At 38.5% G+C, this 72,089-nt stretch overlaps 2 protein-coding genes across 3 annotated transcripts in view; both read right to left on the reverse strand.

Annotated features, from left to right (window-relative positions):
• Nucleotides 1-6,103, reverse strand: part of AUH (AU RNA binding methylglutaconyl-CoA hydratase) — a 34,284-nt gene extending 28,181 nt beyond the window's left edge. The window contains exons 1-3 of the mRNA XM_032214228.1: nucleotides 5,824-6,103; nucleotides 2,033-2,100; nucleotides 1,863-1,950 (exon numbers count right to left, since the gene is read on the reverse strand). Coding sequence (XP_032070119.1) covers nucleotides 1,863-1,950; nucleotides 2,033-2,100; nucleotides 5,824-6,043 — 376 coding nt within the window. The 5' untranslated portion in view covers nucleotides 6,044-6,103. The remainder of the gene's footprint in view (nucleotides 1-1,862; nucleotides 1,951-2,032; nucleotides 2,101-5,823) is intronic.
• A 16,187-nt stretch (nucleotides 6,104-22,290) lies between these two features.
• Nucleotides 22,291-43,171, reverse strand: NFIL3 (nuclear factor, interleukin 3 regulated). 2 transcript variants are annotated; one of them, XM_032213473.1, is made up of 2 exons: nucleotides 42,714-43,171; nucleotides 22,291-24,244 (listed from the first exon to the last, which is right to left on the reverse strand). In XM_032213473.1, the coding sequence occupies exon 2, from the start codon at nucleotides 24,051-24,053 to the stop codon at nucleotides 22,674-22,676; it is 1,380 nt and encodes a 459-aa protein (XP_032069364.1). In that variant the 5' UTR covers nucleotides 24,054-24,244; nucleotides 42,714-43,171; the 3' UTR covers nucleotides 22,291-22,673. The 2 variants fall into 2 exon arrangements, with proteins under 2 accessions (XP_032069364.1, XP_032069365.1); XM_032213474.1 differs by lacking the exon at nucleotides 42,714-43,171 and adding an exon at nucleotides 40,929-41,066.
• Nucleotides 43,172-72,089: the final 28,918 nt, after the last annotated feature.

Consider the following 72,089-nt stretch of genomic DNA (forward strand, 5'->3'; position numbering starts at 1 on the left):
TTACTTCTTGTTGATCATAAGATCCTCTGAAAAACTTTGCAGCTAAAGCGGCATATAAAATACCCTTAAATAACAAATTTTAGAAAGCTACAATATTCATTACTTTTCTAACATTAGACAAGGCAACAAATAAAAAAATCATCATACTTTTCCTTTTGGCAATGCTTAATTTCAGATATGATAGTGGATTTTCATGGCAGACCAGGTATGCTCTGGAATCACAACCACTGTTCCCTCTAAGGTGCGCGGCTGCGCAACCACACATGTGGCAAGAAAACCCCGTGCAGCAGTTTCTAACTGCCGCGGAGGGGCCTCACAAAAACTAGTTAGCATGGGTGCGGGGACGGCGGCAGGGGACCTCCTAGGCTCCAGCTGCACCTCTCATTACCGTCAGTCGCCCCGTGTTCAGCAAAGCAAACATGGGGAAGTCCTTTGCAGGCGGCTAGAACTGGCCGCCCGCAAAGGCCCTCTCCAGACTTGTTTTGATGAGCACGGAGCGACTGATGGTAGTTTGTGCCGGCCGCGCCCGCTCAAACTAGCGTCAGTCGCCCCCGTGTTCAGCAAAGCAAGCCCGGGGAGGTCCTTTGTGGGCGGCCAATCCTAGCCGCTTGCGCCCGGCGCTGCAGCCGAAATAAACCCCCAAAGCCCCTGCCGCCACTGGAATATCTGCTGCCTCCTCCTCTTCCTCCAACAGCACTGCCGGATTTGCCACCCAACGCTGCGGCTGAGGTGAAGCCGCCAAAGCTCCCGCCAGCACCCCTGCCCAGCTGAGGTGTTCCGAGCAGCGGGGGAGGCACAGCCGCCGCTGCCATGGGCAGGGGCGCCAGCGGGAGCTTTGGCGCCTTCACTTCCGCTGCAGCGGAAAAAAATCAGGTGCTCAGGCATGAAAATGTGCCGCTCAAACACTATACTTTTCTGCTCACAGTGAAAAAAAATTAGAGGGAACATTGATCACAACTGTTTCTTGAAGAAGTCATTGTTGTGACTAGAAGGGCCTTTTTGTGCAGCTTTTAGTTGTGTTCCAGTTGCACCCAATCCTAAATCAAGAGGTTCTATGCTCAGTCACTCAGGCCCTAATTAATTCATGTTTTACATTGGGCTGCTTTTGAGGAATATTTAGAAGCCTCAGTTCAAAAACACATAATGGCAGTCCATAGGTTACCATTGCAATTGGGACTGGGAACTCTTATCTCTGTCATAAAACGTGATATCCCATGACTGCATCATTTAGCAATGACAATTATGAAAGTAATATTTGCTGTCCTTAAAACAATGGCAAATTTAAATGTTTATGTTTCTAACTGTAAGTCATCCAGAATCATGAATGTGAGATGAGAGGCTATATAAAGCATTGGGTTATTAAATAAGGACCTCACATGATTATTAATCAGCTTTCCCATTGACTTTGTTTTTTAGGAAGCAGTCAGGGAATGCTGGACATTGTGATTGTGTGACTGTGGCTCTCTGAGAGAAGTGCAAGCATATGGCTCACATGACTGCAGGGACATGACTGCAGGGACACATGACTTCAGGGACATGGCAAGGGCTGTTATTCCAAGAATATTAAGTCCTCCTCATTCAGCATTGTTGTAACTTGTAATTGCTGAACAAATGGTCATAATCTGAGGACTGCCTGCATAGATATAGATATTTAGAAACACACACACAAAGTCAGGAAAGCTCTCCAGTCTATATATCTCATTACATGTTATGGAACTTTTTTCTTAAAAGGGCACAGCAAATATTACTTAAATATAGAATTTATCTATATTTAGTTCCAAAATAAAGGATTCTGAGTTACCTCTGCTGAGTTTAATAAATCATGGATTTCTAGATGGATAATAAAAATTAAGTTTGCATACCAGCACAAAATACCCCAGGAACTTCACTTCGGAATATAACTGTCCGTACTTTTTTGTCTGTTTTCAAAGCGTCCATAACTTTTGATATCTACAGAGAAAAGGTGTGGACATTATCAACACTAATTTTCAGTTTTTCACATTAGTAAGTAATTAAAGTTTCATTTACTTACCGTTTTAATAAGATTTTTATTAAGTGCATTTTTTGCCTGCGCTCTGTTTATTCCAAGTACAACAATTCCTGTATGCAGGGCAAAAAATAATTACAAAAATCAGTTATGCATTCCAAAACATTTAATGCTACATTTTTAAGACTTCTATGTCTTTGGGGAAAAATGCAGGAATTTATATGAATAATTATTGCGGAGCATTTATCTGAAAATGTAAGTGATATAATAACTAGTGTGAATATACTTACTTAATACTTACTAAATAAATACATTTTAATATATTTCTTATTTGAAAAATTATACTTGATAATTTGGAGTATTAAAAACAAATATAGTATATTACAATAGTGATAATAAAGAAAGGCAGTAACAGTGTTGATAACACTGAAAAATAAACTTGTATGCCAAAGCACCTGAGGGCAGGACAAAAAGCAATGGGTGGAAACTAATCAAGGAGAGAAGCAACTTAGAACTGAGGAGAAATTTCCTGACAGTCAGAACAATTAATCAGTGGAACAACTTGCCTCCAGAAGTTGTGAATGTTCCAACACTGGAAGCCTTTAAGAAGATGTTGGATAACCATTTATCTGAAGTGGTATAGGGTTTTCTGTCTAGGCAGGGGGCTGGACTAGAAGACCTCCAAAGTTCCTTCCATTCTATTCTATTCCATTCCATTCCATTCCATTCCATTCCATTCCATTCCATTCCATTCCATTCCATTCCATTCCATTCCATTCCATTCCATTCCATTCCATTCCATTCCATTCCATTCCATTCTAGCATACTGCCACCAATAAACTGGATCCTCATTTTAGCAATTTCGGAAGGATGGAAGGCTGAGTCAACCTTGAGCCAGTCAGGAGCCAGTCAACTCCTGGCTGTGGGCAGAGTTAGCAATAGCAACAGTTACAGTGGAACCTCCAGTCACAACCATAATCCATTACAGGACTTCGGTTGCAACCCAATTTGGTCGTGATCGGAAGCAAGACTGACTGTGCATGTGCATACAAAAAAAATTGTGCCAAAGAGGAAATCGCCGGGACAGGGAAAATCACTGCAGCTGTGTTTGATCGCCACCCGAGTATTTATTCACGACCAGATGCAAAAAATTTGCAAACATTTTGGTCGGCATCCAATTTGGTCGCGGTCAGAAGCATTCGTGACCCGAGGGTCTACTGTATATACCAGTGATGGCGAACCTTTTTCTTATGGTGTGCCAAAATTGTGTGTGCACGCACTATCACGTGCACACGCATGCCCACACCAATTCAGTCCTCTCCGCCATCTGCACATGTGCACACAACATGCTGCGCATGCGCACACGGCCCCTCCCCAGGCTCCAGAGGCTTTCCTGAAGCCTGGGGAGGGTGTAAACAGCCTCCCTCGCCCCCCTGGAGGCACTCCTGAAGCCAGAAACAGATAGTTTCAGAACTTCCGGTTGGCCCCGTGGGCCGTTTTTCACCCCATCCAGGCTTCAGGAAAGCCTCTGGAGCCTGGGGAAGAAGAAAAACGGCCCAATCAGAAGTTCAGAAAAGATCCATTTCTGGCTTACAGGGAGCCTCTGGGGGGGGGAGCATTTTCGACCTCCACATGTTTCAGGAAACCATCCGGAACCTGAGGAGGGCAAAAAACAGGCCCAAAAGGCCAACCGGAAGTTTGTTCTATTATTGTTGTTGTTATTTTATTACATTATATCTACATTATTGGTTCATTTTTTATTTTGGGGGTAATATCACATTTACAGCATAACAACTGTCAAGCAACAGATTAAATGAAACTTTTATTTTTATTTCTTTTTCATATGCCTAAATCATAATATAATGGATTAGGGGATCAATGCAGGTTATGGTTTTATTGCTTTCAAATTTTTAAAATAAGTTTTGTTGTTGTTCATGGGGGGGGGCTTTTTTACTATGTTTTGTTTTTAACTTTGTATATAACTCCATCATGTATGTGAATTGAAAAATAATAGGCATACATGTGTCAAAATGACTGTATTAAAGAAATTGTTCAGAACAGAACATTATCGTCTCTAATCAAAACAGCATTTTATGTAACAAAATTGTATAAAAATATCTTATTAAAGTAAAAAGGTAAAATAAATTAGAAATAACATAAAATAAAGTAATAAGATAACAATAGCAATAGCATTTATCCTTATAAACAACTTTACAGTGCTTTACGGCCCTCTCTAAGAGGTGTACAGTCAGCATATTGCCCCCAACAATTTGGGTCCCCAAGATACAAGTTCTAAAAGAGTACATACTTAAGACTAATCACTATACAAGTAGTCATTGACTTATGACAAAATGTATGTTGCTATGTGAGACATTGGTTAAATGAGTTATTTGTTAAGTGAGTTTTGCCCCATTTTATGACCTTTCTTGCTACAGTCATCAAATGAATCACTGCAGAAGTTAGTAACGGCTGTTAAGTGAATCTGGCTTTCCCATTGATTTTTCTTGTCAGGTTACAAAAGATGATCACATGACCCTGGAACAGTGCAACCATCATAAATATTAGTCCATTGTGAAGAGTCAGAATTTTGGTCATGTGACCATGGGGATGCTGAAATGGTCGTAAGTGTGAAAAACAGTCATAAGTCACTTTTTCAGTGCTATTATAACTTTGAATGATCTCTAAATGAACTCTTATAAGTTGAGGACAACCTGTACTATAAAACTATCTACTCACTATAAATAATGCACTATAAATTGGAATAGATGTGTTTCATCTCCCAATCTTCCATATGTTTATTAAAAAGACAGGAAATGATAATAAAAACAAGCATAAAATTAGAGATATATTTTCTCACAAAGCATAAGTTTTGAATGCTTTTCCTCTCAAAGTACACTTTTCTCCTCTCACTTTACTTATCTAAAGTAATCATTTATATTGATCTCTGAATATATTGCAAAATTCAAGAGAATGACATTCAAAGGATAACCTGTACATCATTCCAGAAGACATAATCAGTATATCTGTGTAGGTGCATCCGATCAGTTCGATTTAAAATGCCAAGACTTTATTGTGCTTTTAGCATAAGTTATGTGCAGACATTCTTGATATATTTATAAACTTAAAGATTTCAAAATGATTCGAGTATCCGTGCATATTTTCCAAGAAGTTCTGCATTCTTAAACACCCAGAACGTAAGAATTCAAATAAGAATAGAGACCAAACTTGGCAACATTAAGATATGTGGACTTCAACTCCCAGAACTCCTCAAGAAAACACTCTAGCTAGAGAATTCTGGGAGTTGAAGGCCGAACACCTCAGTGTTGCCAAATTTGAGAAACACTGACATTTTTAGAAATAGGAACGTGTATCAGCGACAGCTAAATGACAGGCCACCTTTAAATAAAACGCAGGACTTTCAACGTGTGCACATCAGACATCCCGACCTTACAACCCCAGGCACTCATCCTCCCTGGTCTCCTAAACCAGCATAAGGATTTCCCGAACCAGCGACTGTATCAGGCAGCATTCCCATAACACGAGAAAGAGCCACGCATGCGCTTTATGATTATGGCAGCTCGCGCGACCGGCCCCCACCAACGGGAGAATTTAAAGGGTCAGGCAGCTTCATCATTTCGGACAGATAATTGGATGTGGGGGCGTCCCATCGTCGAGTCTCCGCTGCTGACAAGCAAAAAGAGACACCCAAGCCTTATCTGCTGGGTAGAACTGGGGGAGGGAGGGGGGAACACAAATGGCTTTCTCTGAGAGGTTGAGTGACAGGTAAAAAAAAAAAAAAAGACCCCGGCTCCATCCACGCCGGCTACTGCCGTTACCTTTATGCTCGTCGTCCAAATACCGAACCCGCAGTTCCTCCTCCAGTCCTTTGGCTTCGGAACTGTATTTTCTGAAGGCCGCGGTCACGCCAGAACAGCTGCTCGGTCTCACGCGGCCCAGGGAGAAGGAGGAGGAGGCGGGCGACCAGGCGACGGCGGCTAAACCCCCTGGATGGTAAAAAAGCCTAAGAGCCACCTTAGCTGCCGCGGTAGCCGCCATGTTGCCTGTCTAAGGAGCACGCACACCGAGGCCCGTCTCCAGCGCGGTCACGTGACGGCCACTTTTCGCGCGGACGGCCAGAGGAGCGGGGCCCAGCCGGCAAAGGGCCTGGAGCTGCATGTGACTCCGGGAGTCATTGGAGCCGGAGCTCTGCAAGGGCATTTTGTTCTCGATCGATTCTCCGGAAAGAGACCCTCTTGTTGCCACTCGGTCAGGGTTTTATCCCCCTTCGCGGAGGCTAAAGAATGGCCCAAGTCGCATGGGGCTTACAAGTCAACTTTTCCTATTTATTGCCTTGGAAAGTTCCTTGCCGGATGGAAAAGGAGGAACAAAATATTCTCTAACGAAAAAAAAATAGGACTTTCCTTTATTTTTTGTGTGACTTTTACTGTTTTGTGCCTCGATTCTGTAGGGGACTGTGGTGCTGATATAAGTTAAGATCAATAATCCTCAGGATTATCACTGATTTTTATTTTTTTAATTAATCATTCAATGGTGCCAAAAATCACGAATGGGATGTAAATATTTTTTTATCACGAAATATATGCTTTGTATGCTTTATATTTATATTTGACGCTGAGTTTGTCGATCAGAAGGTCGGCGGTTCAAATACCTACCACCCTGTAATGCTTCTGCCAACCTAGCACCTTGAAAGCATGTAAAAAATGCAAATAGAAAAATAGGGATCACCACATTATTTATTTATTTATTTATTTATTTATTTATATGCTGCCCAATCCCAAAGGACTCTGTGTGGCTTACAAAAAAAGAGAGAGAAAAGAGAGAGAAAAAGACACATAACAAAAACATAACGAAAAAAAAACAGTTTAAAATAGAAACACCTCATACATTCATTCTAATCGGGGCTGGACCTCAACAGTGAGGTCAACAGCCCCAGGTCTGCCAGAACAGCCAAATTTTTACAGCTTTCCTGAAGGCCATGAGAGTTGGTATGGTCCGGATCTCTGGGGGTAGCTGATTCCAAAGAGTCGGAGCAGCCACAAAGAAGGCTCTCCTCCGGGGGCCCGCCAGCCGACACTGTCTGTCTGACAGCATCTGAAGGAGGCCCAATCTGTGGGATCTTATTGGCCGCTGGGAGGTATGTGGCAGTAGGTGGTCTCAAAGGTACGCTGGCCCTAAGTCATGTAGGGCTTTAAAGGTAATAACACCTTGAATTGCATCCGGAGACCAATTGGTAGCCAGTGCAGCTTGCGGAGGACAGGTGAAACGTGGATGTACCTCGGTGCACCCAATATTGCTTGCGCGGCCACATTCTGGACTAACTGCAGTCTCTGAACACTTTTCAAGGGTAGCCCCATGTAGAGCGTGTTGCAATAACCCAGCCTTGAGGTGACAAGGGCGTGAGTAACTGTTTGAAGTGCCTCCCGATCCAAATAGGGCTGCAATTGGTGCACCAGACGAACCTGGGCAAAGGCCCAGCTGGTCACAGCCGATGTTTCAGTTTCAGCTGCGAATCCAGGAGGACCCCCAAATTGCGGACCCTCTCTGAGGGGCATAAATTTTCACCCCCCAGGGTTAAGGATGGACTGTCTAAGCTGTCCTTCCCACCTTGGTGGGAAGGTAACAGCATTCTGTGCGCCTTTGGTGTTTAGTCATGTCAGCCACATGACACGGAGACGTCTTCAGACAGTGCTGCTCTTTGGCTTAGAAATGGAGATGAGCCCCCTAAATCTAAAAATGATGGCTTGCTAAAAAGCAAAACTTGTCTGTGTACCCTAAGTCAGCATGAAGTTTTCCCCCATTTTCCAAATTTTACTGCGGTTTTTTAATCAAAATTCCCCCAGTCAAATGTGATGAAACAGACCCAAAGATTGTGAGGACCCCAAGGGTTGTGAAGCCAAGCACCGGAGTGTCACGGTATGTGGCCTCTCAGGGCCTCTCCCATCCCTAAGGCACCATCTGCTCAATATCTAGCACTTTCATTTAACATCAGGAAGTTGTTGAGGCTGTCTTACTTAATGACTGTCACTTTTGCAACTGTAATGGTCAGGTTCCATTATGATTATAGGCCAAGGACTATAATGCAACAGATTAAGTGACACTATAGACATGCCATATATGATCCAATGTAGAAGGAGCTACAGCAATTGCTAGTTGCTTACCTAAGTATACCCCATTTCTTTAGATTTATAAAGTCTCCCATTTGAATCGGACTCAGCACCATACAGATTAAAAACAGATAAATACCTAAAACAAACAAATGTGTAAATGTAAACAACTTTTACCAAAACAGATACTGCACCCCAGGTAGGCATGGCCTGTCCTATTTAATCTGTTGCTTATATAGCCCACTCTTGGCAGCATATAACTCTAGGCAGTGTGCATGATCAATAAACAGTACGTGCCAGGAAAATAATCACTTCCAACTCAATGCTGGATTAAAATAAAAGTTTTTAATATCTTTCAAAAGGCAGGCCGGGCCAGGGTAAACCACATTTCAGAAGAAATGCAGTTCAATGCATTTCTGTTCTGCTGTTTAGCTTTGGCTGAACCCTGATAAAACTAAGGGGCTTTGGATATGTGGAATTTGAGATCTAGACTTTAACATCTGATTTTGAATGGGGTTGTACTGCTCCACACAGACCTGGTGCACAATTCAGGGCTTCTTCTGGACTAGGCTAGGAGAGTCTTTATGCAACTTCAAGTTGTATACCAGTTGCACCCTTTCCTAGATTGAGAGCCCCTGTGCTCACGGCACTCAAGCCCTAGTTATCTCATGTTTGGAATGCAAGTAGTCATCAAGGAACACAAGTCCAGGTTATCTGAGGAACTATTTCACCCTGATGTGATTAGCGTGCCCTACCTGCACCAGCAGAAGGGGCATGCTGCTGACCCTATCAGTCAAGGAACTCCGGCTGGGGGGTCCAGAAGAAAAACTTTCTGCTGTGGCTTCTATCCTCTGGAACAAGATGAAATCTGCACCCATTCTCTTGGTCTTCCAAAAGGCTCTACCAACTCCCCTGGGGTTCCAATATACATATAAAATTAGTACAGCTTGTTTCTTTTTCAGGCATATTTTATTGCCTTTAGAAGAGCACTAAATCCTATTTTCAATCTCTTTAAATGTTTCTTTTATTTTCATTCCCTCCCTTTTTTAAAACAATGCTGTGACACTAATTGTAATCAATCATTCATAAATAAGCAGCACCATGGCATTCCAGCTTTGGCACTCTGCCCTTTTAATAATTGTTTAGTAACTGTTTAGTAACAAAAACTTAGTAACAAAAGCAACTTTTTCCTCGAATTGTCCTTCTGCATGTTGATTAGAACATTTTCTTTTCTCTTTTAAATTCTTCATAATCAGAAAGTTCCTGTGCACACACTTTCTATGTAAAGCGAAATAAAACCTACTTAGATTTTGACAATAATTTTCTGACACTTATACCCAACTGTTAGGTAATAAATTGTATTTAAAGTTGCAGGTCTTATTTAGTATCCCAGAAATAAACATGGCAATTAAAATTAAGTGCACCCTATATAGTGAGGTGCAAATTCAGTGATGATGGCAAAAGTGAACAATATTTTCAATCCTGAAAGCCACAGAGATATTCAAGTTGGAAGTCGTATGTATGTATGTATGTATGTATGTATGTTCACATTCCCCTTATAAATAACACTTCTTCCCCCCTCCTGCAGACTGTTAGTTGCTGTCAACTTTTCTTAGTATCTTGCCATTGATAGCTGGCAAAATGGACAACTCTAAACTGTTTTATGTACGAAATTACTTGCAGAACATGCATCTCCAGGCATAGATTGTTCATCCTGTACATGTACTAATATTAAGTGGTATAAGAAGTGAATACAGGTAGTCCTTAACTTACAACCATAATGCAGCCTGCCATTACATTTATAAGTTGTGATACCACCATGCAACTAGACCTATATTTATGGGGAGATGTTTTTTGCGGTGATTGTAAAGCAAATGCTTCGGTCATAAAGTGAAGTCATTGTTTGATATGGGCCATTTTTGCTGAAAACTAGAAGTAAATACAGTTTTTGGCAAAAGTTTATATCATGTGGCCATGGGGGACAGCAAATAGCAGTAAATGTGGCTGGTTGAGAAATGTCTGATATATTGTCATATGACTGGAAAGGCACTGCCTTTCAGAACTTGGAACCAGGTAATATCAGTAGATGTGTCTGGGTGAGTCCATTGTAACTTTGAACAACCAGTCATAAGTAGAAGGGTACTAGTAGTAGCAGTAGGAGTGAGGGGACTCCCAAGTGGGAAGCTATAGAGATTTATGTTGTATAGATTTGTGCTATTATTGTACTATTATGATTTATAGATATTCTGCAGATATTTGCTATTTTTATTTTGTCTTTAATCAAAATATTAAAGTATTAATATTAAAAAAATCTAAATTGCACCACCATCCTGGTGCAATTGGATATTTAAATCCAAAGCTAAACTGTGCAAATGCCTACGAGAAGATAAATGCTTTATTCTGGCACCAAATCACTGAGGCATGGTTTACAACAGAGGTCATGCTTCATGTGGGCCCCACTGTGAGATTGAATTCCCTTGAAGCTGTTTGCTTAAATTTATTTATTGGAGGTGTCACTTGATTGTACTGACCCTGTGGTAATCTAAGAGATCTGTTTTGAAGTAACTGAATTTTCGTCATATCTCATGAAAAGTGTGTTGTAATAATCTGATAGAAAGTTACTTGAGCCGATGTAACTGATCTCATTATGTGTCCTCATATCACTGCAGATGCCGTCTTACCTAATAAAGCAAAGACAGAGTTGATGAGAACTGCTTTTACATTGGTGGCCTTTTCCAGTGATTGTATGTACATAGCCAAGTATGACAATGATCCTAATTTGAAATATCTTTATTATTTTTGATTTGGGGGGGGAATAATAGTGACAACATAATGGGTCAAACCAAATATAATTACAAAATTCATCCTTTACAAATAGAGCATGAGGGTGAAGGATTATTCTCTGAGCTTGTGGGTTGGTTTCTGAACGTTTCATTACCAAGCTAGGTAACATCTTCAGCAGAAGTTCAGCTCCACTGAAGATGTTACCTAGCCTGGTAATGAAACGTTGCCAACCCATAAGCTCAGAGAACAAACCTTCCTCCTCATCCTACACCTGAGCTACAGATATTCACCACTATTGCAAATATAGCATAATGTATGGTCTGAATTAACACAAGTGTGTGTGCAAAAGTATATATTTTAGAAAAATAAAAAATGTGTAAAACAAGCAACAAATCAAGGAAATTTGACAGTTTGTTTGAAGATTCTCTTCTGTACCCTTCTCTTAAAATTCTAATGTTGACAAAGTGAACAAATAATATAATATACTGAATCATTTTATCTTTCAAATGTCATATACTAATTTTTAGCTAACAATTCCTTCCCATCCCCTCCCCCGTTTCTCATTGCACAAAGAATTCATTATTTGTGAATCTGAATACATTCCAAATGCTAGGAATATAGCCAAAGAAAACATATGACAAGCAGTACGCTTTCTAATGTTGAAAATGAGTGACTGCCAATAGGATGGCAATATTGTTGAAATGTAGACAATTCAGAGGATTGTTTGCAAGAATAGGATATGCAATCTCATTATTCTTAAGATCAGCTAAATAGTATCAATTTCATCTATTTCAACTTCTAGTCAAAATAAATTATTGGATTAGGAGTCCAGTGAATTCTTCCAAGACATCTAACCAATATTGAATTTTGAGACAGTAAAGACATTAGGACAAATAATTGAAAATAATAAATGTTTGAAAAATAGGCCAACAAGAAGTTAAGAGGCTTAAATTCTACAAATTAAAAAAATATCATTTCAGCGAAGTTAAGATATATTGTGAGAGGTTCAATTTATTATCCTTCCAGGATTTTCTAGGTATTTCTAAAACATGGTAATCTCGTAATAGAAGTTTTTCTTGGGTACAGTGATCAAAACTATCTGAGACCTAATATTTTCTATATACTGAAACATTGAGTTCAGAAATTAAAACTGATTCCTTGCCAAAACTTCAGTGCGATGAAGGAATAACTCTTAAGTTAATTAAAGTAGAGCTGAATTCAGGAATTCCTTATTTCAAATTATAAATTAATTCATTCAGAAAGTTTAAAATGTGTAAAATTAAATTAAATCCACATTTCCCAAGAGGAATTATAATTTCTGAAATAAAACTTTAAAAAAGAACACACTATCCAACTATCCACACTATTATTTATTTAGTAAATAATGCATTTACTTAAAATAATATGAAAGAATAAAAAATAGGAAGGCTTTATAAAGAATGTCCCAATTTAGAGATTTGGAGAAATGTTATTGAAAATGGTTGAGTGTCTAAAAAATCAGCAGAGTTTAACTTCTTTTGTCTCTTCTTCAACCAATATTATTTCCCAAGGTAACTAAGGCAGTTTTTATTTAAAACCTTTACTAAAAGTCAAGATGAACCTAAAATCAACTTCATCCAAGTTGATGTGTCATGTAAGTGACCCATTAGCAACTGCTATGACTAATTCCGGGTTCAATCATAAATCAAGTACTACCTATATTACTACCTGTATAATAACCACAAGGAACTCAACCCTAGTGAACAGACCTATTTATCATTTTCTGCCAAGATGGAATAAAATAATGTTTGAAAACTAAGATCTTGATTATGAAAATCTTGATGAGTGCCAATTTAAAGAACCTTTTCTCATAGCCCCTCTATCACAATTACTGAAGCCTTGTTTCCACTGGGCGGTAGAACTGCTTGTGACTAACTCTTGTGGTCAAATTAGCTGAAAACTACCAAAAAAAATACATAGTTCCCAAGTCATACTTATGAGTATAAAAATGTCTCGGCAACATCTTTTTGTGTTTATGTCATGTTCTCAATTCATGCATGAGATAGGATGCTATGACCAAGCAGTCTCTCTATGGTTCTTTCAAAATTGTTCAAGTGCAGCCTCAAAGGGTATAAAATCTATTAATCTTTGTTATCCATTAACATGGTGGTAAGTTGATTAAAGCAATGATTCAAAATGGAGGCAACTATCTCCAGTAAGAGATTGGCAAAGTTCACTGTTCACTAATTCTGTCATAAAAAAGTTCTTTCTTTCCCTCATCTTATGTTGTTTCCCTCTTACTTTTCTGACAGTGCTACAAGTGGTTGTGTTTTCAATTTGATAGGATTTGCTCCAAATACTGTTTTGAGAGCTGCAAAAAAATGTTGTGAGAATAGACTAGCTATATCTAGCCATTCCCTTGTGTAGTTTTTCCCATGAATTTTTGTTTACTTAACTTTCAGCCTGATGTTGTAGTTAATCTACTATGCTGAGAGAAATTCTTTTGATTTCATTACATTTTTTTGTCATTTATCCCCAGTATAATGTTAGTTCCCATAACCTTTAAGTGCCAGAATTAGTCAAACACCAGAACAGAAGAATTCCCACTGCACTAGTGGAAGTTGGAGAAACGTGCTAAGCATAAAGCAAACAGCAGAGTACTTTCAGCATTCAATGTCATGTTATCTATTACTGGAAAGAGGGGTGGGGGGTAGGGAATGACAGCTGGCAAACTTGCCCAAGTACTCTCCAAGATTTATTTATCGACTTAAACTAGAATAAACATACCAGATCAGCATTCCCCAATCTACTGTGTTGGGACTACAATTCCCAGGATCCTAATTGGTTTAGGGGAAGTGATGCTAGAACAGATACCAAGTGTCTGTCTGTTTGTCCGTCTGCGAGCGTGGTGATCTCATGGCTGCTGCTGTGTTGCAATATTTTCAGGGAGGGCTTATTTTCAAGGGGAGGACTTATTTTAGTGGATGCATTCATTCGGCTTATTATCAGAGAAACAGGGTAGTAGTGGAATGTGACTAGCTATAAAATGGAGAGCCACCTATTATTGAGAAAAAAAGTGTAACAACACCACACAATACTAAAGTATGGAGATGGACTTATACGAAAGGTATGCATTTTCACGACGGTGATTTTCATAGTTGTACTAGGGCTGCGAAAATAGGATCATTAGAAAGATTGAATTCTTCCAATAGTGGTACTGGAGAAAATTGCTGAGAGCATCTTGGATCTCAAGAAGTATAATTCAATGCTAAATGAAGTAAAACCAGACTGCTTATTGGAAAGACTAATAATGACATTTAAACTTAAACACTTTGAATGAATAACGCAAATAGACATTGCTGAACACTCTTATGCATGGAAAAATTTGAAAGCAGTCAAAAAAAAAGACCGATTGAAAATAAACCAGGTAGATACTACCACTGATGACAAAAGCATCATTTTTCAAAAATTCAAAGTAACAGTTGCTGAAAAGACAATTCTGATATCTATCAAGTCATTAAGAGTTGGAACTAGTGGAACAATTGAACAAGTGCAATAATTCTGATAAATAAGTGTATCACAGCTACTGCAGGAGCATTTTGTCTCAAAATTTCTGAGAATCAATATGTTTTGCAAAAAATTGAGTGATGTATCTCTTTAGCAATTGAAGTCTGTAAGCCTTAGAATGTTTAAGTAAGCCAATTTCAAGTCAAGTATTTACCAGCTATAGTAACCCTTTTCTGGCATAGCTTCCACAATATACCACAACTATTTTTAGACTTTGTTATGTTCCCAAAAGCCATTTTTGGCAAAATGTATTGTGGTTCTCCAAAAATAGGAAATGCAATGCTTCTAATGTTTATTCATTTGGAAATAAATCACATTAAAAAGCGGGATTTATTTTCAGATTAATATAGTGTGCCATATAATCCTATTTTTACATTTAATTCTCAGATCTATAAAAATTGTAGAATAGAACATAAAGTTTCAGATTTGTGAGTTCTTACTTGCATACATGCAGAAACACACACACTTTGTATTAGTCCTGTGCTGGAAAGAACCATTTTTTCTTGCAATCACAGATTCTTTCTATTTTGGTATTATACATAAAAAAAGACTCTCATTGCTTGGCCTTGTCTCTTTTGCACTTGGACATTATGTTCTGTATCAGGACATTCATGCTAGTTCAACTTTTGCAATTAAAATTGTTTTGTTATAATCTTGTGGTTGCTCAGCTTATGTTGTGCAATGACGTGTAAAAAAGTATTTTGAAAACAATATAGCAATAACAAAAGCCTTATTTTTACTTAGTGCTCCAAATCTAACCAGAATTGGCATAAATTCAACATATGTTTAGATATTAGCCCAAATATTTTTTTAAAAAACTTCAGTTAAGTAAAATCATTATAAAAATATTTTTGCATCAAGAAGAATGATATGTAAGTACCTTGGAAGAATGTGGTCAATTCCATTTTATATTTGTACATAGAACACTACCCTTTTTATGGAAGGGGAGAACCAGACCAGGCACAAAGTGCTATAAATTAGGCTAAGTGCAGCCCCATTCTGTTTCAGCACAAATGGCCCATATGTTTTAATTTACAGTTCTGCCTTTATTCCTGGTAACATTTTTGAAGAACCTATATAGATATCACTTCATATGAACCTTGACAGGATATTTACAGTGCACAGTAAAACCAGCTGCGCAGTGGAGTGATTGCCTTCTGCTTTAGCAGAACATTTGCCATTGTCCAAATAGCCCTATGCATGAATCTTGAGAAGTCAGTTCCAACTAATTTGACTTCCTAATATGTATATATATTAAACAGGACTGTGCAAAATATTCAATGAGGCCCCTTATCAAAATCCTGCACTGCAGCTGCTCAAAATTGTTTGCTGTTTCTTTTAAGCCAGGGGTGTAAAACCTGCATCGTCACATGATGTATCACAACTTTTTTTTAGATGAACTGGGAGTGGGCATGGCCAGTGCATGATGCATCCGGGCCATGGGCCACAAGCCACATTATTGGAAGTTTGCAGAATGGAATTTATGCATATTTGTGCTCTTCTATTTTCATTGCAACCTTCCTTCAACTGGGTTTAGAATAGGCTTACCGTATGTAAAATGAATTGATTTGAGCACAGGGTTATATAATTATTTTTAATCAAGCTTATAACAATAGTTCAGACCTAATGCATGCCCAGTTGTTTACAGAGCTTGCCAGAAAAAATACTTCACTTTCAGCCTTTTGCTAACATACCCAGAACTAAAAAATAGTGAAATATAAAAACCACCCATCAAAATCCTCTATACTGCCCCATTTCATTGTACCCTTATTTAAATATCAATAATAGAGCTGCTCCAACCTATATTTTAACCATAAAATACTGAAGAATTAGTTCCTGGACAGAAGTATTTTTCACTAATCCAGGGTAACAATATCCAGCAACCAGGATGATGTAATTTATAATAGTATCATTATAGCAGCTATTTTTCCCTTATTGTTTCTCTGTTGTTAAACATCAGTAGGGTGGAAGCCAATTTAGTTCATTATTAACTAAACCTGAATTTCAGAAAGGTTTAAGTCTTATCCCTAAATTCAAAGAAATAAATATTTGAACTCTACTTCTCAGTCCCAAATTGGTGTGGTGTATGGAATATTTACAACTTGGGTTTAATTTATATAGTATAAAACTCCATAATTCCAGATTTTACTGTTTTTCTTTTATGGGCTTATTATTAGATGCATTTGATTATTTCATCTGGTGCTATGGAGCTAATTAAGTTTACTTGATTAAATTCCTTGAGTCTGAAGGAATGTGAGGAGATAGATGTTAGGTATCACATATTCATTCATTCATTCACTGATGAAAACTACACAATGTAATAGTTATCTCATAGTGAACATGCATGTATGATGCAGCACTTAAAATAATCATTCTGCATCAGCAAATGTAAATTGAGTAAGAGCTGTAATGTGATTTTTGGAAACACAGAAATGAGCAGGGGTTTTAAAAAGAAAGAACAATTTAATTGTTATTGAAGGTTATTCATATACAGATCTTCAAACAATAAGAATATTATATTTGGTTTTAAAAAAACCTTGGTAGAAATGAAGGGAAAAGAATGGGAAAGTTGCTATGATAAAATGGTTCCACCAAATATGCGCGAACGACAAAAGCGCACCTGACTAAACCGCAGTGACAAAACCGCAGTGACAAAACCGCGCCGACGAATGAGCGCTGAAGCGCGCCGACAACAGCGCGCCGACAGAAGCGCGCTGTAACCTAACCCTAAAAATAACCCTAAACCTAACCCTAAACCTAACCCTAAACCTAACCCTAAACCTAACCCTAAACCTAACCCTAAACCTTACCTTAACTTAACTTAGCTTCTGTCGGCGAGCTGTTGTCGGCACGCTTTTGACATTGCGGTTTTAGCGCCGCGGTTTTGTCGGCACGCTTTTGACGTTCGCGCTTTTGTCGGGTCACGAGATAAAATAAGTTCCAAAATGTTCAGTAACCATCATAGTAGCAACAAAAAAAATTGAAAGTTTAATGTACAACTCGGTAGAGAATTTATAAAAACTTGAGGGTAGGCTCCATTGGTATGAGATACAGATTACAGGTAGTCCTTAATGGATGTTTATTCTGTGTTTGAAATTTGTGGCACTGAACAAATGGTATTTGTGCCTGGTCTTCAAAGTTATGGCCACTGGATACCTCTATGGCCAAAATTCAGTTCTTGGCAACCTGCCAGCATTTACAACTATAGAGTGTGCTTCAACACCCACCCACCCAAACCGGCTTATCTCCCCTCATGTCTGCTGTTTTGGCCCCCTGGATTCATATGAGACCTCAAAGAACGCCTTATAAAGTAGGGCTAGGCCTGGGCAGGCATGCCTTGTCAGTAGTGGGAACAAGACGACAGTGAAACTCAGCTAGGTTGACAGGGGCCTCAGCGTACAGGGTGGCTCTGGCTATCTGGGGCTTCATATTGGGCCATAGCAGAGGCTTGTGTGTTCTACCACCCACAGCAACAGTCTAGGTCCTCCTTTTAATTCCTTGCTGACATCCAACAAGCAAAATAAGAAAGTCTTGAGCCCTCACTTAGTGACCCACGATTCTCTCTTAATGATGGCAATGGGGACTGCTGGGATTGCTGTTGCTAAGCAATGTGACATCACTCAGTGACAAAAATTCTGGCCCCAATTATCACTGCAACCTGAGGATCACCTATATACACGATTAACAATGAATACAAGTCATTTTATAATGTATATTCTCACTGAGACTGGGTTCTGAGAAACTTGTATTTGTAGTCAATTAATTGCAATTTACTGATCAAATAGAATGCTTGACTGACAATCATATTCTTTTAATATAGTAAAAAGGATCGGCTAGAAACTTAGTTTTTCATATCTACTCTAATAGATCAAAATTATTTGAAAATTCATGCAGTTATGATAGGACCGTGATGGCGAACCTATGACACATGTGCTAGCGGTGGCACGTAGCACACTCTCTGTGGGCATGTGCACCATCGCCAGCTGCTCTTCCAGGTTCTGGCGCACATGTGCACCAGCCAGCTGTCCTTCCCTGCATGACGAAACCTGGGAGAGCAGTTGGCATGCACTCCAGTTTCGGCACTTGGTGCCGAAAAGGTCAACCATCCCTGCGATAGGGTATACTAAAATTGATTGTCTGCATTAAGGTCTCTATTGGATAAATAATTGCAGATCAGTTAAAAACAGAACATATACATTTGGCCATCTTTGAATGATTAAAAGCTAAACAGGGTCAGACCTAGGTAGTACTTGAATGGAAGAGCATCAGGAAATGCCTGTCTCTAGACTATATTGAGAAGTTTAAAAAAAGTCCTGGGGTGAGACAGCAACAAATTACTTCCATACTTTTGCCATAGACATAGCCATGAATTTACCAGAATAAACCTTGGCTCAAAAGAGATCTTCGTATGAATGTAAAATGATTGTCTTCTAGGTTTTGTATTGAAAAAATTACCTTTAAAGTTACAATCAATTTTGTATAGAAATTAAGTTCTTACTGACACTTGCTAACAACAGACCAGAAAACAAACAGTAGTTCATAAGGCAATCATTTGTACAAAGGAGACAACCAATTTATCAATAAACATATCCTGAAAGCGAACGTGTTAACTAAGCTTTACTGGAATCCTGAATGCAAAACTTTATTGGAGACCTTTAAATTGCAAAGCTCTTAGTGGCAGATGAAAGTTATTTGTAATATTAAAAGTATTTAAATAAGCTGTAAAAAGCCACTGGAGATTGCAAAAATATATCCCTTCCACATGGTTTCTGAAAGAAGTTAATTTGCTTTTTCTGTGAAATTTTGAATAAACCATATGGGGCAAAATGACATTCATTCACAATTGTTTCAACTATATCATACACTGAAGTTATTATGCAAATGATGCAAAATGATGTAAATACAACTAGGGTTGTCAATATTGCACCCAAGTGTATGGTACAAGTTCTGCTAAATTGAAACTTCATCATGGTACTTAATATAAGAGTACTTTATGTTTAATTTCTTTGTGTAGGAAAAATACTTTCCAACCTTTTTCAAAGGCTTCTTAGGATCTGAGGTCTTGGGCATAACATGAATGCCATGATGGGCATGGGCAATTACAGAATACCAGTTCATCAGAAAGCAAATTTGTTATACTTCGCCATCCTTCTAATTTGCCAATATATTGTCTACCATTTCATCTTAACTTTATAATTTTTTCTGGGCAGATCAAAAAAATACTTGTAGTCAGTACGGTGTAGAGGACTATTGGAAATACAATTTCTTGTATTGTATTGTATTTATTGGGCTTGAGACTCTCCTTTACAATATCCTAGCTTTCCTTTATTATTTAAATGAAATAATATATAATACATTTCATGGGGCAGAGAACCTCATAGATATGAAGTGTGATGTTATAATGTACATCATCATTTGTGAGTGCCACAATGGAACACATGGTCTAATATATTTTCTGTTACTATAAAGTTTTTGACTGTCTGTTTTGCAACATGCTGTATTTGTAACATATCCTCTGGGAAAAGGTTGAGATTAAGACTTCAACACAAATTGACAGTATCCAAATCAATACTGTTACACTAATTTGATGATATGGTTTTTGACTGTTTCCTAGGTATCACAAGCCTGTGAGAAAAAAGGAAAATACAGTAGTTTTCCCATATCTGTATGTATATCTATTTAGTTTTTATGTTTTCTAATATTAATTAAATATAAATTGATATGGGGGAAGGTCCAGAATTATATCCACTCTTGTTCAACATCTACATTAAGCCACTGGGTGAGGTCATCTGACAGTTTAGGTTGAGATGTCATGCATAGATGGATGATACCCAGATTTCCATATCCAGCCCAGACCACCTGCATGATGTGGTAGAAATCTTGTCTTGGGTGTCTGAAGATTGTGGTGGTCTTGAGTGTAGAACAACTATCTTCAACTAAATCCTAGCAAGACCTAATGGGTTTTAGGACCATATTGTTCTAGGGGCCTTCCATGTGTAGTTATTGATTAGGCTGCACAAATTGTGGATTCTCCTGGATTTCCAGTTTTGTTTAGTTTATTATATTTCTATGCTGCCCTATTCCCCGGAGGGGACTCAGGGCGGCTCACAACCAAATCGGGGGGGGGGGGTACAAATAAGAAAAAAGTACACGAACAAAACAATACCACAATTTAAAACACTCAACAACCATACCATTTGAGGGGGGATAAAAGACTCGTTAGCCCCAGGCCTGCCGGAACAGCCAGGTTTTAAGGGCTTTACGGAAGGCCTGGAGGGTTGTGAGGGTCCGAATCTCCACGGGGAGCTCGTTCCTTCTTGAAGATTGGGTGGAAGCTTTGACTAGGACCTTTAGTTACATGTTGTACACCAATTGCCCCATTCCCAGACCAGTATGACCTGCTCATGGACACTCATGCCTTAATCACCTTTCATTTGGCCTACTGCAATGTGCTCTACAAGGGGCTGGCAATGAAGAGTATTTGGAAGCTTCAGCTAGTGCAAGAGTGTCAAACTCAAGGCCTGTGGGCCGGATATCAAGGAACCTGCCCATGGTGCCTCTGCCAGTCAAAATGGGCCACATATGACCACCGCGTGGCCCGTTTTTGGCCTCCCCAGCCTCCTGCAGTACTCCAAGTGGCTTGTTTTTGGCCGACAGGAGTGCTGCTGGAGGCTGGGGAGGCCTCCATGTGGCCCATTTTTAGTCAAAAACAGGTGTGGGGACCCCATGCGGCCTGTTTTTGTCTGGCAGCGTGCTGCTGGAGACCAAAAGGCATGGGGGAACATGCATACCCCTTGTGCCCCTTTTAGCCGGTAAAGTGCTGCAGGAGGCCATTCAGGCCAAAAACGGGCCCATGCACCATTTTGGCTGGCAGAGTGGTGCTAGAGGTCAAAGACAGGCCTTACAGGGCCCATTTCTGGCCAGCAGAGTGCTGCTGGTGGCCAGAGGGGCCAAAAAAAGGTACAGGGAGGCACACAAACACCCCATGCCCCTTTTGGCCGATAAAGTGCTACAGGAAGCTGTTCAGGTCAAAAACAGGTCCATGCACCATTTGGGCTGGCTGGGTGATCTAGGAGGCGTCCATCCTGTCTCATCCCCCATTCCTCCCTGTTGGCCCACGAAAAACCATAATGCTGATATGACCCTCAAAGACCTTCAGTTCGACATCCCTGAGTAGTGCAAAATGAAGCAGTGCAGGCAATTATAGGTGCCCATCTTTTAGAGCCTGGAATGCTTCACCTCTGTATTGTTTGTCAGTATGCTTTCAGGTTACAGCAGGACTCTCTCTTCCTGGTTGTATCTATCTGTCCAGTTGGACCAGGAAGAAGGTGCATGCTCCAGGTATCATCTACTAGCAGTGTCATCTAGCAAGTTTCTCTTTCAGGACATCCATCCTAGACATCAGACTTGTCCTGAACTTGCTTACCATTTGTAATGCCTTGAAAACCTGATTTTATTATCAAGACTGGGGCCCCAGTTGTAATTGTATATGTATCATGTGCTAATTGTTGTTGGTGGTTGTTTTTTCTCAGCTTATCTTGCTTTTAAGTATTAGAAGTATTAAGTATTAGATTGACAGCCATAATCAAGTAAATAATAATGCACCATATTACTCAAAAATGCAACGGGCATAAGTCAGAAAAAAATATTGTCTTTCCCAGGTATTTTCATTTTCTGATTTGTCCATTAGATATTCTCATAATATCTAATTACCAATTGTCTCTCAGCACCTGGTTTTTGGTTGTTGTTTTTTGACATGCAACTTGGCATGCAAAACAAGGATAAGAAGTGATGGAGAGGAGAATGACACCCTATAATGATAATGAAAATATTGGAAGAAAATGGAGATATGTCTCATGACATGATTTTATGAACTTAAAAAAAAATCCTGACTGAAAGTGATTTGACAGTTTACAGTTTGTGCTTGTCACCAATTTTTTATTGGAACTGGCAACTTCCACACTTTATAGTAACAGAATGACAGAAAAATAATGTTCACTATATATACAGAGCATGTACACAGGCATCTTCACCATACACGAGGCTAGTGATCTTGACAATCTCATCTCCACAGTCATCTGTGCACTAAAAGACATCATCCATCAGACATTATGTGAACATTACAGTGAAATGACATTCCAAGTCCAGTGAAAATTCAGCGTAAATACAAAACATACCAACCTACTGCAAATGACATCCTTTAAAATAATAATTACTCAGTAGTCATTTAGCTAGTCTGAAACAGAGATGTGTTGTGTAGTTATAAGTCTCTTAAGGGAAGCAACCTCTGCAGACAAATTTGCTATGCCCTGCTTCAAGTACAAATTTTCTGTCTCAGAGACTTTGTAGGAATTGTCTTTAACATCAAGCCCTGTGGTTTTGCAGTCACTCTGAGTTTTTTCAGTGAGTTCTTTTTGATGGTGCCAGTGTTCCGGTTTCAAAGACCAGTCTTGGATATTAGTCACTTGAATTGAGAAAGGAGTGTGAGTATTGTGTGCTAAATTTTGTGCATTGTTCTTTTCAAGTTCAAAATGTCTTTTAGATGACATATCAATAGGTGACAGTCGTTTTTGTGTGGCATCGTATTCATTATCCAACATTTCCACTTTGATTTGCATGGCCTTTGCCTTAATTCTCAGTTTATGAGGAAGTGCAGAAGAGCTTACCTCTGGAACCTTAACTATGGCATTAGTATTTTTAAGTTCAACAGGAGAATGGATTGGACCTTTAGGAACCTGCTGCTCATCTTCTCCATCTGATGACTTTCCCACAACACCCTCATCAGTTTCTGAAGTCCTTGGAGAATTGCTGGAGCTGTTTGCTTGCAACAGTGGTGGGGAATGTGAATAGCCATTAAAATGACTTCCCATGAAGCCTGGGTATATTGAGGTTGTAAAGGACCCTCTTTCATCTCGTGAATCTCTTGTATAGTTTTCTAATTCCATAGGTTCTTGCTTTATGAGTTGGAATTTATTATCAGTATTTCTGCAATTGTTTTGTGTGGGGCTTGTTTGAGTGTGCTCTATTGATGACACTTCAGATACATCAGATAAAGAGCTTTGTGGTGAGTGCTTAATGACAGATATACAACTACTGCTTACAATAGTTGGCTCATGTTCATCAATGAAAGCGTTAATGCTTGATTTGGAATTTTGGTATTCTTGAAAATAAACGACTGTTGAATTGTTGAGCTTCTGAATCTCTTGGGCATATGCAGAAGAGCTTATTAAACCAAACTTTAACTTCAGTGAAAGTAACTCAGCTTTTAAAGTGGCATTTTCTTCTCCCAGTGCAATTAGCTTGTTCTCTAAAACAAGATCGTTCAGTCGCCGTTTTTCCCTAGACCTTTTGGCAGCTTCATTGTTTTTACGCCGTTTTTCCCAATACATCGCATCTTTCTTTTCATCTGGAATGAATTCCCGCTTTCTCCTGCACGCTGAAGCCTTGTTTTTCGTAACAGCTCCTTCTGCAAGTAACATTTCATCACCAGTAGCTAAGTCATCTGATACATCAGTCAGTGTAGAATTAAGAGACATAATTTTGTCCATGTTGCCACTTGTATCAGCAGATGCCTGTTCTGTTTTAATGGACTGCATTTTTCTTAGCTGCATCAGAAGAAAGTTTCAGTAAATATGTAAATAATAATATGATAAAGTAACCTTTCAGGACTTGTTGAACCAGAATAATTTGATATATAGTGTGATTTTAATTCCATAAGTATTATTCTGTTTGTTCCATAGTCTCAGGCATCTTGGTGAAATGTTCCTCTGAGCTGATCCATCTGAGAAGCTTCTTTAAAAATCTGTGGCATACAAAAGAATAATAATTGTTTAGTTACTAATTTTCAGTCTCTTTTTTTTAAAAAAAAGTATTTGCAACACTTTTAATAATTGTATTTATTTTATGCAATTATCCTTAGTTATCATTTACACAATATTTATGCTCCCTCATAAACTGACTCAGTGGTTAACTATAATGCCTAAGTACACAACCCAGTAAAAACCACAATACCCTCAGACCAACATAACATACTGGTAGCTAAAAAAAATTCTGCCCAGTCACTAAAAACTTAAATGCCTGCTTAAAAAGGAAAGTCTTCTCAGGGCAGCGTTGTTTTTATGAGCTTTTTTTGTGTGCTTAATGCAGGTATAAAGGGCATCTCTTTGACTACACAGTTGGGTCTAGCAACTTGGTTTTTTTAACACGCGCCCACCTAACCTCACAGATCCCCCTTATATTGAAACAACTACAGAGAAGATCTTCCTTCTGATCATATCCCTTTTGCTTCTCACAGTGAAAAAATCTTGAGGAAGTCCTCTCTTGGTATTTTTATATCTTTTCCATTTTACAAAATAGAATTATTTTAGTAAAGTAACCCCTAACATAACCTGGTAATGTGCTGACTAGAGCTTTGTATTCATGTACTCATTAGGCAAATGTATAGGGCTGTCCAACTCACACATGGTGACTCCAAGAAGCTTACAACATTAAAAACCCACAATCTAAAAACCCTCCCCTCCCCTATCCCATCCCTATTTACAAAAAGTGCCTTACATATTACATTATCTATCATGTACATAGAGTGCAGATCAGCTATTAATAATTACATGCTTAAAAACCAATTGAAAGACATCATTAAAACCTCATTAATAAACACAAACAGCATTTACCTAGCAAACTAGCTTAATCATTATTCCCACAACTAAATGGAATCTACTTGTCTAAATATATATAGTAGATAGAACCATAAATATATTTATTGTGTGAACAATTTTTAGAAATCCAGTAAACCACTAATACCAAGGAGACACACTGCTTGCATTCCTCAGAAGGAATCAAAACCAAACATATTTATACACACATATATATGTTAAGCAGAGTGGGCAACATTTTCTGTCCAGGGGCTGCAACTCACTCCATTCTGGAGTGCTGCAGGAACATTTCTGTTTGACATGAATAGAAAGAGGAAGTGCAAGTTTTAGAACCCTGCAGATTTTGGAAGCTGTGTTCTGCTGCTTCCAAAATGCCGTACCTCTAAACATTTCCAGCGGCCACCCCACCCACTCTCACGGTTTATGATCTTTTTGCCAAGAAACAGCATTTACTTCTGATTTCTGGCAAAAGCAAACTCAAAGCAAACAATGGGTTCACCAATGATTGACTCAGTATACTTCTGAGTTATCCGTCAAACTAATATTTGGTTTAGATACAGATGGTCCTCGCTTAACCATAATTAGGTCTGGAATTGCCATCACTAAGGAAAGCGCTCATTAGGCGAAATATCTGAATACATCACTGAGCTACAGCAGTTCCAGTAATCTGGTTGCAGTCATTAGATGAGGACCATGCCACTGTTAGATGAGGACCTCATATGTCAACATAGCCTACCCCTACTTCCCTCCTAGCCACCCCTGGCTGATCATTGCTCAGCTGACTTTTGTGGCCTCACAAATTGCCAGCAGCTATAAGTCCTTTGGAGTGGTAGCCACAATAAATTTAATGTATTACTGAGTAACAGCAGTAGTCATCAAAGCAGTCGTATACATTTATCATATAAAGTATGATAAAACATATCATTTTACACTATTCCAGAAAAAAATAAACATATACATTTTACTGTTGATAATTCATTGATTTATGTTTGAAGTACAGAAATAATGATGTAGCTGCTTTCTAATTAATTCTAACCGACTGGAGTGGGTGATAAATAATGCTTTATAAAGTCAAGGAAATTAGGAAATACAGGCATATGTCTCTTATGTTTGCTTACATCATGATTTCCCTTCTCTCTTTAGTAATTGATAAATCTTTTCTCAATCAGGTTAACAAATGATCGCTATAAATTACCCAATTCCTGATACACTTTTCTGCTAGAAGATCAATATAGCTGAAACACATTTCACCCGGAGATGGAAGCTTCATTGGTGTGCCAATGGAGCACTTGCAGGGGATGTAATTTCACCACCTCCAATTGCTTCATCTGTGCTCAAACACTTCTCACCCTGAGACTGGAAGCTTCTGGAGACCATGATCTTGCACGACTTCAGGCATCCATCCATTTTTGCAGAGAATGGGTGTCTGAAGTCCAATGAGAATGGGTGTCTGAAGTCCCACTAGAAGCTTCCAATCTGTGCATGAAAAGTGTTTGCACACCAACGGGAGACTTGAAGCAAAGCAATTTCACTGCCCCAAAGCTTCCCATCCGCATGCAAACACTTTTCTGTGCCACACTTCCGTGGGAGCCTTTGGAGGAAACTCACTGAGACTGCCTGCCACTCCAGAAGTGGCAGATGGGCTCGGTGAGTCAGACAAGCCAGGCAGGGCGCACTTGTACTGTTCTCCCTCTGTTCTCACTGCTTGCCGAGAGCAGGCAAAGAAACAGAGAGGCTGAAGAGAGGAGACAGTTCGCGAGATCTTCCAAAGGCCTGCCAATGGCGGGGAGGGGGGGAAGGAAATATGCAGGGTGAATGTTGCAGTGCCTCTGCAGTCACTCTTACCGTGGTGCTACAACATTTGTAACCTCGGGACTGTGTCATAAGTACTTGGGGGTGGTTATATTGAAATTTTGAACGGTTGCTAAGTGAGCGATAATAACTCGGGGATTACCTGTCTTTTATATTTGTAAAGGTTGGGCCAACCAGCTCTGCTAATATAACTATAGTGTTATTTTACATTTTTAAAATATTTGCTTTAGAAATTTCTAATACTCGGGCCTTTTTTAAAACCTTGGTATAATGAAAATAATAACTAAATGTAATAACTAAAATTTAAATATTATACTGAAATAGTTTCTTAAAATAACATGTCTAAATGACAGAAATTATCATAACACAGGTCAGATTTGTTCATATTAAAAATATTCCAATCAGTTTATAACCTAAGCTGTGATCAAAAAGTCTGGAAATATATTCTTTAATCCAAGCCAAAATACTTTACTTTGCCCATTCATTTTTACTATTACTGAACTGCAAGTGTCTCCAAAAGTCTATATCATAGCAAATCCATCAATCTAAAAGATATTCTGTATATAAAAACAGGCAATAATTTAATCCTTTTTTCAGGACTTCTAATGTACTGAACATGTTGGCAGGAATCATGCATAATTCTCATTTATTTCTGCCAATAAATCTCTTTTTCACAATGACCAAATTAATCAATTGCAGTTAGTACTATTTGTTAAATATTTATTTTAACTATTTTCTATATGGCTTTTCAGGTTATGCACCCCCAAATATTAATGTATTTTAAAAAAATAATTAAAAAGAAAACACTAAAATGAAGCTATTTTAAAACACGAACAGCAGTATTCCTTGCTTAATAAAGCAATATCAATTACACCAAGATTTAAACATATTTTCAGCATCACTTACACAAAAATAGGTTGGTGCTTGCTTTATCTTTAGTACTATACATACTGTACAGTATTCCACAGAATTGAGGCCATGGCAGAATAGGCCTTTTTCCTTGTTGGTTATTCTTGATACGGGAGAGTTATTTGAAGTACACTGACCTCATGTTTTTAAAGCATTATAGGTTAACGTCAACATCCTCAACTTAGTTCGTTGGAAAATTAGCAACAAGTATAGCTATTTCAACAGAGATGGTGAGGCATTATACACAACAGCCTAGCTGGTGGTACTTCCAAGGACCACCTATATCGTATTTCAGCATTCATTATAGCAATAGCACTTATATACCACTTTACAGTGCTTTAAGGCCCTCTCTAACTGGTTTACAGAGTCTGCTTGTACTCATTTTACCCACCTCAGAAAGATGGAAGGCTGAGTCAACCTTGAGCCTCCTGAGATTTGAACTGCTAAATTGCAGGCAGCCGGCAGGCAGCAGAAGTAGCCTGCCATACTGCACTGTAACCACAGCGTTACTATGGCTCCTATGGCATGTTATTCATCCCATTCCAAATCAAATAATGGTTCAATGTCATGGTGCTGGAGGTATAGTTACTAATTTAGAATGAACACAATCTAATAAGCACAATTATGCTAATAAACAACCGTGTATTCCACGTCCTTCAGAAACTGAGGTTTCCTTTTGTGACAGTAAATAAATAAAATTGAACTGAATGAAGGAAATGGTAAACAAAGTACCATTTCCTCTGACAATATGAAAAGCATTCTTGTGGTTAAAATAAGATAAATCTTCCGGTAACAAATTCAATATTTACAGTAACCACAAAGTTAAAGTGGGTTTTTTTTTCTCACATTGTGTCTTTACAAAGAGTTACTATTTTAAAAATCTACTAAAACTCTGCAAAATTCCATTAGCTTTATACAGTGTCCATACTGTATAATTTGCTATGGCACGCTATCAAAGTCAAACCTTGGATCTCTTTCAATTTCTCTGTGCATATGTCAGCTAGAACTTCATCTGTTGGTAATAGCAAATCAAGTCAATTTTTATTACTGCTATTTATAATGTAATTATAAAATATATGTGTGTGTACATATACATAAATTAGTGAACTGTAATTCCACCAATTATTTTATTTCAAATTCTATCATTTCTTCTATGGTTAATTTCAGTTCTTTATTTGTTTCTGCAATTTATCTACTACCTCAATCCTCATTGACCCTGTGAGTAGTTCAGATAGTAAGACAGAAATAAGAATAAAGTCTATATTTTAAAAACTTATCTAACAAGTTTAAAAGTAACTACAATCAATCTATGGTCAATCCCCAAATGCCTTCCAGAATAACCAGCTTTTTACTACCCAATTATAAATGCTACCTTGCATCTCTTGAAAGATCTTTTAAAAGACAATGAACTACTAAAATTGTTTACAGCATAAGTCATTTTAATAATGTAATAATCAGCAACGTAATAATCAGCAATAACTAGTTTAATATTGAAAAGGGCAACATGAAAACCATACAAATTCATAACTCATCCCAACTTTTTATCTCTTCCATACTTTAAAATGCTACTGCTTCTGTTGTCTTCAAAAACACAATTTCTGAAAGACTTCTTTTCAGCCTGACAGAGACTTCAAGGTAAATTATCTTTGGTTAAGAGGCAATGAGAAGGAATGTTAAGCAATTTACTATTTTTATCCTCTACACCTGGAGTTTGCCTCATAATCATGAAACTCAGGTATTCATTTGCAGAAGGACAAAAGTAAGCCCATGAAACAACAGAGTTGCTAGTATTCAACTAAATCTATGCAATCAGGTTAAAAAAAGACTAAAAACTGTATTTACCTGGTTTGGCCATTAACTACATTAACCCTCAATGGTGAAATGAACAGAGGCATCATATTTGTAGTCAAACCAATTATTTACCATTGTGATATAATATAATCTCTGAGGGAGATGGGTGGTTCAAAAGTATGAAATATAAAAAATATAAATTTGCAATGATACAACTGCAGTTGATCATCAAACTGCCTGGCTTTCTTTGTCTAGCTTGATTCTAAAGCACACAATGATGCTTTTTGTTACTTTCTAGTTAAAGATTTATAGACTAGAATAGATATTATTCTAAAACAACAATCAGGCTGTTAAAAGACCAACATTGTCAGATAAATACCTGGAATGTTTCTATTAACTTTACAACCTTTAGTCATTATCGTGCAAGGCATACAGAATGCTCAGTCATGGGTCATGTACATATATACAGTAGTTAGTTCTAAATATAACACATTTCAGCTAAAGGGCTTGTCAAATTCTTGGTATTTTTAATAGCAAGTTCTACTCTTGAAGGACAATGTTGTATGCATATATTTAATTATATTACTTTTGCACTTGAATTAATAATTATTCAGCTTTTACAACACATTTTTCATTGTTATCAACTTATAAAAACAATGTAAGTTTCAAGAATTGTTCCTAGGCATAATTATTTATATTGATTTATATTTGATTTATATCAGAGCTATAAGTAAATCACAAAGTCATTTAAAATTAAATGAAATTTCTACCATTCTAGATCAAGCCATCTATTTTAATAGACAATGAATACAGCAAATACCTAAAACACTCATGTTATCAACTGTTTTGGTTATTGGTTCGGAATTAAAACCTAAATTTCAGTTTGATTTTTTTTTTTAATAAACGAGTTGCAATCCTATTTGGGAATAAACAACTTTAAACATAATGGGTCTGATTTCTATATAGGTTTCTGCTGTGAATATGTTGTATTATGTTATATTAGTTGATTATCGGTAAAATGAAATTATGGCCGTCTGCATTTAACATTTACATTCTTCTTCTATTCTTTTTTTGCCAGCTTGATGTAAAACAGTTTAAGAAAACCTTGCCTCAACTGAGATACTTTGGCAACAACTTGCAAGTTATTCAGTCCAGGTAGTAGGCTATCACATACTCCCACTGGACAATTCCCATAGTGTTCTCATCTTTCTCCTCTAAGAAGAAAATTGCCATTTGCTTTTATGCCTAAGGAGGAGTCTTCCTGGACATACTTATATGACTATATTAAATTAAATTTTGTATAGAGAGAGGTAAAGCATCAAAATACTTGCCCCCACAGGCAAGTATATAAATTAGCACAAAAAACACCCCTAAACAAACAAAACAACTGTTTTCTGCCTTTTTATTTTTAATGTCTTTCAGACCTACCCTTACCGTGAGTTATTTGATAGCAAAACAATTATATATCTTGCTTTATAAATAAAAGATTGCTTATTGGAAATCCAACATAAACATGAAATGTTAATCTTATTATTACTCAATGTTGATAAGGCATCCATGGGGAGAGGGGAATCATAATGCAAGAGAACAGGCATAATATTGTGATTCTAGCCTTGCCTCTATTGTATGTGTGTACCATATTGGCACATGTACAAAAGGGATAAGACTTAGTTTGTAATACTACACCTGCCAGAGTGGAGCTTTACCTCATCTTTTACCAGTTATCACTGTTTCAATTATCTGCTGTTGAAAACATACTTCTCAATCTCATCTCAAATAAATCTGAAATGAAATCCCAACCTCATGACTTCACAAAAGACGGAAAGATAGATGGGAAGTGGACAATTTTCCCTTCCCCTTATATACCCTATCTCTCATATGTTCTGTGTGAACTTTCATTGGGTCCTGTAGAGCAGGGGTAGTAAACTCAAGGCCAGCAGGACGGATGCAGCCTGTGGGGGTGCTTAAATCCGGCCCATGGGGCCAGCCTGGAAATATCAAACTTCTGGCCTGCGGTGCCTCTGCTCGCCAAAACGGACTGTGTGCGAGCCCTCCCGCAGCCAGTTTTCAGCCTCCCTTGCCTCCTGAAGCAAATGTGGGCCACACATTTTTGGCTGGCAGTGTGCTACAGGGGAGGCTGAAAATGGGCCATGAGGGGGCTGAAAATGAGCCGCGTGTGGGCCTCAGGAGGCCTCCATGCTGCCTGTTTTTGGCCGGCAGAGTGCTGCTGGAGCAGGAGAGGCCGAAATTCCTTCTGATATTTCAAAAGGCCCTCAAGATCTGGTTATGTGATTAGTTCTGGGGCTCTGAAGGTGACTTGTCTAGATGGCTCCACTGCTGAGGGGGGATTTTAAAAAATTTTCTTAACTGCAGTTTGTATTTATTACTGGCTTTTTTATTTACTGTTTTTATATTTTTGTTTTTATCTATTGTTGTATGCCACTCTTCGATGACATGGGTGGCTATATAAATTTTATAATAAGTACATACATACATACTATTTATCATAAGATAAAGAGCCATATTTTTGTGAGATGGACGATCATATAAATATAAATAAGTCTGTAATAAAAAAAATTGCTATAAATTTACATTAACAAGCAAACAAGAAGAAAACTATTTTCAGTGTTTAAAAAAGAGGCATCATGCAATTTTGCAGTACAGTATTTCTGTTTTACTCAAATAGATAGCTATAATTTATTCTACTACTTAGCTATTAAGAATTCTCCTCAAAAGTAACTAACACAAATTATAATGCTGCAGCTCAATAACCAGGTTTTCTGGGAGTATGCACCACCTAATTCACTGAAAGTTATGTTTAGCAATGGGATTGGATTAAAGGGTGTCATTTCACTGGTCCACCCTATGGCATCAGCAGCATTTATCTTGTCCTTCAACTCACTGGCATTAATTCCTTTCCAATCTGCTCTGAAATGTTGAATAAGCCTTCACCATGGATTTAAGCCACTGTATAGCATAAGTACAATAAAAAGTCTGTTGTATGATTAGTAGCATGCTTGATTAATACTGGGCATAGCCAATGTTACACTGGCAGCTAAAGTTAGAAGTTCACATTTGATTTTTTTTCTTCTTCAATTGAAGTGTTGAGCTTATTTTGTGATTCTGTATATATAGGAACATATTCTATACAGCTTTTTTTTAAAAAAATTCCCAAGTAGAAATATATGTTTGTGCTAACTATCTACATATTGTAGGTATGCATTAATTTAGAAAACTGCAATGCAATTAATCTAAAGTGAATGTACAAGGATTAGATGTCAAATCTTTAAAAACAAAAGAAAAAGAACAAACACAAATACATCACTATGTAAAGTTCAGTATTGCCTTAAAAGGCAATTTTATATAATTTATGGAATCTGGGTTAGAATAAATATTATTTTATACATGTACAAATATTAGCATTTTTCTATTATTTTCCAATATTCATAATTATTTAACTATACATAGAAGTTTATAAAATATCCTTTATAAAATTTTATAAAAGGTTCAATAATAAACATTTTTTCTGTTTGCCTCCCCTATCCCAAGAATAGGCAAAAGGATAAGAGTTCTGAATCTGATTAATGAATACATTTTATTATATTACACAGTGAGTACTTGATTTATTTAAATACATTTCTGTCAAGACTATGATTACAAAACTATATGAAACACTTATGTCATAATTTCAGTTGATTCTATAGTTATATAAAAGTAGCAACTGGTAAATGATTTATAGAAGTACTAATAAATGATATATACAAGTTGGTGAATGATAATCACTCTTAATTAAATGGTAAGGATGTTCTTGAGTTGAACTTGATCTTTGGTAACTGCAACTATGAAATTCTGTTGGCCTTGTTACAAAAATAGTTTGCCTGATTTTTCCAGGATGCATTTCTAAATTCTCAGTCTAACTGGTGGCCTTGGAATTTCCAAGTAGTTCTTAGTCCAATTACTAAACAGGCCCAACTTGCTTACCTTCCAAGATCTGGCATAGCTCAGACAATTACATTGCTCTCAGTGTTGCTATATACAAAGCTGAATGTCTTCCTTACTGAACACATAAACATGGTTTATGACAAGTCTGTAATAATACTGAATCATCTATTTTTTGTTCAATTTAAATACTTGTAAAGTTATTCTTTTTTTAGAACTTCCTAAGACAAAAAGCTCTATTATTACTACTTTTTATTTATTTTACTAATCACACCTATATAGCCACCTGTCTCTATAAAAGCAACTTATAACATTAGCTCGCAAAAAAAATTGCATATCTTTTTAACAATTTAAAATAATGCAATCCCCTGAAGACTATTTTGGTTGTTGGCAACACAAATGCAGATCAGCATTTTTTTCAATCATAGCTCTACTGATCTGAGCTATAAAATGGAATAAGGCAAGTGGCAAATCTGGCTGATTCAACGTTATTTCTAGTCAAAGTCTAATTTGGATCTATTTGAGATGACCTATAAAATGCATCTTCCAGTTTCAAGACATCAGCCCTATGAATTTTTTGTGAGAGCAGAAATGTCTCTAAGCAAAAAAATTAATTTCCTCAACATTAATGAAGTTTTGTGATAACAATACAGTGGGAAAATCACATTTAACAATATTTCTATACTGAATAATAAGAGTAAAATGCACAATAGTTACCAATGACAGCCGTTAAAACAAAACTTCAGGAAGCCATGCTATCCTACACTGTATACAGATTGCTATTTATGGGAAACAATGAATTTAGACAGCACTTGTAGCTTTGAAAAAGCAAATATTTACAGTAAATGAAAAACTTTTTCCCTTGAAGAGTATTCGGCGACTTCAGCTAGTCCAGAATGCGGCCGCGCGAGCGATTGTGGGTGCACCTCGCTTCACCCACATAACACCTATCATCCGCGAGCTGCACTGGCTACCTGTCGATCTCCGGGTGCGCTTCAAGGTGCTACTTGTCACCCATAAAGCCCTACATGGTAGTGGATCTGGGTACTTGAGAGACCACCTACTGCCAATTACCTCCACACGACCTATTAGATCTCATCGATTTGGCCTCCTCCGAGTTCCATCTACCGGTCAATGCCGACTGGCAATTACGTGGAGGAGAGCCTTCTCGGTGGTAGCTCCGACCCTATGGAACGATCTCCCCATGGAGATTCGTACCCTCACCACCCTCCAGACCTTCCGCACAGCCCTCAGAATCTGGCTATCCCGTCAGGCCTGGGGCTAAGACTGTAACCCGCCCGAATGGTATGAATGTTGTGTTTTTAATTATGTATTGTCTTATATGTTAAAAGTTTGTCTCCCCCCTCCCCTTTGGTTGTGAGCCACCCTGAGTCCCCCCAGGGAAAAGGGCGGCATACAAATAAACTTCAAATCAAATCAAATCTAATGGTGCGTGCTTTTAAATAGACCTGAAACTGATTGAGCTTGTATGAAAAGAATTCATGTCCGAGTCAATACACTTTCTGTTTTAAAAGTTATTTTAGCATAGATGAGACATACATCCTAACACAAATCACAGGAAAGTTTACACATTATTAGTCCCAGCAGTATGAGTCACATTTTGGCATACTTGTTTTTCTTTGTCATGGTTGCGATTAAAGTCCTGTCCAGATATGGAAAGTAAGTCTGATTACAGATCACAGTGAGAAAAAAATATGATAAAGTAACATCATCTATATGGTTACTTAAAATTTCCAGAAATAATAATCTTATGCAGCTTGAGGCTATAGAGACTAAAAAACTCTACATTAAGCAAGAATGTATTCCAGTTTTAATTACAATGAACTTCTAGCATGAAAACTCCTTTAATTTAAATACTGTAAAACTGTATATAAAGGTCAGATCAAAGGTCTGTTACATAATAGCTATGCTAATCATTAGCATAAATATATTGTCAATTTGGTCAATTACCAATATCACAACAGTTTAGAAAAAGAACATTTGTGACTTTATATTATATTAATGCTTATAAAAAGCAATACTGTATGTGTATGTGTTTTAGATATTCTGAATTTGAATAAACATAATTTCATGAGCTAGCACATAGCATGCCAAATCTGTCTGCCAAACAAGGTTTAAATTGATAGAAGATAATATTTGTAAGTCTGGATTGAACTGCAGGGTCCTTGGTACTCTCTGAGTTTAGTTGTTTTCTTGTAGATGTTTCACTACCAAACTAGGTAATATTATCAATGCTAGTTTTCTGTACAATTTATTGTAGATGTGTATCAGACATTGGTAGGTATATATCCTGTCATTGGCATTTCTGCAGAAAGAATAGTTGTTCCTTGGTGGAAGTGTACCTACACACAGATCTCTCTGATTTTTCTAATACTGATGATGTTACCTAGTTTGGTAATGAAATGTCTGCAAGAAAACAACCGAGCTCAGAGACCATCAAGGAACCCTCAAGTTTTAAACTGATTGAAAACCATTTTTAATTTTGCTATAAACCCACAGGGCTGGTCTCACATAAAAGGTGGTATATCCTAGCAAGATTATCTGCAAGAATCTGTTATGCTTATGAATCACATCTATTGCTTAACAATATGTAATAATCCTAAAACAAAGCATTTTATGTTCAGAATATTGCATCACTCTGATGTTATAATATCCAGAGATCAAGAAAGTAATGTAACAAAGTACCATCCGGGAAAAGGATATCATTACATAAATGAAATTTGCACAATCTTTAGCAGAATTAGAGCAATTTGAAACAAACTAAATATATATGTTTTGTTTCAAGATTGTTTCAACTGAAAGTGATTGATATCTTGTACAGATTGTACATTAACTGCTAGCACTGTTTTTCTTCACAGCCAACATAAACAGCAAGAAGCAACAGTAGTCTCACATTACTCATAGGGACAGAGTGAACTCAAAACTATTGCTTCAAAAAATAAATTCCAATAGAAAACTGAATCTGTAAGAACAAATAAAAATTGTAAAAACCAATTCCTTGAAGAATAAAATGGTTAAATATTTGGTAATTAAAACTGAAAAGATAGAATAACTATTGGGAAAGCTGTAAATGAATTAGTCAACTTATGAAATTCACTATCACTTTGAACAACAATTTGTCTCTCTGATAATCGAAGACTGATATTGTTCTTATGTGGCAATGGATATAAAGCTGCCCTTAAACCTGGGATTGAAGTTTTTCCTTGCAGTTATACATTATTGCCTGGTAATTTTCTTACACACATGTGCTATGTAAAAAAAAAAAATTCAGGGCAGAATATATAATAGAACGTTTCAGGCTTGCAAATAATATTTCTTATTTATTTACACCTGATTGTTATAACTACTAATCCCTTTTGAAGAAAATAAATATTTACAATTAGATTTCACCAATAGACAATCAGATGCTATAACGAAATGTGAGTGTTTAGGAATATACTGAAATTTTGAGCTGGATAATAGAATGTTATGAACCAGAGAAACAACAGTAATTATAAGTTCATTTCTTACAAGATAGAGGACTTCAGACTAGCAGTAGAGCCTCTGAAACAGAGAAGTGGATTCAGATATATTCTGATTAGTTCTTTAATAGAATTGCTAAGAATGGAAAATTAGTCTTGAGATTCTCAGCAACAGTAAACAATAGCTTTGTTCTATAAAGGAAAAGAAGCTAAAGCTCTGTATACTTTTCAGCTCAGAGAAAAAGATGCTAAAGAATTATTCAAGCCTTTCCCCAACATGTGTTCTCAATATTCCTCCAAATGTATTGTGGTATACTTCCCATTATTACAGCCACTTTGATTGGAGTTATATTTGCAATATTATGCATTTGAAAGGCAATAGGTTGTAGAAGAGTGATTGGAACATATGTTCTACCATTAAGTTCTATGCCAGATTTCTAGCTAGTATCAAAGATGTGTGTGTGTGTGTGTGTGTGTGTGTGTAGTGTTATAGAAGTGTACGCAACAGGACTATAACTTGTTCATGAATTGTTTCATAATTCATTATCGTATAAAAAAACACAAATGTAAAATAAAACAAAATAGTCTGAGTAAACTCCATTGACTTAAATATATTTAAACATATTGAACAAATTCTCAAACACCATGATGTTCCTGCATATCACTAAATCAATTGTATAAATATTTTAAATTATGATTTAACTTGAAAGAAATTATTTTACTACGAGTGATACTAGTGTAATGCAGCTATTTTTATAACTTGCACTGCTAGGTTTTTGATTTAATGATATATCTCTCCTGTTTGTGTTTTGTTTTAATGCCTAAAATTTGACATCATGAAATATGGTGTTGAACTATTTTAATTAAATTTCTATGGGCTAATTGTTTTAATTTCTCTAAAAAAATACATCAGCACATTCTTCACATTCAACTTCGGGGTCATTATTCTCACTTTAGACTTTCAAATCCAAAGTCCTTTAGTTCAATTTGCTATTTAATCTTATGTTACATTGCTACACAACCATACACTTTATACATTGTCCCAAACAAACTATGTTAATCAGCAAGTCAGCCAATTGATTTTGCTGACTCAATGCAGTATAATAGAATTTATTTTTTCCTCTCCATATGTGGGACTACAATTGCCATCTGCTAACCATTTTAGGCAGTAGTGAGGTTTACTTCATATAGATGTATGGAGGATTGTGAAGTCAGTTATGACTAAGAAGTATATTTAACTGCATAACCTATTTGCTAAGGATGACCAATATTGCTAGACAAGTCAATTATTAAGATCTGACGATACATATTTTGTCAAGTGTTAGTACAGTAGGATGACCAATTCCATCTGATATTCCTTTGGGTTGATTCTAAATTATGTAATAAAATTTAGCAACTTTGGTGGGAGTTTTTGATCAGCTAGACCATAATAAGAAAGCAGCACAATATAAGAGATTTTCAAAGAGGGAACTATAATTTTGTACCTATTACCTCAGTGGGGAAAAATAAATGAAAAATATAATAATATTATGATGAAGAATTCCTATGATCATAAATGTTCAAGAAGCACTGATTGGGATGTGTACTGCCATTTATCTGTCAAAGTCTATGCAGGTGGGAAAGAACTGCTCATGTGCTCCCCTTCCACCCAAAGTATTTATGGCACATTTGGGCCCTAAGCTCCCTTTATTTAAGGTCATGGTATTTTTTTCCTGAACTATACTGCTTTTGTAAGAGCCCATGAAGCATTTATTATAAGCCAAAGCTTTCTTGCTCCAGGAGAAGGAAGCCTATATGATATATGCTTGCTAACTGGAAGTTCCATGTTTTTGTACATATTTGAAGTACAACCTATATGAGTTTATTCTACCATATTTTTGTTTATAGGATTTATATTAAAAAAATCAAAAATAGAAAACATAGCAGCTCGGCATAATCTAACAATCTTCCACACAACCAAGAGATGGGCTCTAACTTATGCCCAGAGCCGCAGGCCTGGTCACAAAGTCAAGTTTTCAGGCCTTATGATAGACTAACAGGGCCAGAACAAGTCTTGGGAAATGATGTTCCAAAGGGCAGGTGCCATGACAGAAAAGGTTCTCCTTCTGTGCCCTGCAAGTTGACATTCCCTAGCCAACAGTGCCCACAGAGCATGCCCTCAGCCAGATCGAATAGGGCAGGTAGGAACAGCAATTCTTTGAACAATTAATATATGAACATTAACCACGACACTAAGAAATTCATATTTTTACAATTCCAAAACATTGAAAAAGTTTGTCCTAAAAGCTTAACATTTTATCTAGATTGGGACTTGCACACGTACAATCAAGTGTACATGTTTAGATACCTTCTCAATTTCATAGATCAGTGGATAAGCTAAAGCATATCAAATACAAATATCTCCATCTCTGGAATATGCAATATTTACTGTAGTAGCACTAGCAGATCATGGCAATACTGGGAAATTCAATGTCAAAAAATTGCCAGAAATCCATATAATAAGATCCAGGAAATTTGATTAGCAGAATGGAAGCTAATCCAAATTTCCGGGAGTGTAGTCATCAACATCCAGCAAATAGGACTTGTGACTCCACACAAATTTTGGCAAGTGGAAGAAACTGGTGTATAAAATAGGACCTGAGCTTGATTTACTTCTGAAATAATAATAAACTAGCTGGCAAACCTTATTTTCCTTGTAGATAATATTAGGAGGAAGGCAACAATTAGCTCATGATTTAACAAAAGAAAAAAAATCCTAGCATGTCTGTACATCCTGCACCTGGAAAGAACAGAACAAATAACTAAGATTGGTGGTGATTTATTCTATTTTGGAAACTGTCAATTGTACTAGATTTTCATCACTGACCAGGCAATAGATATCCCAGGCTTTATTAATCCCTGCTTCGCCTCATCGAACATGCAAAGACCTAGCCCAGCCCGCCCTTCACCCAAATTATTTCCACAGACTTCTCCAACGTGGAGATTTCCAAATGTATTGGACTTCAGGCAAGTCGGCTGAGTGCCTGGGCGACATTCCGGCAAGGCTAAGCACAAAGGGGCAGGGTCCTTCAGGCCAGCTGGGGAGGGAAAGCGCGCTGTCTCGGCTGGCTTAACTCAGTTCCATTTCCAAGGCAAAAAGGAGCCGGGAGAGGGAGGCAGGGCGGAGCTCTCCGCCCGCCCTCTCGCCCTGCCTCCCATCCCCGCCTTGAACAGCGCGAGTACACACACTACGTGACTGGAGACGCATCCCTCCCTCCGGCCAGCTTGTTCTGCTCTCGCTCCGTCAGGACAAAACAACTGTTATCCTGCTTTATTTACTCCTGCCCGAGCCAGCCGGGCTTGCGCTCTCCTCTCCCCCTCCCCTTCCCTCCTTCCCCTCGCTGGAGCGCTGCCTGCCGTCTCCCCCCGCCCTCCGCAGAACAAAGGAATGCGAGGCGCCGAGGCAGCGCCCTCCAGCCAGCCCCTTCCCAGCGCGCGCTTCTCGCCCAGTCATAACAACCAACGCCTAAGGGCTGCTGCGAGTCCTTCGGCTCCCTCTCGTCCGGGCACCCTTTCCGGCACCCAGGAAGAGAGGCCCCCAGTCCAGCGCCGCCTCGCTCCTCCTTTCTTCACCAGCCCGCATGGCGAGGCCAGAGCGGACACGAATGACCAGAGGCAGCCTCGGAGAAAGCTGTGAATGTCGGCAACGCCTCCTCGTCCCGCTCGCGCGCGCAAGAGCCCGCAGGAGCATTTTAAAAGGTTGTTAAAATTTGATTCCACGCCCACGCCCCCCCCCCGAACATTTCAGGGTTCGTAAAGAATGGGCCGTTTTCAGTGTAATATTTGCAAAAAAAGTCGGGAACACCCCCCCCCCCGCGCCGCCAAGGAAAAACTGGAGGGAGATTGTGCGAGAGCATCTTACATAGCGCTTTGCACGGCAGGCTTCTGACCAAGTGACATAGATCACAGCAGGCTGAAGCTAACGGCTACCCCCTCATCTCCCATGTCAGCACGATCTCGTTTCTTCAATACAATCTGCAGGGGGCAATGAGATACGAGACACTCACTTTTCCCGAAACACGTAATGATCTCCTAATAGGTCTGTTTTTGTCAAGGGGGGTGGGGATTGGCGGGGGTGGGTGGCTGGGAGATCATGCACGAAAACCGACACCTACCAAACCACTTGATGTCTGTGCGAGATGCCTTCCTAAAAATACCAGCCTTATCAGAACGTCTCCGAAGGCGTGGAGTTCAAAACGCAAGCAAATGTCCTTGAACGCCTATTTGCACAGCTCTGGAGAAAAGACCAGAAATAGCCCAGGAAGCTACAATTGCTTCAGTGTGATGGAGCTAAATATAGTCGTGCGCAATTCTCATTTTAAGGGACGTGGCACATATTCAACAAGCCGAGTTGTCGCTTCATTTAACCACCGATCTACTTTTCCAGAGGGGCGAGGCGGGAGTTTGGGATGCGGCGCGGGGAAGGAATTTAGACATCTCTTAATCTAACGCTTTCTCTTTTTTTTTTTTTTAAAAAAAGGGGGGGGTGAATTGCTTCTTCGCGGGAAGATTTATAAAATCACATAATTAGCTTCCCAGCCTCACTGCCAGAAAATTTTGTGGTTACATAATGCAACGTTTCCAGGAACGATCAAAGAATTGCCTGAAAACCAGTTGCCAATAGAGAGCAAACGGCAGCAAATACACACAGAAGCTTAAAAAAGAAGCGCTTGGAAGAGAACGATTTGTTATGTGTATATTTCCTTTTATAGTTGTATTAAACTGAATTCTGGAACGTAAGGACTGTCCTTTTAAAAGAATTCTCAAGGATCACAGTGGACACCCACTTAAAAGTTTCTGTATCATTTCTTAAACACATTTTCTGTAACATATCCAGAAGAGATGAAATGTGTAACGAGACACAGAATTCCACAGCGCTAAGCGAAAATTCTCCAAGCACTGCACGTTCTCGCCCTATATTAGCGCTTGCCAATAGTTCACCGTGGACGGATTATGCAATGTATGAAATAACAAGTCGCACCAACCTCCCCTCTGGCTGTTTAAGATATTCATACCGCTAAAACGTGCGCCTAGAAAAGAAGTCCAATAAAACACAGGCATCTTGCAGAGAGGCATTTTTCTTACCACCCCTTCCCCATCCCCGACATCGCCGAATAGCAGCTCATTTGCATTCAATTCTTTCACTAGCCCTGTTCAAACAAGGAGCCTTCTTCTCCAGCTCTGCCGGGATTGCTCAGTATCAGTCAGCCTCAAGCTTGTCTAACCTCTTCGCTCCTCCAAACCACCAATTTATCTCATACAAGAGCTACATTACGCAACAAAACCTCCACGGAGAAAGAACAAGCGATAAAGCCCCACGGGCCAGAAAACCACGCTCCAGGTCGGAGAGCGTGAACCCAGGGGCGCATGCAAACATCTTAAGGCGGCGAAGTCCCGCGGTGGCATGCCAAAGGCATGTACAAAAAAGTTGTACGACAGCCATCGAGACAGATGCGCACAAAGCCATTGCCTTACCGATAGCGACAGGCACGTGTATCGAGCTAAGCTGACCTAAGGTCTAAGTGTCCCAATGAAACAAGACTGGCTCGTAGGGATATACGGCAAGTGTACTCCAAGAGAAGATTTTAGTGAGATTACGGATGGAAGAAGATGATGATAATAGATAGGTAGGTAGGTAGATAGATACCTGCACATCTATACTTTAGCGGTCTCCTTTAACACGGTGGGACAGCCTGTCCGTCAGCCCAGAAACTCCTTCTGGCATCTGCCCGCGTTCTTCAGAAGTTGCCGCTTTGGGGGCGAGCGGGCTGACTCAGTGTCCAGGCGCTGGAGCTGGAAAGGCTCAAGGGAGACTTTCTGGAAGACCCTCTGATCAATGGGAGCGCCGCCGCTGCCTCTGCTGGAAGCAGTCAAAAGCAGTTCCCGGGTGAGGAGGAGGAGGAGGGAGCGCGAGCGAGCGAGTACGTCAGGGAGCGGTAACTGGGTCTTCTTGCCGGCTCCGCGCACAACGCCGCCGCCGCTGCTACAGAGAGAGATCTGTGTTAGTAGGTCAATACTGTACACTCTTCACAACGTACAAATTCTCCTGCCAGCCTTTGCGATGACGGGCGGTTGCGTGGTGCCAATCAGAGCTCGGCGCTTCTCGGGGAGCAGCCAATGGAGGCCTCCCGCAGGGAAGTGACAAGGGCAGGACCAGACTTGAATCGAAGCTCGCTCCCCCCCCCCCTCCCGTCTCCCCTTCCCTCCCTTTTACATTTTCTCCGCCCTGTTGGAGAGCGGCGTGTGGGGTACAGTAAGATGTACGCGCTTGGATATTGCATAACACGGCGAAGCGGAGGGGGGGACGAAGGAGGGAGAAAGGAAAGGCAGCTGACATTTACGTAATTGCCCAATGGTGAGCCAGAGAGGCCGGGGCCGAGGCGGAGAGTCAGCCTCCCCCTTTCTTCTCTGCTCCCAGACTATTCAAAAATACGCCGGGCGATGTGTAGTCGTATTGTAGACCTGACATCACAGGGGAGCGCGCGCGGGGTGGGGTGGGGGGAGGTTGGAGCGGGAGCTGAAAATATCCCAGGCGGCCGCTCGCGCTTCTCTGGTCTCGCTCCCGCCTCCAAATGCGGGCGGAGAATAATACACTGTGGTGCAGTTGTGCGTTGTCTTCATCTGCTACACAACCACGCATCTCTCTCACACACACGCACACACGAAATGCACGCACTTTATGGAAGATGGAAATGCGTGAAGGGGCTTGTATTTTCAGACCTTGAAGGTGGAGGGCAGTGGTGGGGTTCAATTTTTTAACTACCGGTTCTGTGGGCGTGGCTTGGTGGGCGTGGCAAGGGAAGGATACTGCAAAATCCCCATTTCCTCGCGATCAGCTGGGAGTCCGGAGGCAGAGAATAGATGAGGGCGGGGCCAGTCAGAGGTCATATTTGCCGGTTCTCAGAATTATTCAAAAATTCCTCGCTATCTCAAATGATAACACTATTCAACACTTAAATGAGGCGGATTGTATATTATCTGTCTACTAAGTAGATCTTTAATGCCACTTTGGAGAATTGTATTGCCTACATTTCTCAGTTAATCTGCCCTCCAGTCAGGATGTCAGTGTAATCAATACTCCTCCAGTGAATTATATTCACTCTGGTTACCAAACAAGACCCTTGTGAAGACAGATTGACTCATTATACTGCAGGGCTAGTAACTTCATTTAGTGAACCTCCAGGATGCAGGCTTCTGCTACTTTGACTTGCAATTTTTTCATTTCTCTCAATTTAGAAATTACATTCTTAAATCACATTTTCAGCTGGGAAATCAATTCATACTGCTAATTTTAACATTGTCGTTCTTCCTTTAAAAAAGGCAAATGCATTTCCAGGAATGATTCATTACTAATAGTTCTTGTACTTTGTTTTTGCAGTTTAACTTAAGGAATAAAGTAGGTTCAAAGTGCAATAACAGAGCAATAACAGTAATGTCATTCAATAGCATTCAAAACACAGAAAGTAAAATACAGTATTTTAATTGTGAATTCAAAGACATATGCATGGCTAATAAGCAAAGGCATTCATGGGGTATGATAAAACAAATCAAGTTAATACAAGGCCATAGTACTGCAATTAAAGATAAAACATGGTGGATTTTTTGCCCACACTCTTATGAACACTTCTGCTAATGTATTAAGCTTTAAGTTTATAACATAAAGGCAGAGAAAAGAAAAGAAAATGATGTGACACTAAAAGGTCACATATGAAGCACGTAATGACATTTCCATCTGAGACAATCCTGTACACACTTGTCTAGGAATAAACCCAACTGAACTCAATAGACTTATATAGAAAGATGACATTATCTAGAATTGTAGAGAAGCAAATAGCATATAGTAAGTTAACTAGGAGTCATTCTTAATTTTTACTTTTTTTCTTCCTATGAATTAACTCCATAATACACTGCTTCCATCCAAGATTTAGTATGCAATTCCCTGTAAAGATTTATCAGGTATATAAAACCTCAGTTTTCTGAAGTATTAACCAATGCAAGTCATTATTGATTGATTACTATTTGATTATGATATTAAATGAATGAGAACCAGTTTAAGGCCTCAGAGGTTGAGTTCTGGTTTCACTTTAGGCACAAAGCCAGATGGGTTACCATGATCCAGTCTTTTTCAATTCTATGAAGGAGGCAATGACAAACCACTTCTGAAAAATCTTGCAAAGAAAACTGCAGGGACTTGTCCATGCAGTCTCAAAGAATCAGATCCAATTAGAAAGGGGAGGGGAATCATTAGTAGGTGTGGCAAAATATAACTCATCTATTAAACATTATTGCACAGCAATTTCTTTTTTAATATTAACTTTTATTTGTACTTTCTGAATTAATCTCTCAATTGGATTAATAAAAATAACATCTGTATTGACTTACAGTATTCTCTGTGATCTTGGTGGAATAGATATCAAGAGGCAAAGTTCTTTTTGATGATCTTAGCATCAAAATCTTAGTGAAATATATATATTGGTTCTGTAAACACTTTTGCTGCTGGATTAATTATTTTAGAAATCTGTATTATGAATACATTATATATTTCCACTGCATATGGCTGGTTTCGCAACTTTGCATAGTTCAAAAACCTTGTGGCAACAGTTGGCTAATAAAATTAAGCTGTGAACATACACTGTTCTTCATTTTGTAAGATCAGACTAGCAAGGGTGAATCCTTCCACAAACTCATTGAAAATCAGTGACTATTTGGCATTGTTTAGCAAGGTTTTTAAAATAATTATAGAAATAGTGTTACCATCTTTCTAATGAAATAAGAATTTGTTTTCAAAGCAATTTTGCAAAAAAAAAAGTCATTATTACATAAGCAGTTTAAAGTTGCTTTTATAGCACTCTGTAGTTTTCCTCTGAAATTGCTATCTTTATGCAGAATCCAGATAACATTGTTTTGCTGTTGTTCTTAATGGTTTTCAAAAATCTGATCTGTATCTTTATGTATATATGCAAGTATCATTTTATGCAGTTGCAATACTATTTGGTGCCGGCTTGAAAATTAAAGTATATTGAAGCTTTTCAGGATTCTTACACTAACAAGTAAAATCTTCCTACTTTGATATTGTTTAGAGCAGTGGTCACCAACTGGTGATCCATGAGAAAATTTTGATGGTCCACAAAAAAAATTATTTGGATTTTTTATATTGCACTACTGTATATACTCGAGTATAAGCCTAGTTTTTCAGCCCACTTTTTGGGCTGAAAAAAGCCGCCTCGGCTTATACTCGAGTCAGTGAAAAATTTGCCCGAAATGGAGGAGAAAAAGGGGCGGGGCCATGCCGCTGGGTGACACTCGTGAATGGCCCAGTGCCCCTGTGAGTTTCCCCTCCCTCTGTGTCAGTTTGCCGCGCAGCGCGCACCGCACCATCCCCCCTCCTCACGTTCTAATGTAATGCAGGGTTGTCTTACGATTCCCCTTCCTCCCCCTCCTGCCGCTCTGCAACGATGTCCCACCTCCTCCTTGTTATGGCAAGCAGCCACATAGCGATGTCCCACCTCCTCTGGTACAGTCATCCAATGATAGGAATCACTGTGCCGTGTGTCATAGGAGGCGAGACATCGCTCCTGCGGCTGCACGGGACATTATCATCACAGCGGGACATCAGCATCATGAGGTGAGTGAAGTATTTCATTGAATACACCGCTAGTTTACTGTTTTTCTTTGAAATAAATATTCAAAAACATTATTGGTATCTATTTTTATTTTTGAAATTTACCGGTAGCTGCTGCATTTCCCACCCTAGGCTTATACTCGAGTCAATAACTTTTCCAGTTTTTTGTGGTAAAATTAGGTGCCTCGGCTTATATTCGGGTCGGCCTATACTCGAGTATATACGGTAAATACTATTTATCTTTTTTTTAAAAAAAACCATTAGTGATCCGCGGGATTTAAAATTATGAATTTAGTGGTCCCTGAGATCTCAAAGGTGATGACCCCTGGTTTAGGACAGTGTTTCTTGACCTTTGCAACTTTAAGATTTGTAGGCTTCAACTCCCCAAATTTATTTCTTTAGTTGAGAAATATATACAACCACCCAAATTTACCTGGATTGAATCTGCGCAGCTTACAATATTAAAATTCCACAATACAAAATCCGGAAATCACTAGCACATCATCATGAACATGGTAGCAGCAAATGCTTTAAAGATAACAACCAGCATCTTGAATTGGACTTGAAGGCAAATCAGCAACTAATGCAGATTCTGCAAAAGAGGGAACATGTGCAAATCCAAGATTGCACTAAACTATGCTGGCCACTGCATTTTGAACCAACCTATGCTTCTAAATACTATTCAGGGGCAGCCCCACCACATACAGTGCATTGCAGTATCCTGATAGGAGGTCACTGTGAAAAGGGCTCATTGGACCTGGAATGAGTACAACTAGTAAGCAATTTTTGTAAAAAATGTAATTGTATAAAGGCTCTCCTGGCCATGCTGCTACCTGTTTCTTGAACAGAAGTTACAACTCCAGGAAAACCCCCAGGTTATGCACCTGGTCTGTCTGGGGCAATGCAATCCTATCTACCACCAAAGATGTAGTTTTCAAGAATCAAGGAGCCCTGAACACAATGCCATTCCATCTTGCCAAGGTCCAGTTACATCCATTGTATCCCATCCAGACCTCAACAGCTTCCAGGCACCAAGAAAGGACAGTTGTGGCATGGGAAGAGATATACAACTAAGTATCATAAGCATATTGATGATATTTCATCCCACGATGATAGATAACTTAGCCAACAATTTCATGTTAAAAAGGAATAGAGAAAGCACTGGCTTTGGGGAATCCTGCAAAGCAGTGGCCATAGATCTGACCTCTCATTCCCAATCAAAACCAACTAAAATAGTCTCAGAGGAAGGAAGTGAATCAGGAAAACACAGTACCCCCTTTCCCAACCCCTGGAGTTGCTCCAGAAGAATACCATGGTTGATAATATTGAAAGCTTTTGAGAGGTCAAGAAGACTGAGAATGGATGCATTACCGCTGTAATAGTCCTGCCAGATATTGATATCTTGATCTTTTTCATCTATCTCAGTTCTTCTGTATACCATGGAGAGTGACAAGATCCACAGGTCAAAAGACACTACTTGGGCCAAAACCACTGCCACTCTCCTATTCCAAGCAGTGACTATTATCTTGGTAGGACTATGCAACAGATCTTCAGTTATAATCTCCAGCGGTCATGAAAACTCATCAGGATCCATTGGTCACCAAGGCTGATCTAATAAGTTCAGACAGGAACAACAAAAAAGATTAGGGGATTGGAGGCTATAACATATAAAGAACAGTTGCTAGAATTGAGTATGTTTATTTAATGAAAAGAAGAACTAGGGGTGATATGATAGCAGTATTCCAATATCTAAGGGGTTGCCATAGAGAAGAGGGGGGGTCAATCCCTCTTCTCTATGGCATCTTTGGAAAACATCTTCAGTTTTCCAAAGCATCTGAAGGCAGGATAAGAAGCAATGGATGGAAACTAATCAAATAACCTAGAAATAAGGAAAAAAATTTTGACAGAAAAATTAATGAGTGGAACAACTTGCCTCCTGAAGTTGTGAATGCTGCAATACTGGAAGTTTTTAAAAAGAGATTTACCAATTATTTGTCTGAAATATTATAGGATCTCCTGCTTGAGCAGAGGGATAAACTAGAAGACCTCCTGCTATTTTGTTGATAGGCCTCATCTCCCTGTGAGAGATATAGTCCATAACTGTCAGATAATGATCATGACAGAGGAATCAAAGATAGGTTGACCATTTCCAGTCAGACATACTTCTGAGAGAGAGAAACTGTACCAACCCCAGCCACATCTGGGTGAGATGTGCAGATCATGCTGACTGGGGAATTCTGGGAGTTGAAGTTTTAAAGTTGCCAAGGTTGAGAAACACTAGTTTAGAGGGTGAGGAACAAGATAAGATGCTCTTATGTACTCATAGAAAAAAATTTGACGCTGAACAGAGGACGACTTTGGTGACTATTTTTCTTTCTTTCCTGTTACATAAAATCAGGAAATACCTATGTAGAAATACCATTTAAATTTTCACTTCCAAAACTGAGTACTACTTGTACTTTAATGGACATTTACCAAAAGTGAACCAAAAGAAACTATAGTTACATTATAACAGAGACCAATGACTATGAAGCAATGTTTACTGGCGCTGCTGAGTGTGAAGAAACATCAAATATTACACAATAACCACATAGAATGCAAAAGGAAAATGTGTTTGTTTTGTTACAATCTCTCATTTTCTCTAAAGGTTATAAATTTCCTATTTACTGTAGTTAAAAATAAACACATAGGAGAACATCCAGGCAAAATTAATTAGCTTTTATTTTTCTATGTTGGTAATGCAATATCTGGCTCACAAATGTGACATCAAAAAATTATTTTCCAGACCTTTTTTTATTTCATACTGGATCATCTAAGCATTTCCCAAGATATGAGAATTCAAATCAAATATAACGTATAAATGGGGAGCCTCCTCAAACACGTTGGGCCAGTGTTTCCACATTCTCTCCCCCCACCCCCATCTTCACCTTTGAGTCAAGCCTGGGAGGAAGCATGATTTAGGCTAATATTCAGTGTGCACCATCTGAGCTATGCAATTATGAATAACAAGGCTTTATTATGCACTCCTGGAAACCTGAAAGTACACACACATGTACTGAACTTTTTTTAAAAAATAAAGGAATCTGAAATACTCTGCATTATTTTCCATATAGCTGCTGTTATAGCGTTACATTTGTGGTTTGAATTGATCCACTAGAAACATAAAATACAAAGCTTATCTGATATTTCAAAGTCCCTTTTCATTTCCTATAATTGCAACACGAAGCAGTGAAGTGTGATGGTTATTCATATCATAAGCACAGTGGATACTACAACACATAAATTGATATGCGACCATAGAGCAGCAATTAGATGTGGAAAAGTCAGCACAGCAGTGAATCCAAAACATTAGTAAAGCTCCAATCTAAAAATTTTTTTTGCAAAATACACTTGATTCTCAATAACAATCAGTAAATATCAAGTTTGCACTCAAAGCCCTTCTCCATATTCAAATATTTTTCTTCCTTGCTATATACCCATGATGGTGAACCTGTGGCAACCGTGCCAAAGGTGGCTGGCGGAGCCATTTGTTAGGGCACATGAGGCATTGCCCTGTCAGCTCCAGGGTGCATGTGTGCGCTGGCCAGCTGACTTTGGCCTTCTTTTTTGGCTGTTTTTCGCCCTCTGGAGGTTTCCCTAAACCCTCCGGAGGGCAAAAAAACCACCCAACGCACAAACCGGGAGTTTGGGAACGGACTTCCAGTTTGCTCGTTGGGCCATTTTTCGCCCTCCTGAAGGCTCCAGAGGGCGAAAAACGACCTTACAGGCAACCTGGAAGTGACTTCCGATTTGCCCTTAGGGGCGTTTTTTGCCCTCCAGTCACTTCAGGGAAGCCTCCATAGGGCCTCTGGGGGGGTTGGGGGAGGCTGTTTTCACCCTCCCCAGGCTTCTAGAAAGCCTCTGGAGCCTGGGGAGGGCGAAAAATGGGTCCATCGTGTGCCAAAAGGGGGAGGGCAGGGGTCATGCGTGCATGCACATGGGGGGGGTGTCGCACGCACAGCATTATGGGTGTGGGCATGCCCATGAACAACCTCCCTGCGCTCCCCCCATTTTTGGCACACAATCCGAAAAAGGTTAGCTATCACTGCTATATACTTTGCATCTCATCCTTTTTCCTCTACCCTCTTTCTGAAATCCTGGCATGCTTAGTGTGCCATGATTAATAAACTTACTACGCTGCGTACGAAATTACCCTTCAGATATTTATGTCAATTGACATCATGAACTGATCAAGAGAAGAAGATAGTCAGATAGAAGCAATTATAATGAGCTCTGCAGTGGCCACCTTCATACTGTTTATGTAACAAACAAGAGCAAACAAACAAATGAGATACATTCAGTTCCAGAAAACTGAGGCTCCAAACCTTAAATATAATAAACATACAGATATTTAAATTATAGAAGAAAACAAAGTATAGTTGTATCCTGTGAGATCCAACTGGTAATTTGGAACCCTCCAAGCATTTCTGTATAGCAGTGTAAACCATTTTGAACTTAGACAATAAAAGGAGAAATACAGCTCAATTAAATGTGAACTGGCAAGAGAATATATATTATCCTATTTCAATTGATTTTCAAGATATTTAGAATAGGCTAAGGAAACTCTCCCTAATCTGTATGTCTTCAGATATGTTCAATTTCAGTTCCAATAATTCTCAGCCAGCATGATCAAAGGGTATACTAGAAATCAAACATGTCTGAAGAGTACCATATCAAAAAAGATAGAATTAAAGCAAATATGTGAGCCATTGGATGATTAATTGGTGGAATTCACAGCCACAAGATGGGGGGGGGGGGAGGATGACCAGTATCTTTCATGGATTTTAAAAAGGATCTGCCAGTGGCACTTCACCATGACATAATATGCAAATGCAAAGTTTAGGGAAGCTGAACCATTTTGGTGTAACAATTAAAGACACTGACCCTGAAACCATGAGGCTGTAAGCACTAATCCTACTTTAAGCACGAAGTGAGCTGTGTATGACTGAGCCAGTCACTTTTTCTCAGCCCTAAGATGGAGGCTTGCAGCAAGCTACTTCTAAAAATGTTGCCAAGGAAGTTACATAAAGTTATGCAAGTGTCTCCAGGAGTAACGATTGACTTGAATGCACACATACAAACACACAAACAGCTGCTAGTGAGCGATCATAGAGAAGAACAGCTGTTTCTTTGCTCTGCTGAGTGATGAAGATTTGAAAGAAACATGTTTGTGTCCATGAGATGAGGGCACCTGAGATACTAAAGTGGAAGTAAAGTTATAGGTTTAAAAACAAGATTGTTTCCCTTGTTAGAAGAAAAGTATCATCCTGTTTCACTCCATTCTATTTATTTCACTGATTAGTTGTTCCTTTCCAGTTATTTGACTCAGGCTTTAGCTGACTAATCTATTGATTAAGTTTGCTCAGACTAGTAGTTCAGTTTTTAAGAAGAAATTAAACTTCTATTCATAGAGAAGTAGAAAATTACATCTGATTTTTTTTACAATTGAAGATTTTTTTTCATGCAAAGTCTTATGATTTTAAGGTTGTTTGGGGATTTTGAATATCTGATCTCAGTGCTGTCCATCAAATGTGAAGATGTCAAAAATATAGTCCAGTCCATCTGAAATATACCATGACCAGATCTGCAGGCTTGCTATATCTCATCAGTGTGTCAACTCCTGGAATAGATGACTCACCCTCTTAAGGCAATTATCTTTCAAAAATCTGCCCCCCTCCTTTTTCTCCTGGCCTGATACTGTTGTGATCCTTTTGCAGGGCTGCTGGGTATAAAGTTACATTACAATTTCATTTGTGCCATGGCACAGCAGCTTTTGAAAATAACTAGAAGAGATCAAAATCAGACTTGTGGACAAAGTCAGTTTTTAAATTGACTGAAGACCTGGCAACCCACTGCAAATTTATACGAGGATGCAATAAGATTGAATGTAAATCACTCGCCATATCCTTTAGCTGTACAGGGTTATACATTTTACAATGTTTAACATTTCAAGATTTCAGAGATCCTGGACTTAGTTTTGGTCTTTTCTACTTTCCCATCCCAGGACTGTTCTGATGTGATTTTACAGTAAAGTATACATTAAAGTTGTGTTTCACAACTTTGGCAAGTTTAAGATGTCTGGACTTCAATTCCCAGAATTCTTCAACAAACATGGGGAATGGTTCCTAGCACGGCTGTGGTATTCTGGGCTGTGGTATTCTGGGCTGTGGTATTCTGGGCTGTGGTATTCTGGGGGTTGGAATTCAACCATCTTAAATTTGCCAAGGTTGAGAAACACTGCAGTAAAGCAACACTCAGACAACCAGGGAGCTGTGAACAGCTTATGCAAAACACCAAATTATCCAGATAAGCAAAATATAATCTAGCCAAGGCATGGCAGAACAAAACTAAGCAGCCCTGCTAGCTTACCACTAGCTTATATTGTCTCCCACTTATTTTGTCCCACATCAAATGTTTAAGACAGTGATCCAAAACTGTATACATTCACAAACAGAAAATTAGACTTTTAAAAAATAGCAGTACTTAAATATTTTAGTGCCTCCTACCACTCTGCTGATTGCTACTGGTAGGTGCATGCCTAATTTTCATGTTATAAATACATAGGTGTGCTAAGTTATCTATGACATGCCTTGTGACAGCTATTGTGGTTTTTTTTAAGTATCAAAAAGAATGCTTCAGACATGGAAAAGACTACATACAGATCCTAGTTTGAGAAACTTATTATAATTCAGGATTTATTACGGCAGGCATTACTTTTCAGATTCAATAGAGTTATGTTTGCTTTGTTTCTGCATTTGACCCACTCCTGTAAGCCACACAGATCTTATTCATATGAATAATTGTTTTGGGTTTGTAAATTATTATTCATATGAACAAAGTTTTACAGCTCTAAACCATGACGCTTTTGAATTTTCACCTAAATATTTCAACTACAGTCATTATTGACCACAAATTACCTAATGACACATCTGAAGAATAATGTTTAAGATGCAGTTACATGTAGAGTTTCTTCAGAAGTCATTAGTTAAAAGAGGAAAAAGCAAACATATGGACTTTCAACTGGTGATGAATCATTTGCTGAAGGTACAAGAACAGTACAGGAGGAAATCCCCCTATAAAGCCAATTTGGTGTCTTGGTTAAGGCAGCAGCCCACAACTTTGGGGCACCAGGGACCGGTTCTGTGGAGATAGTTTTTCCATGGACCGGAGGAGCATGGTTTCACATTCCAGGATGGACCTTTGCTTGTTTGCGTGGCCCGGTTTCTGGCATGCCGTGGACTGGTGCCAGTCCACAGAGCAGTGGTTGAGGACCCCTGGGTTAAGGCACCAGACTAGAACCCAAGATTGTGAGTTCTAGTCCTGCTGTGATCCTGAAGCAGGTTGGGTGATCTTGGACCAGTTATGTTCTCGCAGCCCTAGGAATCGGGCAGTGACAAAACGATTTCTGAAAAACCTTGACAATAAAACTGCAGGAACTTGTCCAGGCAGTCTTTGAAAAATGGACATATTTGAATAAAGGTGGGTGGAATAGAAGTATGGTATAGCAGCAAATCTAACTAACTAATAATAATAATAAAATCATCCCAAGCAAATTTCAGAGTTCAGCTATTTCTAGCTTGGTGTTCTCTGATAGCATTTTGATGCAATTCTCTACATTCTTAACTCATATTCAGGGATGGCAGAAAGTTCAGTTTTGACTTTTTGTCAGCTGGTCAAAGAATAAAGCAGAAAATCACAAAGCTTTTATTTTCTATAGGTTGTACAAATTTCTACAGGGCAATTCCCAGTTTGAGACTGAACCAAGAGTGAAATCCAGCAGATTCTAACAGGTCCTGGAGAACTGGTAGCGGAAATTTTGAGTAGTTCAGAGAATCGGTATATACCACCTCTGGTTGGCCCCAGAGTGGGGTGGGAATGAGGATTTTGCAGTAGCCTTCCCCTGCCACTCCCACCAAGCTACGCCCACAGGACCGGTAGTAAAAAAAATTGAATTTCACTACTGGACTGAACTCTAATTCACATCCTGTAATAATTCCATAATGTAATTGCTAAAGCAGAAGCAGGAAGTACATTGCTCTTCAAATATCACTGAACTATAGATCCCAGTAACCTTAGCCTGATAATAGTGAAATTATGCCAGAAATTGCAATTCACGTAATTGGTGAGAGGCAGGGGAACAGTTTCTCAATCAGGAAGCGTCATGGGGAAGTCAGCCTTGAATTGTAGTAAAACAGGTTTTGCATACCTGCAGAAGATTGATTGGGTCTGGGCAACTGTCGCAAAGCTTTCTTGTCAAATATATATTGAAGAAAGAAGGATATTGATTCTTCTTTGTCACACTGGAGTTACCTAGGTTCTCTGTTTATGCAAAGATTCTCCTGCTATAAGGATTTGAACTTGAGAACTGCTCATTTGTAGACATAAGAACCATTCTCCAACAAAACTACTAATCTTGTGGTCAAAGCATTTGCAACTAAGAATTAGAATCCCATTCAAGAATTTCTACTCGAACATAAACTCCTCACATTATAGGCAGATGTATTTTTTTCCATTTTGAAATATTTGAAAGTTTTATATCTCTCTAAATTTGCAGAACATAAGACTTATGTATGCATCTAACTATTGTGTTTAAGAGTAGAACTGAGGGAACAAAATAACCTGCCTCACCTCTGGCTAAAATTAAATACTGAATTAGATTGCACAGTTGCTTGCAACTACTTCCTTTCAACCTCACAGTAGACCATTATTAGCATGAATAATGTTGCACTGTAGTTTTGTGTGTCTTTAAGCCCAAGCTGCAACATAAGTAATAGCAATAGTGTGTAATGCAAGATTATTCTAAACTATTTCCGTGTTTAGGGTTGCAGACTTCTAAAGTCAGACATATTCGCAGTAGACTATGCTGCATTGATGTCATACGTCACCCTCTTCTAGATGTAATGCTTGCCAGTGCATTAAAATCAGAGGTGGTATTCAGCCAGTTCTGACAGGTTCTGGAAAACCGGTAGTGGAAATTTTGAGAGTGGGTAGAATTGGGATTTTGCAGTTTCATTCCCCTGCTATGTCCACAAAGCCATGCCCACAGAACCAGTAGTAAAAGTTTTTGAGTCCCACCACTGAGTAAAACACTAGATTTCATTTGTTTGAAATTTTGTAATAGCAGGACTTTTAAAAGATGATCTATCGATTTAAGTACAGTATTTTTCGGACTATAAGATGCACTGGAGTATAAAACGCACCAAGATTTTGAAGAGGTAATTTAAAAAAAAAACGTTTTACCCTCCCCTGCCCCCAGGAGGACGCTGCAGGCCTCCAAACTCTTTGCACACCCCGTTTCTTGTAAAAAAAGGGGGGGCATGCTGTGTGTTTGAGAGGCCTGCAAAGTGCTGCTGGGGGCCAGGGAGGGCAAAAATGCAACCCGTGGGGGGTTTTGGGAGGTGAAAAATGGGCATGCAGAGGGTGTGGGAGGCCTGTAGGGTGCTCCTGGGGGTTTGGGAGAGCAAAACCAGCCCCATTTTTGTGAAAAACGGGCCCATTTTTCGCTCATTTTTGCCCTCCCCAGCCCCCAGGAGAACTTTGGAGGCCTCCCAAACCCTCTGCGCAGTTATTTTTGGAAAAACAGGATGTGCTGTGCGGGGTTTCAGGAGGCCAAAAATATTGTATTCAGTGTATAAGATGCACCCAGATTTTCACCCTCTTTTGGGGGGGAAGGTGCGTCTTATACTCTGAAAAATACGGTATTTGATAATTGGCCTTAACTTCATTATTGTTCAGTATTAACTACATTGCACATCTTTATTGGCTTCTATGGAATTCTTTTTTTTTTTACATTTATTTTTATTTTTCATTACATAGACAACAATGGGAAAAGGAGAAGAAAAGAAAGGGAAAAAAAGGGGGGGGGAAACCCCATCATCATATACAATATGTCATTTAATCACAGGTGCATCCCTACTAAATTTATACATCCCATATCTTTCTGTTGTATATTTAATAAACACCACAATAAGCTAGGGTTTAAAAAAGAAAAGAAAAAAAGGGGGGAGGGGGGGAGGAGGGGAAAGCCAAAAAGGACAAAAAAGACAAAAAAGTCCAAAAAAGAGGGGGGGGGAAACCATCATCACATGCAGCATGTCGTTTGGTTATAGTTGTTTTAACATCTGCATCTTCAAATAATATTTACCGTCTCAGATATTCCATCTAATATAACTAAAGGCCTCATTTTCATTCTACAATATATATTCAGTTAACATTAGCATTATTTTCCCCCAGAAAGTATACTTCTATTCATTGTTAACCTTGCATTTCATACCTTCAAATAGAGATCTTATTTCTTCGTTTTTCAACAAGGCGTCGCTGCCTATATATACCAGTTTTCATTTCTTCCCCTATTAAAATTGCTTTATCAGCAGCGAGATATCATTATAATAAGTTCTTAACCTTATACATTATATCACCAGACCTTATATTAATACTTCATTGTATCATTGTTGGGTTATTTCACAGCATAATTATATCATCATTTACTTTTTTCAGTTAAGGCATAAGTATATCATTTTTCATTTCCAAAGTTTTTTTTTTCCCTTAGCCACCGATAAAACAAATCCCATATCTTATAAAATTGTTCATCCTCTTGCTCTCTAATTTCAAATGTCAATTTACTCATTTCGGCACAGTCCATTATTTTTCGGATAACTTCTTCCTCTTTTGGTATTATTTCGTTTTTCCAGTTTTTTGCAAATACAATTCTGGCTGCTGTTAACACATTTACAATCAGATATTTTAAGTCTTTGTTGTAAGTTTCTGGTATGATTCCCAATAAAAAGACCTCTGGTTTAAAGTCTATTTGTTTGTGTGTCATTTTCTCCAACCACATGTGGATTTTAGTCCAGTATCTTTTAGCTTCAGTGCAAGTCCACCACATGTGGTAGTATGAGCCAGGTATCTGGTGACATTTCCAACACTTTTCTGATTTATTCTTGAACATTCTTGCGATTCTGGTCGGGGGTAGGTGCCACCTGTAAAACATCTTATACAAATTTTCTCTATATGCAGTAGACATTGTCATTTTGTAATTTTGAGACCACAATTTCTGCCAATTCTCTAAATCAATCCCATACCTAAAAAATTTTCCCCAAGCTATCATGGTTTCTTTAACTTGTTCTTCATGTAATTTAAACTCCAATAAATATCCATATAGTTTTTTAATTACTTTTTCATCAGTACCTGTTAGAATTTTGTCTAACTCAGTCATTTTGTTATAAAGACCTTTAGTTTTTCTATCTTCATTATATCTAGATTGTATCTGTACATATGAATACCAGTTCATTTCCATCCCTTCTTACTTCTATGGAATTCTTTAACATGAATCAAAAAGTTATTTACACTGATCATGGTTCATTGATGGATGAAATTTATGTGCATGCAGTTTATATAAATATAGGTTATTTACATTGAAGTTAAGTGAATCTATCACTTTCATTAGATCTTTCAGTTATTCAAATACACCAAGTTTGAATTTTCTTCATTTCTTTTTTTGTTAACAATCCATTTGCATTACAATAGATTTTTATTAATGCGCATATGTATGTATGTATATATGTATCTATGTATGTTTTTCTATCTCATCCAATTCAAAAGACTCTTGAACATTAAAATTATAAAAGCAATAATATAAATTTATCAACATTATTTTAAAAAGCAAGCAGTAATAATAAATCAACCTCCCCAAGATGGATACCAATAACTTGACCCAAAGATATAAATTGCTCTTTAAAGAGCTATGAAAACCATAATTGAAGTTGTTTCACATATGTCTAGGATCGTGTGGGGGGTAGGAAAGAGTTCATCCATAAACTGCTTTCTCACTTTTTCTTTACAATTTTGTCTAATGCAGTTTTAGTTATTTTTTCCCCTCATTTAATATTTTGCCAATAACCTTCCTATATATATGTATATGTATATGAATGTGTATATGTATATGTATATGTATATTTATATTTATATGTATATGTATATGTATATGTATATGTATATGTATATATGTGTATATATATGTGTGTGTGTGTGTTATAAAAGTACATTGACAATGTGACTTCATGTTGACTAACTTCACAGTCAATTTAAATGACAATCAGACAGCAAGATTTTCAGTCAGCATAGACTCTGAGGTACATAGACTTTGTTATATACAGAATCAAATTCCCCATCTTTCCCCTCTTTTTTTTCCTTTGGGAAACTCTAGGAAAAGGAAGATAGACAAGAAGTGGTGTGCTAGAGTGGAAAGAAGCAGAAAACTGAAATCAGTCTCCTTCAGCCTTAGTTTAAAGGTTGAAATTATCAGAAAGATTGAATCAGAATAAAATAAATGTGAAGAGGGCCACTTTAGTGGAAATAAAGCTATTGGAAAGAAAGTTGTATTGGAAAGAAAGTGCAAATATAGTAAATAAATGTTTACTTAGGACTATACTTAGCTTCTTTGTTTTCTATGAATGTTTCAACATTCTTTATTTTCACACCATAATTTAAAGACATATCATTTCATGTCAATGTGAACCAAATCTTCATAAGAGTTGTGCTATTGATCTCTCAAAAATAAAAAGCAGGCAGGGGATCAGCACCCTCTTGTGGATTGCCAGCAATTTTATAGACTTTTTATAATTATATAATTTTTCGGGCGCTGAACCAGTAGTAATGGTGGCAGGAACCCACCCCTGTGCAGAATCATTTTGCCAACCTATATTCCTAATCATTTGTGCATAAATACTCTAACCTGGCATTGGTATATTATAAAAATAGTCTCACTACACATAATTCTCAACTTCCCCATCTGCTGTTGGCTACTGATGCGATTTTATCTTCCCCCCCCCACCACAAAGTCAGTGGCTTTACTAAGAGGTCTTGAATAAATGGAAGAGGAGGTAAATGGCATATGCACTTTTCAACAGGATAAGTACTCGTAGATTCTATCCATAGTCAAAGGAAGGGTTATGAATACACTTCTGCTCCCTCTCAGCCCATATTTTAAATCTACATGGTTATATAGTTTGGATAATGTGCTACTATTAGTATAATGATTCTATTTGAAGTATCATAGTGGAATAGGATGTGACAAACTTTACTGGATGTCCTGGTTATTGATGTAATGCCCAGACAAAGTTTTCTGTGAGCTTGCACTGGAAACTTTCTTTTCAGTGCTCAGAAAGAAGTTTTGAAAGTGAAAACAAGTAATAAATTACAGATTTGTTATTATTTCCTGTAATATATGAATTAACCTCATATGATTACGATTAGGAAAAACTTATTTTGGGATAGAGGGCATAACTTCTAGATATAATGCTCTGTCATCTGAGAAATGAAACATAGCAATTGTCTCTATAGATGTTTTTCCTGAACACCAGTGGCCTGCTTGATAGTTACTGTATGGGACCAGAACAAATCACCTTGTATTTAGCAATGAAATGGAGATGATGGAATAAAAACAAATGGGCTAAGACAAATCAGATGCTAGTGAAAAAAAAAACAAATAATACAAAAAAATAAAAAATCAACAACCCATCAGCAAATTTATCTGTCCAGGAAGATTTTTCTATGAGAGCTATTCCTAAAACAGATGGGAAAGCTACAATACTCTCTTTCCAAAATTGAAAAGGGCTTCAGTTGATGAAGAAAAGGTCTGATACAGTTTTTCTCTTTTCTTTGTTTGTCAGAACTGATTTATTTACCTTTTAAAAAAACATTCTATAGTACAGCGTGACCCGACAAAACCGTGTCGCTAAAATCACGACATCATCAACGCGGCGACAACAACGCGGCGACAACAGCACGGAGACAGAAGGGCGATTTCAGTTGACAGAGGGGTGATTTAAGTTAAGGTAAGGGTTAGGTTTAGGGTTAGGTTTAGCGTTACGTTTAGAGTTAGGTTTAGAATTAGGTTTAGGGTTAGGTTTAGCGTTATGTTTAGGGATACGTTTAGGGTTAGGTTTAGGGTTACGTTTAGGGTTAGGGTTAGCATTACATTTAGGTTTAGGGTTAGGGTTAGGGTTAGCGTTACGTTTAGGGTTAGGTTTAGGTTTAGGGTTAGGTTTAGTTTTACAGCGCGCTTCTGTCGCCGCGCTGTTGTCGGCGCGATTCAGCTCTCATTCGTCGGAGTGCTTTAGAACACGTGGTTTTGGCACTGCGGTTTAGTCGGGCGCGGTTTTGTCATTCGCCCTTTTGTCGGTGAACCATAGTACAGTACTGGCAATGTAGCGACATCGTTTTTTTTCAACTGCAACTCATATGGAACATAAATATTTCTATTTGTTTGATCAATAGATAGGTTTCTTCAAAAAATTCAGAAATATGCAAATAGAAAACTGTTGAAAAATGATGGTGATGAAGGGATAACCATCTTTTTAGAATTGAAATAAACCGAATTGAATAATGTCATACTAACTTTTTCACCTTTTTTAAAAAAAAAATAGCTGTGAATTTTGAAATTTAAAACCTTTATAGCTGGTTTTAAGAGCACATCTGGATTTGTGTTATGTCTCGAGAAAACCTCTAAATAAAACCTCTAAAAATATAATGCAAATTCCCCTGTGAGCACCATCCTAATTATAGCAATCATCTTTTTTTTAAAAAAAAGCTTAGATTTTAAGCATTTTATGATGTTTTATAAATAAGCATTATATGCATGCTGTGAATAAAGACATTCTTTCTTTTTATTTTATTTTATGTGCGTCACTTGAGAATCATTAGGGGGGGGTCAAGAATGAGTCAGACATAAATATGGGTGTATGCATGCAGTGTTCAAACATTTACATAAAATAAAGGACAAAAAGCAATCTGGTATATGGACCAAAACCTTTTTTAAAAGATTGCTAATTTAGAGGCAATATTGGAGGGGGGACGACACAACCCATTACTGTAGGCACAGAACTTTTAAGTCCTACTTATACATCCAAGTAAATGCTAGGACTTTCAAAATAGTGTTAAATGGCAAATGTCAACAAATGTACATATTTATTTATTTGTTCATTAATTAATTAATTAATTAGTTCATTCATTCATTCAATTAATAAAACAGCCCAATTCAAACAAGTGGGTCAGGGTGGCTTACCATTCTAAATTGTAGTTTGTACAATTCTTATTCAGTTTTCAAGATAAATAATTTCTTTCAAACAATGGTGAAAATTATTGATGTACTTTGTTCAATCGTGTTCAAGACAAGCAATCTTCATTGCTTCAGTGATGTTCCAAACAATAGCTCAAAAGTTAACCAAGTTTTCCTACCCAATTTCTGTAATGTTTGAGAAACCCTTTAATAAGCATATTTATTAAGTAGCCATCCTTTGAATAGTACTGTTTAAAGAGGCCGCAAACCCCATACTCATCTGCACTGAGTTGGCTAAAGAAATGTCTGCCAGCAAACAACCAAGCTCAGAGAGCATCAAGAACACTGTACATTTAACATTATCATTGGAAAGAGCCATTTTGAGTCAGAAGGCTTATAAAATTAATAAGTAAAGTACCTTTTGGTTTTCAACAGGCAGAAATTGAGGGCAGTTATTTTCTATCTTCTACCCGAACCGGGAGGCTCTCGCAACAGTCACTCGAGCCCTTGTGATCTCTAGGCTGGAATACTGCAATGGGCTCTACATGGGGTTGCCCTTGAAGAGCATCCGGCGACTGCAGTTAGTCCAGAATGCAGCCGCGCGAGTGATAGTGGGCGCACCGCGGTTCGCCCACATTACACCCATCCTCCGCGAGCTGCACTGGCTACCTGTCGGTCTCCGGGTGCGCTTCAGGGTATTGATGACCACCTTTAAAGCACTCCATGGTAGTGGATCTGGATATTTGAGAGACCGCCTTCTGCCGATCACCTCCCTCCGACCGATTAGATCGCACAGGCTGGGCCTCCTCCGAATTCCATCCGCCAGTCAATGTCGACTGGCGACTACACGGAGGAGAGCCTTTTCTGTTGCAGCTCCGACCCTGTGGAACGAGCTCCCCGTTGAGATTCGTACCCTCACCACCATCCAGACCTTCCACACAGCCCTCAAGACCTGGCTCTCCCAGCAGGCCTGGGGATAGGTTTCCAATTTACCCGCCCGAGTGTTGACTGTTGAATGCATGTTGTGGTTTACCATTTTATTTTGTTCACTATTGTTTGTCTCTTGGTACTGCACCCCCTCCCCTTGTGATTGTAAGCCGCCCTGAGTCCCCTCAGGGAGAAGGGCGGCCTATAAATCTCAATAAAATGATATAAAAAAATGAAAAAAAAATTTGTTATGCAGACTTTTGAAATATTTCAAACTTTTTAGAATCAGAGAATTCAATTTAGGTTTGATTATACTTAGATCAGAAAAATAAAATCTGTGCAATGTAATTTAGGCATGGTTAAATACAAATAACATTAATTTCAATAAGTCTATGTTAAGCATAACACATATTACATTTATTTACTGCATTGTGATCTCTAATTGTCTATTGCCTTTATGACCAGGGAAGAAGTTATCTTAGTTCAGATGATAGTTTTAGTATCCAACAATTTCTCCTTTATACAGCAGAAATCTTCCATTCTTCTTAGAATGATGCACTCTAAGCATATTCTTTGGATTACAGTTTTTGACATTTGTATATAAATATCAAAATGTGCTTTCTAATGTAGAATATCATACACACTCACACATACACAAACCCCTTTGTCAGTTTAGTTCCATTTGGTTGTGCTTATTGTCAGAGTTAAAATTCATTTCTAATGGATAGATCTTTGTGAATCAATTGTTCATCAACAATTAGTTTTTCTTTAAAGGATTAAGAAAAATAAGAACTTCTTAATTGCCACAAGTTTCCATTATCAGCAGATTTTTTTAAGAAGATCATGGTACCTAGTATACTGTTCCTGATGCTCTAAACAAGCAAGGTTATCATGAAGCAACTGTGTCTCTTCTTTAGGCAGGTGAAGACAAACATACATCTAAATCAGAGGCTAGATGGCAACTTTCAATGGCCATAATCAGACCAAATTTGAGTTTGAAGAGATGTGAAATGTTGCAAAACGATGATGCAGAGTGAAACAATAATGGAGAGCCAGTGGATCTGAATCATACATGTGTGATTTTTCTGTCTTCTGAGGTTAATGCTATTTTGCTGTGTTTTTTAAAACGTGCTAAGTCTGCTGCTACGGTTTATACAACAAATGTGAAAGTAGGAAATTAGCAACATTTTTTTTCAACCATTCCACCACTGAACTTTGGTGGTCAAGAGCATTGAGGGTTTGAATTTAAAACACCCCTTGTGAGATGATAGGCAGCATGCTAAAAGATTACTGAGTAATCAAGTAGAAGAGAGAGCGGGAGGGAGAGGGAGGGATGGAGTGGGAGAGAGAGGAAGGAGGGAGGGGGAGGGAGGGAGGGAGAGGGAGAGAGAGAGAGATTCCTTTGCCTTTTAAGTACAGAACTCATTGAAGTAGTAATAGACCGTGTGAGAAACATGCTGGCCCATATGAAAGACTCTTATCTAGCTTTTGCCATTTTATCTTGATGGTCAAAATAGCTCATAGGTGCTATTTTATCAACACACTGGAGGATCAATTGAAATAATTTCCTGGGCACACATCCCTGCATAAAATCACACAAAATATAAAATCTGCAAAACACAATTCATTTCTAGCTTAAGCAATCCATGTTTCACAATTTTAACAACAGCAGCAAAGGAACAGGCCAGCAACTGATCTGTGGCATGTAAAAATTCCCACTGTGAATGCTAATATTGCATGGCACACAAAATTTTAATGAATCATATTTACTTTTTTAAAATCACACAATCTGTCGCAAAACTGCTAGTGATCTCTCTCAGAACCTTAGTTGAGAAAGGCTGACTTAAACCAGTGGTTCTTAAAGTGTGGTCTGAGAAACTTTCAGATGGTTTGCAAAAAAAAAAAAATTAATATTTTTAATTTTTTCAGTTTTACTTTCTAATATAGTAAATATCAATAGAATCAGAATTCTTTGACATCGTTAAGAAGGTAAAATGGTTCTAAGATCAAAATAAGAACTTCTGTTCTGAACTATTTTCTTGTCAAGGAAATTATGTCAATGTTTTTGAGCATAGAATACAAAGGGACCATATTTTGTTTTACATCAGCTTGATGTCTGATTTGGCCCATCCTCAATATGGCTGCTTTACTAGTCAAAGCAATAGCTATTTTTAAGTCATAATTTGTGGAATAATTATCCAAATGCTCATTTAAGCACAAACAATTGAAGGGCATTGATCAAAAGCATGTGCACTTATAGCAGCGGTGAGATTCACATACCTTCCCTACCGGTTTGCAAATGTGCATGCGCTCTCTCTCACTTTGCTCGCACGTGCCACCTTCTATGCATGCGCAGTGCTTGCACATTACAACTGGGCGTGTGGACAGAGCCTCCCATAGCCACTGCTACCAGTTCACCCTAACTAGAGAGAACTGGCTGAATATCACCTCTGGCTTATAGGCAATAAGAAAGAATTACCTCCAAATGTCTTTAAAATCTTTAAAATTATATTTTATTTGAAAGAAGTATACCTAGTTTTATCAAAGCCTGGCAGTAAGAAACCTGAAATGGTAAGATGCAGAGGAAGCTAAAGTAACTGCCCTAAAGTTACTCTTTACAGCCACATCTTTTGAAGCCAATAAAGGAGAATATTTGTAGCTCATGGTTAAAATGAGAGGTCCTTGATGATGTTACCTAGTTTGGGTAATGAAACATTTGCAATAAAACAACTAAGCTCAGCGAGCACCAAAGACCCCCTCAGTCCTTTGAAGGCCAGGAAATGAGGAGCATGGCTAATCACAGAGGGAAGGGTGTCCAAAGAACAGGGGCCACTACTAAGGAGACACTGCCTGACCCTGATGGATGTAAAAACCAAATAACACTATTGCAAGAAAATTCTTGTCTTTTAATATATTTAGTGGAAAAATGATTAATTCATCAATATGATCTTGCAGATATACCTTCTGAAGAACAGGTGCTGTGTGCTACTGATCAACAATCTTTGCTATAGCAAAATATAACATTCTGATATTTACTCGAGGGTATGTTGTTCCATACTATAAATGTTGAACAGATTATTTTTAACAGCAGAAATGCATTAATATTTGAACATGTGCAATGTGAAGCAATATAACATCAACCATGCAGATGTCTGCATTTTCAGAGCAAGAGAAGTGATTCTATGCTGAGAGTACCAACAGTCAATATTCAGGCTGGGACATGAAGCAGAAACAGCATTGTTTACACTTTTAGATGATCTTTGGCAGGAGATTCTGGCTCTCCTTGATCTCTCAGTGGATTTCAATAACATGATCCATGGTATCTTTCTGGATTGCCTCCGTGGGTGGGGAATGGTCAGCTGGTTGTCTTCCTTCCTACCACCAGCAACCCCTATTAAGTGGGATTCTGCAAGGCTCAGTACTCACTCCTCTCCTATTTAATATCTATGTGAAACCTCTGGATGAGAACGTTCATCACCATGGGGCGAGGTTTCTACGGATGAGATCCAATTATACACCTCCACCTCTGGTGAACTAGGCAATGAGGTTGATATCTTGTCCCAGTACCTGGAAGTTGTGGGGTTTCAGATGGAGAACAACAGAGTTCAGCTGAGCCCTGGCAAGACTGACTGGGCTTTGGGACTTGGGGTTTCCTGGATATGAGATTTCACGATTTTTTTTTTATGCTGAATGAGTTGGCACTGCCTAAAACAAACCAATTGTAATGTCCTTCTTGTCAAGGAGCAGGTGGCAGATGTGACTAGGAATATGAGAATCTATTCACAGTTACTTATATGCTGGACTACTTTCAAATGGACTGCAGTAACACTGGGACTGCCCTTGAAGAATCTCTAAACGCTTCAGCTAGTGCAAAATGCAGTTCCCTGTTTGTATCAATTATTATATGTCCATTGGTTTCCTTTAGCACAGTGGTCCCCAACCTTTTTATTGCCGTGGACCGGTCAATGTTTGATAATTTTATCGCAGCCCACTGAGGGGGGGACGTTGATATTTTATATTGTTTTGATTTAATAATTTTAATTTAATTGTATTTAAACATGCCTTCAAAAGAAAATACAGTTACACCAAAAAATGAATATAAAGTGATTTAACATTTTAACTCACTAGAACGCTAAATCAATGAGAACCCTGAGCTTGTTTCTTTGCAACGAGACGGTTCCATCTGGGGATAATAGGAGACAATGACGCCCGAAGTGTGTTGCTTATGTCCAGTTTATTCCGTTGTTTTGTTTTGGTTGCTGTCACTGCAGAAAACCCCGCTTCACACAGATAGGATGTCAGAAATGGCAATAGAGATTTAAGTGCTGTGGTGGCAATCTCAGGGTATTCTGCCATGACTTTAATCAAGAAAATCAGCAGAGTTGTTGTCTCGAACGTAGTTTTAAGGCCGCCGTCATTTGCAATCTCTAGCAGTTGATCTTCTTGCACAGACATGCTAGATTCGCCTGGTTTGTTGACAAATGGGTCGCGGATCCATTCCTTACCAGTTTGTGGGTCTTTTGTGGTTGGGAAGTAGCACTCGAACTCTTTTAAAAGCAAAGACAGGTGATTGTGCACCAACTGGGAGAATGAATGCTCAAGCTCAGTCTTGCCTAAAATCCCCGCTAATGTCTGAAACATGTCCAAAATGCTATGACGATATTTTTTGCATGCGCGGTATTGGTGAGGCTTTAGGTGACGTCTCTCAGCTCCTGGTTAACCTCTCATCCATGGAAAGTCGAACACACCCGAGAGAAATACACCACAGTAAATAAAATGGAAATAATTTAATGTTCCTTGGGTGGCCCAGTACCATTTGATCCACGGATCGATACCAGTCTGTGGCCCGGGGGTTGGGGACCACTGCTTTAGCATAACAATTCCTTGTCCATGGAGATATTTGGAGGACTTTTATTCCCCAAGGCTGTTTATATCTTTGCTGGCTTTACACATGTTGTTGTAATAATCCTTCCAACAGCTCTCTGAAGTTCTTCATTAAGTTCTTTCCTGAGATTCTTATCTTTTTTGACTTTGACTTGTCTTCTTGGCATTATTAAAATACAGAATATATTTAAATACAAACTTCATACTTCAGCTCCAAGCTTAACTTTTCCCTTACAGGAAGCCCCCGTTTAACAACCAGGTGCTTCCTGGGTGTTTGAAATTTCAGTACAAAGGACTTTAAAAAGCTACTTATGACCTGTCCTTGAAGTTATGACTGCTGCATACACATGCGATCACATGATCACATTTTCAGTGTTCACAACTGATTGTACTGTCCTGCTGTCCTGCAATCATGTGACTGTGATTTGCAATGTGTTTTGCCATTTCCCAATGTTTTTTGCTTATTTCTGACCAAAAAATCATTCATTTGGAAGAATGGATTTGTTTAATGATCACATGGGTTCACATAACAACTACATGATTCATTTAACTACCAAGGTGACTTGCTTTGTAAAAATGGTCATAAAATCAAGTCAGGTCAGAGGATGGCCCGCTTAACAAGTACAATAACTGACAACCAAACTTCTGGGTTCAATTGTAGTTGTAAGTCAAGAATTATTTGTATAAAAAAATTAAACTCATAAGATTAAAAGTTAATAAAGGCCCAAGGCAGTGTCCTTCACCTGTCAATCAAGTTTGATTAAACCCCTTGATCTAGATCATAGGATACCCACAGCAAGAAGTAAAACAATACACAGCATTCGTGGCAATTGTGAATTGTGATTCCTATCTATGTGTCATATTGTTCTAGTTCCATTGTCTCATTTCAGCTAAAGAAAGAATCTGAATTGTCTTGTAATTTCTGATGTTTTGTTTCCCCTTCAGGGCATGAAGAACCAGGATATCCTACTCTTTAAGTTATCAACATTTAAATCTAAGATACAAGAAAGCAAAACAAATGTTCTGCATAATTTAGAAAATGTTCCTGTTATATGCTTTTGGGGGGCAGGTTTTTACTTGTTTTTAAGTGGTATTGTGGTCAGCTGCCCATATAAATAATGCATAAATAAATTCCTCTTCACTGACTTTATAATATCAAATGGGTAGTTATTATGTGTTAATAGCTGTTTCTAGGCTTAGTAAAAATAATCCCCACTGTTTCATTTAGATTAAAAAAATTATTTAAGGCTGAAGTTCTGCACTCACTACATAGTATCTGGGTATAAAGAAATCAAAGTAATCCTGGATTGATAAATCCTCTAGCCTGCCAAACAATGCTTAGCCTTGCAAATCTTACAGTGTACTTAAAACAATTTCTCCACTCTTGTAACAGCAAAAGAATCTCCCCCCCCCCATTTAAATCCATGTTTATTTATTTTTACCATCTTTATAATTTTTAGTTTAAACAGTAAGATCTCATTGGGAGTGGATTTTTTCACATTTTAAACAAACCAGATTAATGCTAAGAGTCTGTAAAGTCTCTTTCAATGGGGGCAAAACATGTCCTAGGTCAGGAGTCAGCAAACTGCAGCTCTGGAGCCGCATATGGCTCTTTCTTCCCTCTGCTGCAGCTCCATCACCGGTCGGTGCCACAATTTTGAGAGGAGCTTCCAGGGGGGTGGGGGAAAGCACAGTGCACCAGGAGAAGACTCTATAGCAAAGGGAGGGTTTTCCAGTTGTCTCCACAATTGATAGGGCTTTCGATTATAACGGGTAGAGGAAAAAGTATGCTGTGCTAGGAGGAGACCCTATGGTGGGGGAACTGACCTTGCGGTCAGCCCCAGAATTGAACAAGGGGCTTCCAGTTAGGACCTTTGTGGCTCCCGGTGTTTTATTTTCTGTGGGAAACAGGTCCAAATGGCTCTTTGAGTGTTTAAGTTTGCCGGCCCCTGTTCTAGGTAAACCTGGCTTTGAAAAAGTTCAAGAGGTTTAGCTTTGAAACGGATGCACAAAACAATCATTTTGCTAAAGACAGAAAAGGTCACATCTGTAATATTCTACTTTTGGGGCGAGAACAGAGTCAAGGAGTGATGAGTCAGTACTGCTGCTGGGGAGGAAGCAGCGTGCTTGGGGAATAAACTCACCTCATATCTGAAATCATCTACACTCTGTGAGTGGTTGAGCATCTGCTGCCTAGACCAGGATTAGTTCCAAGATGTCACAGCATCCTTTTCCTTCCCTTTCCTTTCTCCTTTGAGTGGTAGCAGGGGAAGAATGACTGCTCCAAATATGTATCTAATATTATAGCATTTAATCATGCTTGTGGGCAAGCAAAGCGACTTAATATAATTTTAGCAGGATCTTGGTCTCAGACATGCTGCCAATTCAAAATGATTCATACCAGAATGATGAGACAGGGAAGGAGAGGCAGGGAGAGCAATCAAATTCTCTTATTTATTGTATTTCTCCTCTTATCAAGAAAGCTGTGTGCTGGCATGCTGTCAGTTCTCAATCACAGCAATAAGAATCTCGGTAAAGCTGATTTAGAAGGCCTGATTGAAAAACCAGCAAGATCATTGCTATTTAAAATATACACACACAAAGAGATTTAAATTTAGCGCACTTCTTTTATAAGGGAGAGAAAGTCCAATAACTAAAGACTGTTCTAGCCCTGCAATAAGAAGAGTGAGATCTTTAGCCAGGATTACCCTTTGCCACAAACACACACACACACACACACACACACACACACAGAGAGAGAGAGAGAGAGAGAGAGAGAGAGAGAGAGAGAGAGAACTGCACAAAAGAGATACCTCAGGCAAAGGTGTTTATATGTATGTATTTTGCTGATTTCTGCTACTTGTGAGAAAAAAAAGAAAAAGATTAGTGGTGATCACAGTGCAATACCCTTTCAGCATTGGTTAAATTCAATGATTTAACCATGCTTCTCTTGGCATGTTTACAACACATTCCTTCTCCTGGGCCATTCAGAAGTTCCCCTGAATTTTTAAAACATTCATAGAAAAACTACAGGGCGGGGCATAACCTTTTCCTAGGGGGTCACAGCAAGATCGACAGCAGTTTACAACTTCCGCGACACCTCATTTTAAAGCCCATAAAAAACTGAATTGAATGAGCTATTAAATGTTAAATTTGCTTTAAGAATGGCTGGAAAATTCGATTCGGAAGAACAAAGGATCATTGACAGAATAAAATGCATTGCCTTTCGAAAGGCTCGCGATGCTGGAGCGACGTTTATCAATCGAAAATGGATTGCAAACAAATTGAAACGTCATCCGGATTGGGTTACTGATAATTGGAACAAAACAGCCCAAGAATGTTTCACAAAATTTGGAGAAGGGCGTCCTCTGCAACTGTCCCAAGAAAGCAAAGCCATCATTGCAACTGGCAGTCGCAAACAACGAAAAGGAAACCGAAAAGTGGCCCAAGAAATCCTTCAAATTCGTGGAAAACGAGTTGATCAAAGGACAATCGGCCGATATCGAGAACGAGAAGGTTTGAAGCCATTCCACGTCATTTGCAAACCATTGAAAACTCAAACACACGTTCAAGATCGGCTTTGGTTGTGCGATTGGTTGTCTGAATGGACCGAGGAAGATTTTCTTCATTTGGCGCCATCTGACGAATTCTTCGTTTATGCCATTCGAAAACCGAATTTCCAGAACGATCGAATTTGGGCTAAAGACGTCGACGACATCGCCAAACATGAACGATATCGACAAATCGTTCGCAATCCGACTTGCATCGGGATTTTCGTCATTTTCACAGCCAAGAAACTGCATTGGGTTTTGAAGGATAAAGGGGAATCCTGGGATGGCAGTTATTTCCGTGAGAAAATTTTATTGGAGAATGTCATTCCATTTCTCAGTGATCCAGACAATGTCTTGGTGGTTGGTGAGGCTGTCTTTCTTCATGACAAAGCTCCTTGCATGCGTGCAAATGCGACTCAGCAATTGTTAAAGGAAAACAATGTCGAATTTTGGGGCAATGACGTCTGGCCGGGAAATTCGCCAGATCTCAATCCGGCAGAGAACATTGGGGCCATAATTAAGGATGAAGTGGAAGCTCTGATGATTCAGGAGCAAGGTCAAAATCGATATTCGGTTGAAACTTTGAGAATGAATTTGGAAACTGTGTTGAAAAATCTGGAAAATCGAACGGAACTGTTTGAAGATTTGTTGTGTTCTTATCCACCTCGTTTGAATGCTGTTCGAAGGGCTAATGGTGGTCATACTGACTATTAAATCATGTCAATAAACTCAGTTTTTGATGGGCTTTCGAATGGTGTATGAATTATTTGTGTTGTTATTACAAGTGTTGCTGTGACCCCCTAGGAAAAGGTTATGCCCCGCCCTGTAAGGGATGGAAATGTTTTGCAATGAAAAGCCACACTGTCCAAATTTAAGAACGGAAAGTAAAACAGAACTACAGAAAAGCTAGAGAATCCTGGGCCTAATTTGCAGTTTCTTCGA

The sequence above is a fragment of the Thamnophis elegans genome, chromosome 3 (assembly GCF_009769535.1).
Source record: "Thamnophis elegans isolate rThaEle1 chromosome 3, rThaEle1.pri, whole genome shotgun sequence".
Lineage (NCBI taxonomy): Eukaryota > Metazoa > Chordata > Lepidosauria > Squamata > Colubridae > Thamnophis > Thamnophis elegans.

Coding starts and splice junctions, on each gene's coding strand:
- NFIL3 (XM_032213473.1), bottom strand. CDS start 24,053: ATGCAGCTAAGAAAAATGCAGTCCATTAAAACAGAACAGGCATCTGCT.